The sequence below is a fragment of the Ostrinia furnacalis genome, unplaced genomic scaffold, assembly GCF_004193835.3.
Source record: "Ostrinia furnacalis isolate ACB-3 unplaced genomic scaffold, ASM419383v2 OfSCF4492, whole genome shotgun sequence".
Classification (NCBI taxonomy): domain Eukaryota; kingdom Metazoa; phylum Arthropoda; class Insecta; order Lepidoptera; family Crambidae; genus Ostrinia; species Ostrinia furnacalis.
This window is the reverse complement of record NW_021134731.1, coordinates 1-55,625: the sequence shown is the minus strand read 5'-3', so window position 1 is coordinate 55,625 and position 55,625 is coordinate 1. Positions and strand designations below refer to the sequence as shown.

The 55,625-nt window shown below is 40.6% G+C and overlaps 1 protein-coding gene across 1 annotated transcript; it reads right to left on the bottom strand.

Moving 5' to 3' along the window:
• Nucleotides 1-17,430: 17,430 nt before the first annotated feature.
• Nucleotides 17,431-54,693, bottom strand: LOC114359576 (serine/threonine-protein kinase 10-like; the record flags this gene model as incomplete). The annotated part of the gene is made up of 22 exons (XM_028314019.1): nt 17,431-18,984; nt 21,429-21,572; nt 23,827-23,922; nt 25,071-25,242; nt 26,876-27,030; nt 28,559-28,642; nt 30,696-30,815; nt 32,043-32,250; nt 32,994-33,151; nt 34,052-34,154; nt 35,030-35,116; nt 35,975-36,088; nt 36,802-36,890; nt 37,650-37,759; nt 39,942-40,083; nt 40,749-40,919; nt 43,030-43,668; nt 44,989-45,213; nt 47,703-47,794; nt 48,743-48,824; nt 53,226-53,369; nt 54,514-54,693. Coding segments are annotated over 22 exons (4,197 nt in total), but the record flags the coding sequence as incomplete, so codon positions are not given.
• Between the last annotated feature and the right edge of the window lie 932 nt (nt 54,694-55,625).

Sequence of the window (55,625 nt, the reverse complement as noted above, 5' to 3'; positions counted from 1 at the left end):
TCAGTTAAAATATTAAGGCTGAGTTGCACCGCCTAACTTTGACCGTAACTATAACGATAACCGGTGCTTTTTGTATGGAGTTTGACAGATTTTTGACATTTGTCAAAGTTAAAGTAAGATGGTGCAACCCAGCCTAAGTTTTCAAGTCTTTCTGCATTTTTGCAAGCACATTGGCACATGCCTAAGATCGGTATTAACGCAGCCGGAATAAAATAAGTTAAATAATAATTTGAATACAAAAATAAAGGCACAAATAAAACACTGAGTACAAAGTAAGTTCTTTATATTTTGAAAGGTTTTAACAATAATTTATTTTTTAATCCATATAGACAAAATTAACATTAAAATGTGTATGGCTATCAATTTATTACCTAATGTTAAAAAATACTGCGGTAATCTCCATTAAAAAAATAATGTAAAACCAAATGCACTAAGTAGAAAATTATAGTATTTTAAGTTATTTATTTACATGTCTTAAAAAAAGTATTAAAAATTAAATTAATTAATCATTGACTATATAATCAACAGATGTTAAACTTTTACTTAATGAGAAACGTCTTAATCATCAGTAAGTAGAAAATTAATCTCTCTAAAGGGATTTTGGAATTTGATTATTATAATTAGTGCGGCTTTTGTGAAACACCCATGGAGATTCCTATGAGATTTACAATAAAATACAACTAAGCATATTGACACCATTAATATTTTGACATACTTTTTATATGTCAAAATTTTCACAGAATTGGGGCCATTGGCGAGTGACAGGACCTGACTCTACAGTGGCGCAAACTGATTTTATAGCAATAAAAAATACAAGATTTAAAAATTTTATTGTAATAACTCAAATCACTTTAAAAAGAAACTTACTTTGAAAAGTTGCAAGTGGTGTCAACATCCTTCAGTTGTAAGGGATGTAGTTTCCTATCGCCTCCGACAGAGGCGCTGTACAGATCCCTATACTAATATTTTTATGTAGAAATCTAGCGATATGTATTTAACTAGAACACCAATAATATTTATGTTACAGTTGCCGCTTCTTAACTACGTCTTAAATAATAATAACGTTTGTTTATTCAGTGTCTTAATGATATAAAAAGAAAAAAATTAAAAACTATTTTTACGTTTTAAAAATCAGCCCAATGTTCAGACTAGTGATTTTTTGATTGAAAATAATATTATAATGTGAAAATAATATTATAATGTTGGGAATCATATCGCTCTTTGGTTTCCACGCAGACGAATCTGGACACGAGGGGATTTGTGAATTACTAAATACTTAAAATTCCAATAAAAATATAAGCTTATGATCATTATTTTAGTCTCCACTGAAGGAGTACGACCCTCTAATTTCCAGAGGCATATGGAATTTGGCTTACACTCCCCACGCTGGCCAGACGGGTTGGGGAGGCATTGAGGGATCAAAATATTCTGTTTAAGTTTTCGTGTCTTAGCGGCTGAACCGTTTGCGATTAGTTTTGGTATGGAGAATAGAGATTTTTACGAACCAAAATTACTTCAGCCACTAAGTTGGAAGATAGATTGGATCTGGGAGAATGATTGACTGTTATTTCGCAAAAATATTTAAGGGTAAAATATAGGAAAAGAGTTTTTGGAAGCCATCATTAATTAATTTTTTTAAACTAGTTCTTTGCCTGATAATGTAAAATAAAGATTCTAGGACTGATTACGGAAAAATCTGTAAGCTACAGGTATAGTGCATAATCGAGTCGATACCTGCGGAAGATGGTGCTGTAGGAGTGACATGAATGTGACGTAACAAAGCTTTGTTATGCTTCAAAGCTGTCAAGCTGACATTTGAAGTCTCGTAACGTAATAAAAACGTTCTCCTGCCCCACTTACCCCAAAACTACCTCGTTATGCACTATAAATAAAGAAACGCAACTCACAGCACCCCTCGTGCCAGACCCAAGGTTATGGCAGACAGTAAAGACGTGCGCTTAAGAATAAGAACCGATACTTAAAGGCACAGTGAAATAAAAAATCTGTACATGAAAATGAAAAAATAATCTCGCCTATACTTATCTACAATCATCAGTCACCTATTTATTTAGTTGACTATTTTTAATTAATTACAGTCCTCAACTACCACAGTTAGATTTCGTACCTGTGTTGAAGGTTAAAATGTTTGTGGTGAGCTGATGTGACCGTTCCTATGTACAAAATATACATCAAATTTGCTTTTGACTAAGTAAGATAGTTAATGTGCATCTTTACTTTAAATGACAGCTAAATTTTACTAGTTTGCCCGCTATCTAGGCATTAACAACGTGCAAAACAGTGAAAATTCAATTTAAGTCAAATTAATAGTCATAGATTTTATAGTCCCTCCCTAGTGAGCCTAAAGCTGCTGAGCAATTTTATATTGATATGCTTTAGTCATAGTTTTATTAAGGACACAAAACCGATTAAAGCGCCCTCTAACTGTCATTTTCAGATCCTTTTTGGAGGGAACTTTGACAGTTACTTTTTGGAGTCGGTGCCAAAAAATTTCTTAGCTTAGAATTGAATTTATCCCTAAGCAAATACTACGGGGATAATGTTCTCAAAAACATTGACTATGACCTCCGAAAATTTATTAAGAAGTTGTTTCTTGAGCGTTATATTTGTCTTTTATTTAGACTTAACGTAGGTATTGAATTTGACTTCGCAAACAAGCGATTTCCTTTTTGGATATTATTTTCTTTTCATTCTTATTATATTATGGTAGAAAAATGTGTGACATTATATTATTATTTTTATTACAGAAGCAAAACAGATTTTTGTTTTGCTTGAAATCAACAAAAAATACGTTGACAAAAATACTGTGAAGTGACGGCACTTGACATTCTTCAAATTCATTGCAGCAAACATGGTTGCTCTATGTTTTTTCTTAATTTTTTAGAGAAATACAATCTCTAAACTCCTGCTTACATTATAATCATCACATCTTATCAATCTTGCAAACAACACACCGCATTCCTATCCACGCAAAAAGCATTACAAACAAGTTCCAATCCACGCAACTAAGCTAGGCCTAACTACAAGCACCACGATGGTGTTAAATTGACCAGTCTCACACACAGAGCGAAAACGCCTAAATTGCTTTCATTTCACACGATAAGCACCTTGGTTATCAATTCCTTTTAATTTTAAGTCATTTTTAATACACTATGCGTTACAGATAAAAAAGCGTGTAACGTCAAATTTTGGCGGGAACTTTGACAGTAACTTTTTTAAATACAGCGTCAGAAATCAAAATGTGTGGGTCGATTCTGAAAATTTGATAGCTTTTTGACATAAAACAATACACTTTTCAATGCGAGATTCGCGAGAAATCACATTCTCAGATATTTTACTTGATTACAACAATCACATAATATGCACAAATTCTCAGCAAAACGTTTACTTTATGATACAAGTCTATAATTCACGTCACCAAAGTTTTAGGCCATAAATAGATATGCTTGATGCATTTCACATTACATTTAATTTTAAACAATAACTACAACCCGATTGAGCACTGCGCACTTTGCTGGAATGCGACTCATCCGCGTTCGCCCCGTCCGTACCGAGCTTAATGTGACGTCACGGCTGCCAAATGCGCAGTTAACTCAACCGGGTTGTATTCAATTTATGAAGCGATCCTCAATTTAAGTTATCCGTGAAAAAATTCACAACCAACACTCAATTTGAAGCTTTAAGCAATTTTTATTACTAAATATTATTCCGCTCTGGTCTACCCACAGCCTTACCGCTCTCTGGAATCACACCCCGATTTTTAATATACAAAGACTTGGTACAGTCAGCGTCAAATAGTCCCTGACACCCAAAGTGGCCAAAAAGTTGACAACACAACCTTATTCCAATGAGGGCTATCGTTTTTATACTTAACAGTTGGCACCCCTGGCGATTGACAGGACCTTACTCTACAGTGGCGCCATCTTGATGAGTGCAAATGCGATAGTCCTCCTACCACTTTAGCGCTCACCAGTTGGTGCCACTGTCTTCGCTACTAGCAAGTGACAGGACCTTACTCTACAGTGGCGCTAACTGGTGAGCGCTAAAATGATAGCCCTAATTGTAATAAAGACTTGTTGCGAACTTTTTGGCTACTTTGGATGTACGAACTATTTGATGCTGACTTTACCACTAGATAAGCTGTCCTAAGGGCTTTAGTGCGAGTTTACATCTAACGTCCTCACTAGTGAGCGCGTTAAAAAAATATATGAACATTTTTGTTCTTGAAAGTTACCGCTACAATCCGTCACACATTTAGGGCTATATTTCACCGGGACACCATGGCGGCGCAACCAGTCGCCGGCTACCAACAAAATGTATACAGCTTTGCGCAACCAAACGGACACCAGGTGAGTAACTCTCTATAGAGCTGTATACATTTTGTTGGTAGCCGGCGAATGGTTGCGCCGCCATGGTGTCCCGGTGAAATATAGCCCTTAATGTCATTTTTTATGCGCTCACTAGTGACGACATTTGATGTAAACTCACACTAAGCCCTCTGAACTGTGATTTACTCCATACCTTTAACTAACAGCTTATCTAGTAGTATACTAATGCCCATTTTCACCATCAATCCCTAATTTTTAAGTGACCCCTATGGTAACATATAACAGGAATTTTGTTTTCATAGTTTTCACTTACTTAGGGATTGATGGTGAAAACGGGCATAAGTCTTTGATAATAATCCATTTAAGTAGCTTATTAACACCGAATTTGGCACTACATTCCTTAATTTCATTTGAGTTTATTTTAAGTCTTTTACTTTATTAAATACTTCAGTTTCACACTAAGCGCAATATTAACTTAGCCTCAGCCGACCCGCCCTGTAGACAAAAATTTATTTGCTTCGTCTTATGTAATGCGTCACTCGATTTTATTTATAAATTCAATTTCTGTAGCGCGTGTGAATTAGCTCTTTACAAAGGCCAAATATGTACGTTTATTCATATTTTGCCAAAACCAGTCAGAAGACCGACAAATTTACTACGTTTTTTACTTTATTCCCGACCCCGAGTATACTTTTAATATGAGCTTGATTTCTTATTTCTTAGTTTCGTGGATATCGCCTTATTCGACTCTTCTTTCGCTTTAACAATTTAAAACACTCCCCAGTTACTTCCAGCCAAAAACAATAAGGCTCTGCCGTAGCAAGGCACTTAATCATCATCCCAATTCCAACCGATACATTCTACTCTCTATTCGAAGTCAGTTTTCGCTACTGCTATTTTTTACTTAGTCTTTTACAAATCCGCCGACATACAGACCTAGGCTGTACAATTTACGATCATTGCCTAACTTTAACGTCAAATTTTGGCGGCAATATTGACAGTTGACGTCAAATTTTGGCGGCAACTTTGACAGCTACTTTTTTATGACTTTAGACATACTTTGATATTACGGCTATGGAATCAACCTTTTTAGGCATAAAGCTTTATTCTATTACTAATCGTAATGGCTCGAAGCGAGGCTCGTTCTAGAGGAATGCAATGTGGAGCTGTGTTGCGGCATATTCGTAGGGGGTGGTGGGGGCAGGCGAGCGTTTGCCGCCAGCCTCTCTTGCTCTTCCAATTGGGCCATGAACTCGTCTTCCAAAGCCTGGGGAATTTAGAAATAGTTGTAACAACACTACAAAAAGGAAACAAATTGAAATGTATCTTAGTGAAAATTGTGTCAAAAACTCTGTGTAGTTTAACAGTGATCAAAATTCGGATGCAATCGTGTATTTGACACCATTAATCAATAATTTCAGGATGCAACTATAAGAATACAAGAACACCATATTTCTGATTAATTTAGAATCTGTAAATTAGTTTTTAAATACAATAAATTAATAGTCAAATAAGTTGGGAAATGTATACCAAAGATCTCACTTGATTGAGGAATCACGTTTTGACAGCTCCTTTTTTGACTTGTCAATTGACTAGTGATGTCAAATACTCGATTAAATCAAAAATGCATCGCTAAACATCCATGCAATCGTGCGTATGTACAGTATCGTAGGTGCTATAAAATGGGACCACATACCATGCGCCTCCGGCGGAGTCCATCATGTTATTGCGGCGTCAGACCATTGTTATAAGCTCATGCAATTAAAAAAACAGTTTTCGAAGCGTTCTTTTATTTTAGAACCATTAACAGATTGGTTTAGATTTATTTATCCGATTGAGTCCCAGACGGCATTAATTAATGTCATAACAAATTGATTATCTATTGTGTCTAGATTCGCGGACCTTGAAGGATTAATCAAGTGTGCTTAGTGCGAGTTTGCATTGAACGTCGTCGTTAGAGTGCGTCAAAAAATCTATAAAGATTAGTTCTTTAAAGTATCCGCTAGGGACGCTGTACAATCTGTCATACATTTCATGTTACTGTTTAATGCAGTCGCTAGCGATGACTTGATGTTAAAGCTACAGATACACATGCTCGAAAGTAGCACACTACTAAGCATGCTTGACAGCATGCTAATATTGAGTATGCTATCGTACTGGGTACACATGCTAGGTATTGGCATGCTAGTTTTGAGTATGCCGTTGTATTAGCATGCTCAAAGCAAACATCCCAGTCACACTTGCTACAGAACTCTTGTTGGTAGTACAAGCGCTGCCTTGAAATGAATAACCAATTAGCTATTCGTACTGAACTCAATAAAATTGTGTTTTTGCTCGCGGTGAAATGTACTAAAAAATTGTTGTCATTTTACGCACAACCTACACTGAACTGACTAAACTCACTGCTTGCTACTAACAAGCATGCTACAAAGCAAACACGTTCAGACATGCTTTAAACGCAGCCCCCACTACCCCGCTCCTCAGGTAGCGTGCTCAAAAATCAACAGTTGGTCGATTTACTAGCAAACTACTAACTAGCATGCTATTTTCCAGCAAGGCCCAATACACACGTGCTACTTGATAGCATTTGCTCAAAAATAGCATGCTTTCGTGCTACTTTCGAGCATGTGTATCTGTAGCTTAACTCGCACTAAGCACACAGTTGTAATGTTCGAAGCATTCATTTCTTTAGAACTATGTATTTCAAATTCGATTAACAATCAGGGTTTTTCATTTTCCATCACCAGTTGGCGCCACTGTTTTAGCCACAAGCAAGTGACAGGACCTTACTCGCCAGTGGCGCCGACTGATTACAGATTTGTTATGGAATATTTAGGCCCACTTGTTCGAAGCCTTCGTTTGTTTTAGAACTACATATTTCAAATTGATTAATCCATTAGAATTTTACTTTCCCGTACGTATACATTTGTATACGAATGTGTAGAGTTTCAAATCTTCAAAAAATACACCTCATAGTAACCACTATACATATTATTTTCTCTTCAGTCACTTACTGTTATGTTTACAAATCCTATGTTAGACCAAGTTCTATCAATTCCTTTATTTTCCAGTAAAAACTATTGATATTTGATTCTGGGAGTACGTAAAATCAGCGTCAAATAGTCCGTGACACCCAAAGTGGTCAAAAAGTAGACAACACAACCTTCTTCTTCATCTTTTTTGATGATGTTGGCAATACACGTCGAGGTCGACTTGATTTGTGCCATTTTCAAGTATTATGTGATACGAGTTACAAAATGAGATCAAGTAATGATATAATGAAGGATGATAGATGATACCCCTTCCCACCCTTTAGAGTCTCAGTAAAGTTGTGGTGCTTTACTGAGACCTCCTATGGACAACTTGAGAGAACCAGAAAAATCACGATGCACTGCTTTGCTTCACTTGCCACACTCATGCACGTTCACGAACACTCAATGGTTAATAATCCACCATTATTACACAATGTGTGTGTGTAATACACATTAATAGTCGCCCACACACGAATTTGAGGAAATAAAACAAAACCGCTAACATGACGCTTCAGATTCCCGCCAAGAAGTCCGACAACACAACCTTATTCCAATTGTAACAAAGACGTGTTGCGAACTTTTTGGCTACTTTGGGTGTCATGAACTATTTGATGCTGACTGTACCTATTTGTCGATAATCTATACTTATAATAAATCTGTAGAGAGGTCAATTCTGTACATGAAATATATTTTCAAAATAACTATCAGGGGGTGATTAGTGATCGATACTGATGCCAAAAATGCAATCAGTAAAATTTTTGTCTGTCTGTCTGTCTGTATGTTCCTTATAGAAACAAAAACTACTCGACGGATTTTAACGAAACTTGGTACAATTATTCTTCATACTCCTGGGCAGGTTATAGGATACTTAAGAATTCCCACGGGAACGGGAATTAGTGGGAAAATCTTTTTGTACGAAAAATCTAAACCGCTTAAGTTAGACGCTTGAAATTTGGCATGCAGGTACCTTAGTAAACTAAAAGCTTAGTTACAACAGGATATTGCAAAATTCCCACGGGAACGGGAACGGGAAAAAACATTTGTATGAAAAAATCTAAACCGCGTAAGATAGACGCTTGAAATTTGGCATGCAGGTATCTTAGTAAACTTAAAGTTTAGTTACAACAGGATATTGCAAAATTCCCACGGGAACGGGAGTTAGCGGTTAAAAACATTTGTATGAAAAAATCTAAACCGCGTAATATAGACGCTTGAAATTTGGCATGCAGGTACCTTAGTAAACTTAAAGCTTAGTAACAACAGGATATTGCAAAATTCCCACGGGAACGGGAGTTACTTGGAAAAAAAATTGTATGAAAAAATCTAAACCGCGTAAGATAGATGAAGGGGGTAAAACGGGATCCACGCGTACGAAGTCGCGGGCGGCCGCTAGTTAATAATAATGTTAATTTGTTTTCTGTACAAAGCCTAATAAAACTGCGAGAAAGAGAAGCACTGTTTAGATTTTTCTTGCTAAGAAAAATTATATAGGGTAAACTACCCAGTTATTGGCCAACGTCAGTTATTGGCCATACTGCACTTTATCGGCACAAAATAAGAAACGGGGCAGGTCGGGCCATCTGTATTTTTTATAAAGAACTGCTTTATTCATCAGGTTTCATTTTAGTTCATTTTTTCCCGTTATTGACCATAGTGCCAATTCTAACAGCATTTTTTTGACAGTTGGTACCCGGACGCCCTCGGAGAAGTATTTATGTAATGTATTTGTTAACGGGCGGATTTATTTAAAAAATAGTAATATGGAGTAGTTTTCAGTGTTTTGCAGTGGTTTGCAGTGCTATTGTGTTTTTTAAACGGTAAGTTTCAATATTACAGTATCATATTTAGAGTTAATCTAATAAAACCTCAGTTTTGAGGGGTGGCCAGTAACTGAATGACAATTTGTATTTATTTTTGTTTATTGGCCAGACCGGCCAATAACTAAATTATTCTATGCTCATCGAATTTCTGCGGAAATACACCGTATTTGTAATGTTTTTAAAGTTTAGTATCTACTGGCTAGAAATCATTTATTTCTATCCATAAATTTCAGTTACTGGCATAGGTGGCCAGTAACTAAAAGCAAAGTGTCAATAACTAAATTAACCATTTTTTGTTTCACAGACATCCATTAAATAAACAAGATTGCATCAAAGCGACAAGCAGCAAATATTTTCAATGTGCCAAGAAGTACCAAAAAACACTAAATGCAGTTCGTCCAAAATGCAGGACAAACGCCAAATAGAAAGACTACCGTTTGCGCTTACTTCCGTATCATCATTTCAGCCATAGGACGTCCACTGCTGAACATAGGCCTTCCCCAATGATTTCCACAATGGCCGGTTAGAGGCGGCCTGCATCCAGTGCCTTCCCGCTACCTTCATGAGGTCATCGTTCCACCTTGTGGGTGGACGGCTTACGCTGCGCTTTCCAGTACGTGGCCTCCACTCCAGAACCTTGCTGCCCCATCGGCCGTCAGTTCTGCGTACTATATGCCCTGCCTATTGTCTGCTATGTCAGCGACTTTAGTTCGTTTACGGATCTCCTCATTTGTGATTCGTTTTCGTAGAGATTTTTGCTTGTGCCCTATCAAAAAGAGAATTATAGAATGTAATCAATGCCAAGAAAAGTAGGTAGGTATCATTTGAATTGTATTCCAATTGCTCATAGAGTGTATGTACCAGAACAGGATGACGATTCCTTTTTGTGTCATTTATGATGATAAAGTTAGAGTAACACTGATTCATCTGATGATGAAGTGGATTATTTATTTGCTGCTGTCTATAAAGAAGCCAAAAAACAAGGGCTTGATTAGATAGTTTTGTTTTTATTTGTTTATTTGAGACTTATATTGAAACTATAGCTCCTAGGTTTGAAATATTCACTTTGTCTATGAGTAAATTATATTGTTTCACGACTGATCTCATACAGTTTTAGATAACGTTGTGTTTTTCATGTTATATTGATTTCTTTAGCTGTAATACATTATTTTTTTCTGTGGCCAGTAACTAGCATGCATATGGCCAGTTACAGAATTTTATGGCCAATAACTAGGATTATTCGTATGTTTTTGAATTAAATAAAAATATACATTCAAAAAGTGTTTAATTGTACTTCTTAAAGCCATAAGGTTAAAAAGTAAGATTTCCTGGTCAATTTGATGTCTGTTTTTTGTTAATAAGTTATCGCACTAAGAAACCGTAAAGCTTTGAAGTGGCCAAGAGGCTTAAGTGGCCAGTAACTAGTCGATTTACCCTACATTGGATATTTTTTTAAAAGCGTCCACCACCATAAAATAAACACCAATATACAAATGTAACTTTTTATTTACATTCAATATCTATACATAGACCTGAGCAAAGCTCCATTTTTAGGGAATATAAACATAATTATTATACAATTTCTGAACTTAAATATAAGTTAAAGATACATGCTGGTTAAAAATGTGTATTGTCTTTTTGCCACCAGTTGGCGCCACTGGTGAGTGAAAGAATTTATAGCAATTCGATACATATTGTAATGCAGTAAGGTCTTGTTTCAAGTGACAACATAATTGAAAAAATGTGTATTGTCTTTTTTCTCACCAGTTGGCGCCACTACCGAGTGGCATAATTTAAAGCAGTTTAGATCCTATCACACTGCAGTAAGGTCTTTTTTCTAGTGACAAAGTTATTTTATTTAGTAGAGGGAATGTAATGACGATAATTTTATTAAGACAAAAAAACTTAAAATAATGTGATCATTATTCTGGGTCCATAATGTTATTATTAGTCATCACATTTATTTAAGTAGTTTAAAAATTAATGGTGACCACAAAATTATTATTTTGGTTCTGCTGTCTTAATTTATTTTCAAAAATAGGCAGTAATTGTTACAGTGAACTAATATATCTGAATATTTTCAACCGACTTCAAAAAAAGGAGGAGGTTCTCAATTCGACCCGTATGTTTTTAAAAAATATATACATACAACCAGATCGAGCTAACTGCGCATCTCGCTGGAATGCGACTCTCCCTCGCACTCACCCGCACCCCTCCCCGCGTTCGCCCCGTCCGTACCAGAGCGGCGATGTGACGTCACGGCTGCCAGGTGCTAGGCTAGCTAACTCGACCGGGTTGTATACGTATAAAGCCCGGTCTGCGAGCACGTAGAATTTTGTCCAATGACCCCAAGCTACCCATCCTTATCGCTTGCGCGTAATTATATTGCTGTCGCGACTGTGCGACGGGCGCCCGCAGTGAGTGTGCGAGCGCGACAGCAACATATACGCGCGAGCTATAAGAATGGGTAGCTTGGGGACATTGGACGAAATTCTACGTGCTCGCAGACCAGACTATAGTAATAATGTTTCAAAGTCTTGTCGGCGTGGAATGTATATTTTATATAACGTTTAAAACAGTTACATTCTAATTGTTAATTTTTGTGAACTTGCCAATCGAAAACTTAAGAACTAAATTAAAAAATATAAATAATTAATTGTAAGTAGGTTTCTAGTTTTATAATCAACATAGCAATTTATTATGACTAACTAATATTGACTATTTTGTGATAGATCGAACTTAAATTAAATTGAAAATGGCTAAAGATCTGTCAAAAAGCTTTTTGACATAATATTACCGCCATGTTTATCTTTTCTAGCGCATAACTAAGTCAGTGCTTGAGGTATGGTAGCGGCACGGGAGGGGTGACACAACATTATGACGTGACAGAGCATATAGATGACCCACGCTGAACTGTCCCACCAAACTCAATGACAGAGGGGCGCTACCATCGTTCAACTATATGGTTTCCAACATGGCAAAAATCGGAACCAGCGATCCGGTATTGACGGTGGCGCCCCACTGTCAATGTCATGGATAGGACAGTTCCGTATTTTGGAACTATACAAGTCTGAAGCATATCTGAAGTCTAGCTAACGTTTGACGTCACAAAAACATCCTCCCGTGTCGCTCCCATACCTCTGGCACTGACTCAGTTAAACCAGAGTAAATACAAATGAGTAGGTCATCTTCATAGAAACTCCCCGCTAATCCACGCTAAATGTTGTCAGTGTGTGCGCGCCGCATACGTAATGGCGCGCATACGCAACGCAACGCAACGCATACAAACCGCGCTCGGTGCGTTTCTATGAAGATAACCTACTCATTTGTATTTACTCTGGTTAAACGCTATAATTCTGGGTTTTTAGAGCTAGAAAAGTTCTTTAAATAGTTTCTTGGAAATGTGTCAACTAAGAGTAGGCGTACCGTTGATTTTTAGTTGGCCGATAGTTGTGCCCGATTTTAAATTGTATGAAGAATCGGCCAAATCGAATCGGCGTAGTGTGCGCACTCCCATACATGCCCATACTGATCAACTGCCCGACTAAACTATCGGCCGACGAAAAATCAACGGTGTGCGCCTACTCTAACTAATTTACTTTGCATGTATGAAAACTTTTCATTTTCAGTCAAGTGCGATCTATCACTAAACAGTCTTCACTAACTTTAAAATATCAACGTTCAACAGTTATTAAACTCTAAGCTAACGTATAAGGCTTGGGTATAGGCACATCGAATTACGTTGGTTAAGGTAAATGTAAACATAGATTAGAAATTAGAGATGAGGAGATCCGTAAACGAACTAAAGTCGGTGACATAGCCCGACGGATTAGCAAGCTGAAGTGGCAATGGGCAGGGCACATAGTACGCAGAACTGACGGCCGATTGGGCAGAAAGGTTCTGGAGTGGAGGCCGCGTACCGGAAAACGCAGCGTGGGACGTCTCATAAGGTAGACCGACATCATAAAGGTAGCAGGAAGGCGCTGGACGCAGGCCGCTACCAACCGGGCAACATGGAAAGCATTGGGGGAGGCCTATGTTTAGCAGTGGACAGGGCCGGATCTACCTATGGGCTGATTGGGCTGCAGCCCAGGGCCCCGGGGTTACAAGGGGCCCCCAGATCCCGCTAAAAAGTAGGCCATAACTTGAAAAAAAAAAGTTGTCTGTAAAGTCGGTTTACAACGTTGACAACGTCATAAGAAAATATTGATTAAAAAGTTGCATATATTTTTGGTCCAAAATCAAAAGTGCCGGCCAACAAAAAAAAGTGCTGTATACTGACAGAATACGTCTACCTTAGCATTTGTTACTATGGCACCAAAGCTGTAGCACCACTGTGCGTCGAGTTTTTGAGATCTAAAATTCATCTACGATTCAAACATTTTTTGTTCATAATCAAAAGTGTCGGTCAATAAAAAAAGTGCTGTATTCTGACAGAATACGTCCGCCCTATCATTTGTTTAACTATGACACCAAAGCTGTAGCACCACTGTGCGTCGTAGTTTGAGATCAAAGTCATCCACGTTTCATATATTTTTGGTGCATAATCAAAAAGTGCTGGCCAAAAAATAATGTGCTGTATTCTGAGAGAACACACACGGCAACTTCGCTCTCGGTACTAAAGAAATAAACCGACAGGGAATGACACACGCGAGACCAGCGGTGAAGGGTTGAGGGAGGGGTGTGTGGTCGGTCTCCGGTTCAAGCCAAGTCAGTCGGCCACTAAACTCCTAGTCCTGTCATGTAACTCTGTTGAAGGGTATGTCGCCTGTTAGGGCACTGGCCACACGACCTTCAAGTGCGCCGCTGGAATTGACCGCAGTGGACTGTTTCCGCTGCGGTGAAGGGGGCCATAAGGCCAAAGTGTGCTCGGTCCAAGTTCTCCGCTGCTTATTGTGCTCCGNTACCTACATACCAAATTTCAAGCGTCTAACTTAAGCAGTTTAGATTTTTCATACAAAAGGATTTTCCCGCTAATTCCCGTTCCCGTGGGAATTTCGGGAATTCCTTGTTGTAACTAAGCTTTAAGTTTACTAAGGTACCTACATGCCAAATTTCAAGCGTCTAACTTAAGCAGTTTAGATTTTTCATACAAAAGGATTTTCCCGCTAATTCCTGTTCCCGTGGGAATCCCTAAGTATACTATAACCTGCCCAGGAGTATGAAAAATAATTGTACCAAGTTTCGTTAAAATCCGTCGAGTAGTTTTTGTTTTTTTTTGATGAATTTTGATGGCCAGAACTGGCACATGACTGTGGCCAGAAATGGGGTAAAGCTGGCCAAAAATGGCACAAATTCCCATTTCTTTTTCTTTTCTACAGGATTATTTTTCCATTGAATCATTATGAAAAAAAATGTATCCTTAGGCTAGATCTAAATATATTTAATCACAAAAACTGTAAAATGATAAAGCCTCAAAGTCTAAAAAATTCTTAAAATGGCCAAAACCGGGTCACCTGCCCTACATCGTGTTAACCAAAACATATTAAAAACGCCATGTTTCGGCAAGATACTTCATTTGTTTTAGTAAATAGTTTAATCGTAAATGTTAAAAAGACAGACTTTTAGAACTCAAATACTACGATGCACAGTGGTGCTACAGCTTTGGTGCCATAGTAACAAATGCTAAGGTGGACGTGTTCTGTCAGAATACAGTACTTTTATTTTTTGGCCGGCACTTTTGATTTTGGACCAAAATGGATGATGTCCTTTTTGAGATATTTTTTTAATTTTTTTTTCTTCCAATTACTTCTTGTAAGAAAACGTAATAACTTTTAAACTAAGAGGTACCTATATCCTGATAAAATAAATACAGTAATAATGCTAAATAACAGGCGATACTAAAAAAATACATAAAATACTCAGAAAATGGCAACAAATAATAAAAAAATGATCATAGCAAATGTTGTAATAGGGATAGAGACTTCCGATTTTTGGTTTTACAAAATTAATACGATAGAGAATAATACAAAGTAATAAAAACCACCTGTTATGGGGGCATTTTTTGAAGAAATTTATCAAATAACCAAAAAAACACGAATTTAAAAGCAGATTTTTTTCAAAAAGTATATTTTTTTATTATTTGTTGGCATTTTCTGGGTATTTTATGTATTTTTAGTATCACCTGTTATTTAGAATTATTACTGTTTTTATTTTATCAGGATATACCTCTTAGTTTAAAAGTTATTACGTTTTCATTACAAGAAGTAATTGGTAGAAAAAAAATAAAAAAAAAAACTCAAAAATTTTTTGACAGGCCCTATTAAGATAGGCCCCCAAGTAGTTTCAGCCCAGGGCCCCACAAATTCACGATCCGGCCCTGGCAGTGGAAGTCTTATGGCTGAAATGATGTTTAATTAGAGACCGATTAAAGACTGAGTTTGTTCCGCCACTTCTCAGCACCAGCCCATATGTCCCGAAGTGGTGGTAGGGCAAGCTTATCACAGCATCCTTTCTTGCAATTTGGTAATTCGTAGCAAAATTTAAATGATGTCGGGGGAATTTGATAAATTAGTTAGAAAACCGAGTTCTATTAAGGGAAGGTTAACAAAATTGAATCAATATAAAAATATTTTAGAGAATGTACAATTTCAAACCTTCACTACCGTCCAAATAAGGGAAAAATTGCCTTTAACAGCGCATAGCTAAATGTGAAGAATTAACGGCTGAATTTTATGAATTGCAAGGAAACAGAGGACTGCTGTGACAGTGAGGTAGAATTAGCGAAACAAATAGACGAAAGAGAGAGCAAACAAATAGACGAAGTAGAAACAGGAATAATACATGTTACGGCCTTTTTAAAGGACTTTTTTTATCCACAACGAGGAAGCTCTTGGCCTGTATCTCACCTGATGGTAAGTGATGATCAGGCCGAAGGTGGAAGCGAACTTCACCCGGAATCCTCAACCACAGAGGAACTGGCAATCTTACCTCTAACTGCCGGAACACAACAATGCTGTTAACATTGTTGTTATGGCGACAGACTTAGGTAAGATGGTAGTAGCTAGCCAGGCGGACTTGGAACAAGCCCTACCACCAACCAAACCGAACAGAAAATTCTGCCCCCACTGGGAATCGAACCCGGGCCCTCTGCATCTGAAGCAGGTGGTCTAACCACTAGACCACAGAGGCGGTTAGACTTATTTGAAAAATTAGTATTTGGGACGTGTGTAAGTGGCTTGAAAGGGCCTACAAAAAAGTATTATTTTTCAATAACTGACTTTCAGCTAAAGAACTGCATATGAAAACATTTGTGATGTATCTAACATAATATTTATTTATGTTATTCACCAAGTGTGTGGATAGTTTTTACAACGAAAAACTGCACACAACTTTTGAATACATATCTATATTTATAAAAGCGAAAGGTTTGATTGACTCAGATTGACTGACTCACTCACTCATCACGAAATCTCAGAAACTACAAGTGCCAGAAGTCCAATTTTGCATAGGGGTTCCTTTAGAACGTAGATGCTGACTAAGACGGGATTTTGCAAAATTCAGCCCCTAAGGGGGTAAAACAGGATCCACGCGTACGAAGTCGCAGGCGGCCGCCAGTATTGATTATAACTATAAGATTTTATTGTAAAATCGCTGAGGTGATGTTGATTCGAACGTTATATTTCTTTTCATGTTTACAAGTACCAAAACCAACACTACTAACTATAATAATTAAAATACTAAACTACACATAGCCCGTATCGGCTTTCGAATTTTTTAAGCACTTAGCCTAAGCGCAGACCACCGATTTTTAGTTGGCCGATAGTTGGGCCCGAAGAATCGGCCAAATCAAATCGGTGTAATGTGCGCACTTCCATACATGTTCATACTGATCAACTGCCCGATTAAACTATCGGCCGACGAAAAATCTATGGTCTGCTCCTAGCCTTAATTTAATTGACAACTGACAAGACCAGTCAGGCCCTATGCACCCCGCGAAACACAATTTATACCAAATGGAATGTTTAAAATCTTAAATTACCTAATTTTAAAATTGGAATTGCCAGTTCAATAATCAACGAACATGGCAACACTAGATAGCATCATAAAGACTAATCTTACAGAACGGTCACTTATTCGTTTTATGCCTAATTTTTCAGCCCTTCTGTGTCAATATTATTGTAATCTTATAAATATTTTTAATGGCAATTATTAATAATACGCCTGTATTCACAAACATTACTATGAGGTCTCACAGTGCGCGTGAACGCACAGGGTGACACACGAACCAATCACAGAGCTCTATTCAACGCTGTGCGTTCGATAGCAAGCATGGTTTGTGAATACGGGGTAAGTGTAACTTTAAAGTTTTGGCATTTTAGAACATTTATATTTAAAAATAATGCAATCCCTTTGCACTCTAATAATACTGCAGGAAGCCATTGCTTTGGCATAATTGAGGAATATAAAAATGTGACCAATTGAATACTGATTGGCAAATATTATTCTGACAAGTTCTGAGTTCGTTTAACCTTATTTTTCTAACACGGAAGCATATCAATGAGCAACAAGCATTTCACACGTACAGTCAGCGTTAAATAGTTCGTGTCACAAAAAGTAGCCAAAAAGTTCTAAACACGTCTTTGTTACAATTTGGAATAAAGTTGACAACTTTTTAGCCTATTTGGGTGTTACGAATTTTTGACGCTGAGTGTACATATTAGTAACTATTCTTTTTAAGTCACGAAATACAAAATACATCAAAAATTTTAATAGTGACACACCCTAGCCCTCGGTCATCATAATATATGTTTTATAAACTGTATTGTACCTACACTACAATATAGACATAGGAATCGCCCTCTGTTCCTAGAAATAGTAATGAACATCTAGTTCTCGCTGATTTTAGCTGGCTTTACAAACTGTATTGTGCCTACTTATCAATCGATTGGCCTCTGCAACTATTTAGACATTGGAATCGCCCGGTTCCTCTGTTTTGTCTGTGGCTATAGTTTTTAAGTTCAGCGTTGACAGCTGACTGACAGGCACGCTAGGGTGGTCCGAGTAGCTGTTGGAACCTCGCACCGGCCCCCACCGGCTGAAGTGTTTTGTTTCACCATCGTCTGTCTCGCTTCCATCACGTGATATCGTCCCAAAAGTGCTGTTACTTTTCATAGTGTTGTATCTGCTGCTTTCCACTGACGGCAAGTCGATCATGACCGCTTCCAAGGCTATGTCCTGCTTCAAACTGAGCTGTGAGATGCTCCTCTTCATCCCAGGATCGCTCTCCACGTTCAGTTGTTTGAACAGATTCTCAGATAAACTCTGTCTGTTGATTTTCTTCGCACCGATCACTCTGTCAACAGGCTTGGATCTTTCGATGCTGCGTCTCGGTTCTTCTTCGATTTCTTTCGGGACGTCTCCGTAAGCCATGATCGGGTTTCTCTTAATGTCGTCTGCGCCACTAAAGACGGAGAATCCTGATATCTTCTCTGACACCAATTTCAAGTTTGAAGTCGACCCGTATTTCTGCATCTTGGTCAGTTTGCCCCTTTTGTGTGTGTTATAAGCGCTGGTCGCGGCGGATTTGGTAGCTCGTTCAGAGTTTGGACTTATGCTCCTTCTGCGTTCCATGTTAGGGGTGTTCGCAGCCGACAAGAAGTTGAGGCTCGTTCTGGAGCGGGTTAGGGACCCTATAAGTGATGTTCTCTGGTGGTAAGCGCTTAATACATGTTGCAGTACGTTCTTCGGCCATGGCGCGTCGAGGTACAGTCCTCGGTCCTGGATAGGCTTTCCGAACTTCTTCTCGTGGTCGTCGAGGTGTTTCGCGAAGAGATTTATGAGGGTCTGCATAGAAACGGCCGCGTTAGACGAGCGTGGCTCGGGACGGCACAGACATGAACGCTTTGGGGATTTTGGTTGAAACGAGGAGAGACGGGTGGGGGATTCGTTAGTTCTGATAGGGAATATGCATGACTGTTTTTAATGAGTCTACATGGTCTATAAATTGATATCTGTACGCTTTAATTCTGTGATCTGGTCAAGATGACGCGTTTTTACTCGCGCGATTGTTAGAAACTAGAGATATTGTGAAATACTTCATACATTCTATCCACATGCGGTGGGACATATTCAAAACGCGCGACTGCATGTGAAATATATGAAACTCTGAAAAAAAAAGCGCGACATTTGGATGCTTTTGTGTGTATAGGAAAACTCACCGACAACCGTTTTGTGAAAAATCTGTTAGTCAAAAAATAGTTCTCATGCATATTCCCTATTGGTAAAAAAGTACAAACGATATTACACAACTTCAACAATTTTTTTGGTTTCCAATGGGGAAACTAACCGCGGAATAAAAAAAATAAACAAAAGTACACGACAAAAACATCGTGTTTTCACGCTGAAAACAATTTTGATCGAAATGTACACCAAAAAAGGATGCAATAAGAGAATCACACATTCTTTGTGACGCTAATAAGTAAAAAGCAGTTTTAGAGAAGCAGTGTACCGAAATCTCTGCTTGTTTCAACCACAGCTCTCTGCCATGGTTTCATTGTCATTTCTATTCATAAAAACTAGTTTTTAGAATCATTATCAGTTATTGGACAAGTGTTTTTATTTAGATTGCTTTAAAGACGAGTATTGTACAGACAGCGTCAAATAGTTTGTGTCACCCAAAGTAGCCAAAATTGAACACAACCTTATTTCAATTTGAGACGTGTTGCGAACTTTTTGGTCACTTTGGGTGTCACGAAATATTGACGCTGACCTTGCAACTGACCGTTTCACTCCATCTATCGGCAATATTTAGAAGTATAAACTACTTCGTTTCAAGTCGATAAAAAAAATCTATTATTCGACTGCCCGTAAATATCAAATCATTTAATACACAATAAATCAAAAGCCTAAAATATATTAACAAATAAAATGAAACGTGTATAAGCGCCCTGGAAGGGGCCTAAGTACTGAATTTATTTATTTGATTTGTTTTGAAACTAAAAATGCGAGCCCAACGCGTAAAGCGTTGACGCACTCTTTCTAAACTTTAAGGGCAAATTGAAGAAACAATTCCGAAACAAGCAAGAAATATACAGATTTGTCTTTTTTATTTACATTTCACTAAAATAGACAACATTCAGTGGTTAAAACGACAAAATTAATCGAGAATTTGATGCTACAGTAACACGTCCATAAGGCAAGCGAAATAAAAGAAATTAATATGCTACATTGAAACTTCAGTAAAACCATGGCAAAGGCAAGACCGCCACCGGTAAGTAGACACCAAGCGAAGCATGCTATACCATTAGTTGCTCATGCGCTCAGCATGCTGGAATGTTGGTGAACAATTTTGTATTTCATAGGATCACAAATTTTATTTATAGCGACAGGCCGCTTTTACACGCTAAGAAAAGTCGCCGGGCTTCCGCAAGAATTCGTGTCGTTTCTACACACGAACCGTGCAGAGTGTACAATGTACATTGCTCCGGCGCTGACCAAGAAATAATTCTTCTCTACGCTAGATACGACACGTGTGAGACAAACACTATGATCCCGGCCTTTTCAAGGCGAGAGTGAATAAACACTTAACACCAGGTGCGATTGTGGTCAAATATCTGCCGTGTTGTGATAAAAAAAATTTCGTAGCTAAGTCCGACGAAATTCTTGTCTTGTCTGCGGTGGACACGGTGAAATTTCTTAGCGTGTATAAGAAGCCAAAGGCTATGGTTATATCGTAGTCAGGGCTATCGTATACTTAACAGTTGGCACCACTGGTGATTGACCTTACTCTACAGTAGAGCCAACTGGTGAGCGCTAACAAGATAGACTTCATTGATATCTCTCAAATGCAAAAATCCTAGAAGTCAAAGATATGACAAAACTGTTCACCAACATTTGATAGGGGCTTAAAATAATTTAATACACAATCATGCTTTACGCACATCAAAAATTATAATACAATATGACAGTACGTAAATAGGATTTTTTTCTTTTCGCTATCACTCAGATTTTTGATTAAGTGGTAGCTAGGGAACTGTGCTGAGTCCATTGGTGTTGTGCAAGGCACCATTTTGGGTGCAACAAAAGGAGTCCTGCAAGGTACCATATTAGGTGCTGTACTTAAGGTGTCACCCAAGGTACTATTTTGGGTACACCAAGAGGTGTCCCGCAAGGTACCTTACTAGGTCACATACTTTAGGGTGTCACCCAAGGTACTATTTTGGGTCCTCCAAAAGGTGTCCCGCAAGGTTCATTTTTAGGTCCTGTGCTGTAAAACCATAAAAACTCACCAGCTTCCTGTCTCCAAGGGTGGCGCGCCACTCCTTCAGCTCGGCGGAGTAGCGCTCCTCCACCGCCTTCATCTTGTTGGTCTCGTGGTTCATCAGAGCCTTGCGCTTCTCGTTCTGGTACTGCTCCAGTTCGCGCAGTAACGCCTGGAGAAATTATTAAATAGATAAAATAGTGTAGAATTGAAACCTAACTCTCAGCACTGAGACTACAGCTGAGTGTCACGAACTATTTGACGCTGACTGTAAAATCAAAAAATCAAAATCAAAAATATTTATTCAGTTTAGACCACAAGTGGCACTTATGAACGTCAATAGAAAATAATAAAAAAAGAAAAGGTAGACCTTATGGGGCACTTTACATGTCTCCTTATCTTTTGGGCCCTACCAGCGCTTCGAGACAAACATATGGCAAGTGCTGAGAAGAAACGCCGGAACAAACACATGTACATAATCTTGCTAAATTCTCTTTAGAATTTAGAAGCCTCTTTAGGCTGACAATAACCCAACCAGTGAAGATTAAGTTTGTCCCTGGGGAAATGGACCTGCAATGAAGTTAACAGGAACATATAGGAAGAGTTAGAAGTTACGGATTGATTTCCCTCCTTTGCAAAGTGGGAGATAGTGGAGATAGATGACTGAAAACAATTTTTTGCAGGAACTTGTATTTTGTAGGATTTTTTTGTAGGATCCCGTTTAGCAGTATACGTGTTTTAATACTAACATCCAACGAACTCGTTTACAGTGTCTCGCAATAGATTTGTTCGAATTTTGGAATTATTTTTTATTTGTTTGAAATTATTTTTGCGGGATCCCGCTAAACTGGATCGCCGTGGGAAAGAGGTCTAACGCGCGTATTCACAAACATTACTATGAGGTCTCACAGTGCGCGTGGACGCACAGGGTGGCACACGAACCATCAGCAAATCACAGAACTCTATTCAACGCTGTGCGTTCAATTAGCTGCTTCACTTAAGCAAGCATCGTTTGTGAATAAGGGCTCTAAGAATGAGATCAACCCACCACCACCCATGGTTGTTCCTGCCTCACGGCGTACGAACCGAATCTCGGGAGAGCGCGCGGGTACTTGCTCTGGGCTCTTTTCCCGGGCGCTTTGCTTGACTCCCTACAAATGGCAATGCCAGATTTTGTATGGAAGGTGGCGTCTTTTTTTTTTCGCGCGGCCATCGACCAAACTTTGTTTTTTGATTACAAAATAGTGTAATAAACCAAACTTACTATGACATGTATACCTCTAAACTCAGTCTGAACTGAGTTACGGGCATTAGAAGTTGGATGATTTTCATACTAGATTTAGCTTTTTGAGCGCAAGTTTTGTAAGAAATTGCAACAAAATATTGCGCTATTTTTTTATTGCGCTGATTCTGCTCCATACTGATGTCTGGAGCCTATAATGGATGGTATTGTTTGTTTACACATACAATGTCACTATTTTGTTGCAATTTCTTACAAAACTTGCGCGCAAAAAGCAAATTTAGTATGAAAATCATCAAACTTCTAATGCTCGTAACTCAGTTCAGACTGAGTTTAGAGGTATACATGTCATAGTAAGTTTGGTTTATTACACTATTTTGTAATCAAAAAACAAGGTTAGGTCGATGGCCGCGCGAAAAAAAAAAGACGCCAATTTCCGGCATTGTCTTTTCTCTGATCCATGTCCCTTCTCATAGTCAATCGGCTAGTTTAAATTCCTAAAAAATTTTTTTTAGTCCGTCATGTTAATATCAAAAAATATTGGACACATTTTTATTTGTCAATCTAACAAATAATTATATAGTACTGGTGCGTTGAAGTTCCGCACGACGTCACAACGTGCGGCACTTTTATGCACGCATTGACGTCACGGGCCTCTTCTTATGAACTTTGGCGCGCTTTATCTCTTTAAATTTTCATTAGTTTGAAAAAGTGAAAAATACGTGTAGAGTATTTTTTGATAAGTTAACTGACGGACTAATTAAAACTCTTGGTTTTTGACCCAGGAAACATATCTATTCTCCCCCTTCTGGGGCTTGACACCACAAATACGGTACTTCGCGTCGGGCTGCTATCGTTGATAAATGTCATTTTTTCTTCTAATTTCTTTCTTTTTTTGTATAGCGCTGCAAAAGGCACCCACTGAAAATCAGTGTCTTGGCAGTCACACTGTCTAGATATTACTGAGTGGGTGACCTTTTTTGGCAACTTAGTTATTATTTTTTTGTGTGTATGTCTATGTTGCCCGAATTTGTTGTTGCCAAAATAAAGTTATTTTCTTTCTTTCTTTCACTTCTTCTCATAATTTCGCTTGATTGTGTGCCAGGAGTGCGCGAACTCGCTAAGAATTTTATTTTATTTTATTTTTCTTTATTCAGAAAACAGAAAACAAAATGAGATATCATACCTCTCCAGCTGCCTTCAGTTCCTCCCTCGCCTTCGTGTGCTTGGTGTTCAACCGTTGCTGTTCCGAACGGTAGCGGCGCTGTTCGCTCTCCTTAAACTGTAACAATTTTGGAATATTATCTACTGTCACAGTTGAAAAGGATAGTGGAGATGGGCCAAAAATAACAAATTAAAAACGTAGCACATTTATCGACCAAGAAAGGGATCGTAACCGTATCAACTCGAGGCGGTCAGTATTCTATAAAGTACGCTTATCCGCACCGTAAAGTAAACGCCTCGGCTCGCGGTTGACAGCGCGTAAAAGTCATTGACAGCTCGCGATAGGCGATACGGTGTTTCCTCCGTGGGTTAAATAAAACTCGACTCGCGGAACATCGTGAGTTTGTTCCGGCGTTTCTTCTCAGCACTTGCCATATGTTTGTCTCGAAGCGCTGGTAGGGCCCAAATGATAAGGAGACATGTAAAGTGCCCCATAAGGGCTAACTTTTCTTTTTTATTATTTTCTATAATAATTTTGACGTTCATAAGTGCCACTTGTGGTCTAAACTGAATAAATACTTTTGATTTAGATTTTTTGATCATCTCTCTCGCTTTGTGTTCCGCCTGGACACTGAGTGAACTGACGACGGGAGCCAAGGGTCCTAACTTCTTGAGTCTCTCGCGGAACATCATCTCTATCGCCTTGTTCCGCCCGGACACTGAGTGACTTAATGCTAGGAGCCAATAAACCTACCTTCTTGAGCCTCTCGCGGTCGTCCTCCTGCGACGGCGGCGCGGCTGATATGCGCAGCGACTCGCGGAACATTATCTCTCTCACTTGTTCCGCCCGGACACTGACTGGCCTAATGCTGGGAGCCAAGAGTCCTACCTTCTTGAGCCTCTCGCGGTCGTCCTCCTGCGACGGCGGCGCGGCCGATATGCGTAGAGACTCGCGGAACATCATCTCTCTCGCTTTCTGTTCCGCCCGGACACTAGTGACCTAATGCTGGGAGCCAAGAGTCCTACCTTCTTGAGCCTCTCGCGGTCGTCCTCTTGCGACGGCGGCGCGGCCGATATGCGCAGCGACTCGCGGAACATCATCTCTCTCGCTTTCTGTTCCGCCCGGTCACTAGTGACCTAATGCTGGGAGCCAAGAGTCCTTCTTGAGTCTCTCGCGGAACACCATCTCTATCGCGGAACATAATCTCTATCGCCTTGTTCCGCCCGGACACTGAGTGACTTAATACTAGGAGCCAATAAACCTACCTTCTTGAGCCTCTCGCGGTCGTCTTCCTGCGACGGCGGCGCGGCCGAAATACGAAGCGACTCGCGGAACATCATCTCTCTCGCTTTCTGTTCCGCCCGGATCCGTTTCGGCAGCGATCGCTTTTCGAGCGCTTGGCACTTGGCTAACTCCTCTTCTTTGCGGGCGTTCTTCCTGCAATGATAAGAAAGGCTTTTGTTATGACTTGATGATGGTCTTATGAAATGGACGTGTCTTCTCGATCGAATCTTATTTCGATTAATTTCAGTCAACTTCGTAGTTTAACTAAGGCCCGGTTTTCATCAAGGCGAAGTGCAGAAAGATTTTGAACAATCAATCAAATGTCATTCAGATTTAATGAAATTGACAGAATGAAATCTGATTGGTTATTCAAAACATTTCTCCTCTCCGCCTGGCTGTTCACCAATGCGGAGAGGCATTGGTGAACAGCCAGGCGGAGAGAAGAGACGAGAGAGAAGTTACGAGCTATGTCTGCCCACGGACATAGAAATAGCCGAGCTGTGCGAGAAAGTATGCGTGTTTTTTGATACGCGAGGCTAACCTCGCGTATCACACTTCGCAATCAAAATTTGACTAATCAAAGTATGAACATTTTTCCATACGCGAGTCATTTGGTTCCCCGCTCAGCTTGCCAGTTTTGTGTGATTTCGTAAACTACACTGGTCATCATAAAAATCGACCCACCCGCGACAAGCACTTTCAAACGTATGCATCCCCACTTCCCACCAATATTACTATACTATATTACCATTTAAAAGCCTAGTTCTAAACTTCATTTCATTAAAGGAAAGGTTTTTACCCCAAAAATGTGTCTGTAGAAGAATCCAGAGTCACTTCTTCAAAAAATAGGTAGTTACGCTTGAGCCAACTTTTATTGCTATAAAACTGTTAAGTTGGGATTTATCGCTATCCATCTGTTAAAGAGGACTCGTGAGATCATTATTTGGGTTTATAACCATAAAAATTGGTCTATTGATCCCAGAGGTGAGCCCAAAGTGAGGTCTTTTTTCAAGTTTTTCAAGTCACATTTATTGTATATGTTAATCTTTTATTAGGAAATTAAACGTGTTTTTCTTTAAGGATATTTATTGGGCTTTCAAATAACACCAATATTGTTGGGGCACCATTGTGTCAGTAAAACGAGTTTTCCTGTAAAACGTAGGTGGGCCGATTTTTGTGATGACCAGTGTAGTTCGGAACTCTCTTTCTACTGAAGAATGTCAATTCTATTCGTACATTTTTAGCTCGCTTACGGCTACGAAACCTCACTCCACTCTCTTACACAGAGGCAAGACTTACGTCCGTCACCCAAATTCCTTAAGCTTTGAAGTCTTTCGAGTCTACAAAAACCAGTATAAACTGACCTCTTGATCTGATCCAGTTCTTTATCGTGCCGGACCAGCATCTGATGGCGTCGCAGCAGGAATTCTTCTTTAGCTGCCGCTTGGCCAACTGATGTCGCTATCAAACCAGTATAAACCAATCTAAACCAGTATAAACCAACCTCTTGATCTGATCCAGCTCCTTATCGTGCCGGACTAGCATCTGATGGCGTCTCAGCAGGAATTCGTCCTTTAGCTGCCGCTTGGCCAACTGGTGTCGCTATCAAACCAGTATAAACCAATCAAAACCAGTATAAACCAACCTCTTGATCTGATCCAGCTCCTTATCGTGCCGGACCAGCATCTGATGGCGTCGCAGCAGGAATTCGTCCTTTAGCTGCCGCTTGGCCAACTGGTGTCGCTATCAAACCAGTATAAACCAATCAAAACCAGTATAAACCAACCTCTTGATCTGATCCAGCTCCTTATCGTGCCGGACCAGCATCTGATGGCGTCGCAGCAGGAATTCGTCCTTTAGCTGCCGCTTGGCCAACTGATGTCGCTCGTGGATTTGCTTCTCTTCTAACTCCCATAGCGCTGCCTCGCGGGTACGCATTATCTGGGGAAATAGATATTTTATAACAATTTAAATATAAAATTAAAATTACACATGATACCACAGAATAATAATAAGTACTACGTACAGAAGTTTTACTTCGCGAAGTTATTTTAAAAAATGTATGCTCAATGTCATTAACAATATGGTGTAATTTAGCCTGTCTCAAGAGTCAAGCACCATTGTTGACAAACGTCAGTGATCGGCACTGCGCCGAAGCTATAGGGCTGACTTCGGTAAAATGATGTGACGTGAGGTGCCAAACTGCGGAAAATGACGGAGGAAATACATGATTTAGCATAAATTATCATGAACTACTTATTTACCTCTCAGTGTCTTGAGGCAACTTAAAAGTACATTCTGTGTTTTATTATTATTTAGGCAGTTAAATACTGCACAGTATTTAGTACACCATTTTCTTTATTTTCTTCCATCATACACAAGAATACGCGTGCGTGAGTCAATGTTCGCTCGTATGTGAGGCCTTGTCGAATAGTATCCTGTAGGTGGGCCATCGTGCGTGTTTTGTTTTCGATGTAAACTCGCGGAGATGAACAGGCCTGATGATACTGAAAAGGTGGACCACTCAGCATGGTATCGTAGCACGTAATGCCAAAACCCTTGTCTTCCATGAATGTACATGAATTTTTAAAAACGAGTATGTTAAGTAACGGGTCTCAAACGCGAAATTATGTCATCAAGTCTCCACTGCAGGAACACAATCATTTCTAATGTATTAGAGGCAAATGAAGGATTTGGCCTACACTCCCCACACTGACCAGACGGGTTGGGGAGGCCTGATGTTCTCTTCTCCTTTAGTCGCTTTGAGGTTAACTTTCTTAGTATCTTTAAAATAAATGAATCCGTTACCTAATACTTGTAAATGTAACCTGTTTTGAGTCAAATAAATACTTTCTATTCTGTTCTAATGGCGTGATATTTAGTCCTTTGTTGTAAAAATCTATCGCGTTGTTTGACAAATCGTAAAAAGTCTGTCTTTAATAAGATGTCCACTACACAAAAGAGAGGTGATCCTATTCGTGAAATGAAGGCTAATTTAAAATTAGGTTTTAGTTGGAATAGTATTTACTTTATTCAATTAGTAGAGTGTGTTATAATGTGTAACGAATTAAACTAGCGCCACCTAGTGTCATAGCCTCTGTAACCTATGTTTGAATATCTTCATCATCATCATCATTTCAGCCATAGGACGTCCACTGCTGAACATAGGCCTCCCCCAATGCTTTCCACGTTGATCGATTGGTAGCGGCCTGCGTCCAGCGCTTCCCTGCTACCTTTACGATGTCGTCGGTCCACCTTGTAGGTGGACGTCCCACGCTGCGTTTTCCGGTACGCGGCCTCCATTCCAGAACCTTGCTGCCCCATCGGCCGTCAGTTCTGCGTACTATGTGCCCTGCCCATTGCCACTTCAGCTTGCTAATCGGATGTTTGAATATGGAGAGAGATAAAATAAAACACAGTCTGTTATCCGCCATTGTGTAGTTTCAATATCTATTACAAATTGTATTACCTGATGTCTCTGCTGTAGGTACTGCCGGTCGGCCAGTGCTTGCCTCTCTCGGTGGTGCTCGTGTATGCGCCTGAGGACCGTGTCCTGTGAACAAAAGTATTGATAAATATACGTTTCTAAATATACACATTTATGTGCTGAAAGGTAACATTTATTATATTGACAATATAAAAAAGCTGACGTGTGACGACTAATAAAAATCACATCTTTCTTTTTTCAACATCTCAGGAACTATAGTCTTTTTCACGTAAGATGATCCGTATGACACTTCAAGATTATCCATATTACGCATACTACATATTATGCAGAATATTTTTGAAAAAATATTTGTATTTTATTAGCAATATAATAAAAAAAATAACTACTTGTCTTGAAATATATAGTAAAATCTGAGTCTATTGATTATATTTTAATTAAATACGATGTAAAAATATTTTTTATTTAATGTACGCAATGTGTGAAACGGAATAGATTTAGTGCTGGGGTATTACTTGTGTAATAAAATCGATTATTTCCGCGGTTCATTAATCGATTGCAGTGAATACTTAGTTATTAAAAACATCACAAAAATCAACTATATTTTTCGATTATTGAGTTTAATAAACGCATTGAAAATAAATTAATAGTTTTTAATTTAAAGAAACAGAACCAGTACTTTTTAGGAATCGTTTTTTTGAACACGAACCATGAAATTTGAATATTATCAATAAAAAATTGTTACAATAATATTTGTAATTAAAAAAAAAACATGTTTTTTTGTTAAATGACACCTATACAAAATATTTCTTTAAAAGTAGGTTTTACTAACTCTTCGAAAAAAATCGATAGATAAATCGCTATGGTTTAGTTATGTGACATCTCTAAATCTTTCAAACTCGAAACGTCATACGGATCATCTTAGGTGAAAAAGACTATACTGGTTCGAATAAAATATCATTATCGAGTAAAAAAATCAGTCCGAATAATAAAAAATATTTTTGTGTTGCATAACGATACTATTACCACCTCTAATTCCCTCCTGTGTAGCCAGGATCTACAGTTTGACCGCCAATAAAAACCCAACCAGTGAAGGTCAACTTTGTGTTGCATAGTCTATGTATGAACAAAGGTTTTAAACTATAGGTAGTATGGTTATATAATTCAGAAACAGTAGTTCTTGAGATTAGCGGGCGGTAACCAAGAAAACTTTTCACATTAGGCCCTCCAAGTAAGGGGTCTTTCGCACGTCAATATAGTTTTGCAGGATCCAGCTGACAAAAGTGACCGAGTTTCTTCCGCCACTTCCTCTCAGCACCAGCCCGTATGTTGTCCCGAAGTGGTGGTAGGGAAAGCTACATAATATGTATATTTGGGACGTGTATAAGCGCCTTGGAAAAGGCCTAAGTACTGAATAAGCTTTGACTTTGAGTTCTTGCAAAAAACGGGGTATATACAGGGTGGAAACGTTAAGTGATCTCACGCGATTATTTCTAAACTATACAAGATATCGAAAAACTGATTACTGATTCTGAAAGTGCTTCACAAGCTCTTTCAAACGGTACCAATAATAGGTTAAATATTAAACTGGATCTATCCGAAAATTCAATGTTTCCAGCTTCCATACATTTAGTACAGCCACAGTCATGGCACCCAAGTCTTGATAAATTATAGCAAGTAAAGCCTAAAACCAATGTTTTCCATGAATAATTTTAAATAGGAAAGCAATTTACGAGTTCATTTTAAGTGTTTATTATTTAATAAAAAAATAATACTTCTAATATTGTTTGGCTGGCATACATTTAGTATGGAGGCTGAAAACATTAAATTTTCGGATAGATCCAGTTAATTCTGTAACCTATTATTGGTACCGTTGAATAGAGCTCGTGAAGCACTTTCAAGATCAGTAACCAGTTTTCCGATATCTTGTATAGTTTAGAAATAATCGAATGAGATACAAATACAATACAAATACAAATAATTTATTGAATTTAAAACATACATTAACATTTACACTTGTATACCTTAACTAATACAGAAACAAAAAAACAAACTGTGAACATTTTTGTCAACACCGACAATATCACTCGTACGTGATCACTTAACGTTTCCACCCTGTATGTGGGGACAAGGTCTAATATCGTTTAAATCTATTTCTCACCTGTGCCTCAGCCAAGCTTGCGACGAACGCTCTCTCCCTCTCGGCATGCTCTTCGTCCAGGCGCGTGCGTCGCTGCTTGTACGTGTCCTTGCGACGGTCTTTTGACACCAGCTCCACTTCCTGGAAACATTTATTTATGTGAAATCTTTATTGCATACAAAAATTAAGGTACAAAAGCGAACTAATGCCGTGTCATTAAGTTAAACATGTTGCAAGTTAATCTACAGGGTGTTAGGTAAATGGGTATATGAGCCGACACTAGCCCATGTTAACATTGTCATATAAATGGTATGGTGAAGTCAGAAAATTGATATCTTCATTTTAATTATTTTATTTTTCATACAAATCGATTTTATCAAATTTATTTTGTATGAAATTTATTTTGCCCAGCGACTTTTTGCAAGCGGCAATCAAATAAATCAAAATAAAGTTACTGTATCACAATTCATTTGTAGATTTGTCACTGGAATGCAACCGGTCACTGGGATATACTTGGTCGCTGGGATGCAACTAGTCACTGGGATGTAACTGGTCACAGGGATGGTTTTTTTTTAGTTTTAAGCTGGTACCTTTGACGTGGTGATCAGAGCCTTTTTTATGACATTATACCTGCTTGAGCAGCTTCAGCTCCTGCTTGAGCGTGTCGCGGAAGTGCCTCAGATCGCGCTCGTGCTCCGCTCGCAGCCGCTTGCCGGCGTGCCGGAGCTACTACTAGCTAGTGTAACAAACAAGTCACTAGGATGCAACTTGTCACTGGGATGCACCTGGTCGCTGGGATGTACTTGGTTGCTGGGATGTAACTAGTCACCAGGATGCAACTAGTCACTGGCATACAACTGGTCACTAGGATGCAACTTGTCACTAGGATGCAACTAGTCGCTGGGATGCAAATGTACCTGCTTGAGCAGCTTCAGCTCCTGCTTGAGCGTGTCGCGGAAGTGCCTCAGATCGCGCTCGTGCTCCGCCCTCAGCCGCTTGCCGGCGTGCCGCAGCTCCATCTCCAGCTGTTGTTCAGCGCGTTCAGCGGCTTAACGTGTCTAGGTCTGCTTCTTCGTGCGCGCGCGCTAAGGAGGCTAAAGCCTAGTCCGTGAGCACGTAGAATTTTGTCCAATGACCCCAAGCTACCCATCCTTATCGCTCGCGCGTAATTGTATTGCTGTCGCGACTGTGCGACGGGCGCCCGCAGTGAGTGTGCGAGCGCGACAGCAACATAATTACGCGCGAGCAATAAGGATGGGTAGCTTGGGGTCATTGGACAAAATTCTACGTACTCACAGACCAGGCTTTAGCTCGGCTTCGAACCTGGAGAAATCAAAGATGCACCTGGTCGCTGGGATGTGACTATACCTGCTTGAGCAGCTTCAGTTCCTGCTTGAGCGTGTCGCGGAAGTGCCTCAGATCGCGCTCGTGCTCCGCTCTCAGCCGCTTGCCGGCGTGCCGCAGCTCCATCTCAAGCTGTTGTTCAGCGCGTTCAGCGGCTGCGCGTTGCGCGCGCGCTAACGTGTCTAAGTCCGCTTCGTGTGCGCGCGCGAGTGAGGCTAGCTCGGCTTCGAACCTGGGAAAAGAAAGAATAGTTTTAAATAACTTGAAAAAATCGAACCTGCGACGTTTCGGTCGACTGTTCTTCCATCTGAGCTACTTAGACACTGGTTGAACCCATCGACATTTTAATACGCTGTTAGCCTAGGCGCAGACCATCGATTTCTCGCCGGCCGATAGTTTAGTCGGGTAGTTGATCAGTATGGGCATGTATGGAAGTGCGATTGTTGTCTGGTCACTGGGATGCCACTATTTGATGCGTTTAGTCACAAGAATGCAACCATTCTCTGTATAGTGACTGGGATGCGACCTGACAAGTCTAGTCGCTAGGATGCAAGCCGTCGATATGTCGAGTCACTAGGATGCAATAAGTCTACATGTCTATTCGCTGGGGTGGCCAATCGGTGTCATGTCACTAGGATGCAACTAGTCGGTAAGTATTGTCACTGGGATGCAATTAGTCTTTATTCCTAGTCACCAAGATGTTACTAGCGGGTGTGTCATGTAACTAGGATGTAACTAGTCGGCAAGTCTTGTCACTGAGATGCAACAAGTCTATATTCGTAGTCACTGGTATGGAATAAGTCTTCATACCTAGTCACTGGGATGAAAAGTCTTGTAACTAGGATGCAAATAGCCTACAGTCTAGTCACCAGGATGGGATCAGTCAGTATGTCTAGTCACTAAAATCCAACTGCGACAGTAGTAAAGTACCTTCATCTGTTCCTATATAAGTGTAGCATATCTTTAGTCACCCACCTCTTGTCCTGCTGTTCCCTCAGCTGCAACTCCTTAGCATTGAGGTCCTGGAACTGCTTCTGTTCTTGCTTCTGCAGCATCTTGATCTCTCGTAGCTCCTGCTTCCGCAGCGCGTGGTCGTCCCATGTGCGACCGCTCTCTTCGTCGCCCCAGATCACCTGGAAGTTTGGAAGTTAATACAATGAACGAATGTAGACGTGTTTTATATGAATAAAAGAGTATTCACTGTAATTTATGTTTATTTCTAAGCACACGTATTACATGCCGACATTGGTCAAGAGGAAGAGGAAGTCCTGAATCCACAGACAATATAAACTTATGTCAAATGCCAAAGATATTATAAAGCATGTATCGAGTATACAACATCCCGCGCTTTAACATAATAATTAAAGTTAGAGCTATGTTCGGTTCGCGAGCGAATGTATATGATCATTAGTTAGTGAGCTGACACACAGGCGGATTGCAAGCGTTTTGAAAGCGACGTCCTCGCCGCAGACACGCGGCCTGTTCGCTGCGTCGCCGCTCCGCTTTAAAAACGCTTGTAATCCGCCAGTGTGACAAGGCCCTTAGGGTCGTTGACACCATCAACCAAATGACACAAATGACATACTTTTTAGACGCTGTCAAAACGCAACTCACCACCAAACCAACCAAATGACATACTTTTTTGGCGCTGTCAGAACGACATTCGCTTGCATACAAAATCTATGGGTTACTTTTTGACAGTTCAGTTAATAATGATTGGTAATATCGAAAACTTTATTTTAATTCTATGTCTCGCCAAGCGTAGCGGTAGAGCACCCCCTATGTATTGACGATTACTAAAATATATCTTGCAGTGGCTGAATCATCAACGTCATCATCTCAGTCACAGGACGTCCACTGCTGAACATAGGCCTCCCCCAATGATTTCCATAATGACCAGCTGTTAGCGGCATTCAGCGACCTCCTACAACTTTCATGAGGTCATCTGTCCACCTTGTGGATGGACGTCTCAGGCTGTGCCGGTATGTCACGGATAGTATTTCATTATACATATTTTTCAGCAGTAACCGTACCTTGGAAGTGGTGGTGGTGACGATGACGCCATCAATCTCGAACTTTCTCGTCCGTTTGCGCGTTTTCTTCTTGAGGTTGGCCATGTGGATGTCTTCCTTTGACCTGTAGACAGACAAATATAATCTTTCGTAATTTATGGAATTTAAAATCGTTTGTCTTGAAGACAAACCCACAATTTTAAACTACGTTTTTAAGCTACTGTAGCCAAGAAATGACTTGTCGAAAAGTATCACTACGCCATATAATTATGTAAAGCCCAATCTGTGAGCACGTAGAATTTTGTCCAATGACCCCTAGCTAGCCATCCTTATCGCTCGCGCGTAATTATATTGCTGTCGCGACTGTGCGACGGGCGCCCGCAGTGAGTGTGCGAGCGCGACAGCAACATAATTACGGGCGAGCGATAAGGATGGGTAGCTTGGGGTCATTGGACAAAATTCTACGTGCTCACGGACCAGACTATAGGTGGTTTACCGGTTGTTGTCTCTGCCTTAACCTTTTAACTGGTATTGAGATTTTTTCCAACCCGTTAATACCGCGTGGTAAGCTAAATATGCACAATGGTCAAGCGGCGGCAGGGATCGAACCCGCGTTCCTCGGATCACGAGTCGGCCAGTCCGACACCTTCACCGTTCGGCTATGACATGTCAGAGGGGCGCTACTATCAATACTGAAATATTAGTTCCGATTTTGCCACGTTGGACTACCATATAATTATGACATTTAGCCTAGGCGCAGACCACCGATTTTAGTTGGCCGATAAGTTGGGCCTGATTTTAATTTGTATGAAGAATCAACCAAATCGGTGTAATTTTGTCTTTCATACATGCCCCTACTGATTAACAGCCCGACTAAACTATCGGCCGACAAAAAATCGGTGGTCTGCGCCTAGGTTTACAGGAGGGCGCGATTTTGGGTTGACTGGGTTATTAGTTCCGATTTTAGCCACTCGACGTTTCAGAATCGTTTGACTATACCTCTGTATCCTGTTGACCGGCTGTCCTTCCTGCGTCTTCCGCCTCAGCACCACAGCTTCGCCGTTCTCGTGGATGTCCGTGCTGACTCTGCGAATAAGCACTCTATAAGCTGCTAGCTAAGACTACTTTTGCAGTGGCGCTTGATGATTGTGAGTGTTATTTAATTTTTAGCGTTAAGAGTCGCATCTCAAGTTTTTTTCAAGTTATTTATAATTTTCAAGATTGTGAGTGTGGTATGAATTAGTGTGTGTTAGAATGTTGATGCAATTTTCTGCCAAAAGAGTGCAGTAAAAGTGTAAACTTTTCTTTCAAAAGACTTTCAAAGCGTGATTACATTATTTGCAAAAATATATCGGTAATTTGAGTTTAGCATGAGTTAAGACCAATTTTAATAGTAAAAAAAAACAATATTTTTTACCACGACGAGAAAACTCTTGGCCTTTATCTCACTTGATGGCAAGTTATTTATAGGTTGGGTAAAGATGTTTTTTTATGCATTTTGCAGTCTAATGGGAACAAGGCTTAAGAGTAGTTAAGCAGTAGCTTAAGAGTAGTTAAGCAGTAGTCACTCTTTAAAGATACCTACACAGTAAGTGTAACCTGTATCCATTTGAGTGCTGATTTTGTCGAATAAATATTATTATTATTGTTCGGGATTTGTTTTAGCTCAATGTCGATGGCGTATCAGCACCTAAAGTCCTGTCACCGAGCAGATAGAAGTTCGTCCAATGACCCCAAGCTACCCATCCTTATCACTCGCGCGTAATTATATTGCTGTCGCGCTCGCACACTCACTACGGCCGCCCATCGCACAGTTGCGACTGCAATATAACGCGTGAGTGATAGCGGGGTAGCTTGGGGTCATTGGACGAAATTTTAACTGCTCGGCGACCGGACTTTAGATGCAATCCCTCTTAAGTGTTTCTTGAGGTATGTCTCACTAACCTGGTGCCTCCATTGAGCTCCCTGTCGCGGTCGTCGTGATCGTTGGCGGCCAGCGAGTCGGCGTCGTGGCGGCGCGACGACGACGACGCGACCGAACCGCTGTCGGACTGCGATCTTTTGAAGAAAGCCACGTCATATAACGGGTGCAAACATACATGAAATACCCTTCCAGCGCAGTCGGGTAAAAATTCTATCACGAAACTTATACAGAACTGCAGACTATAACTATACAAAAAAAAAAGAAAATTGTAATGTATAACTTTTTTCTGTAGGATTTTTTGCATCTTTTTGTCCGCGTGACATGAGTACAGTAACATCTTTCTCTTTGATACGTTTATAAAGAGAAAAAGAGTGATGAAATAATAAATCTTTACATTGAAATAAACTTAGTTTTATTTTATGAAATCAAATCAAATTTCTTTATTTGCGTAATTCCAGGTACATAAGTACAAACAAATAAACAATAGAAACGCGCACACCGTGACCATAGACCGGAGAGAGTAGAGATGTGCATAGACAACACAAAACGAGTTGCGTTCACACTTCATCAGAGACATTACTGTCACAGGGAAAAAAGTCACCAGTGAGCGCGGTTTTCAAGGAAAGGTCCCGAAGAAAAATATGTTTATTAACACGTAGGAAAAACGCAATATTTGATTTACGCCGCATCCCTGGTAGACCTTTAGCTTAATTTTTTTTGTTGTGTTTATTACTGTATCTCATGTTGATAGCCCAAAAAATAAATAAAAGCAGTCTTATTACGGAGTATGTGCGATTTTACAGTGTGTCATATGTCACCATTATGTGACTTATCATTTAGAACCCACCTCTCAAAGCTGTCTGGACTGAGCCGCGTGGCGATCGGCGGCGGCGCGGCCGGCTCGCCTACAGTCACAACGGAAACGTGCGATGTGTCCTGCAGACAGACAAAAAAATCGAACTCTATTAATGTGTGGTGTCTTACCTCAAAGACTAGTTAGTAGCGGCCGAAAGTTTAGTCAGGCTGTTAATCAGTATGAACACGTATAAAAATGCGCACATTACACCGATTTAGTATCGGCAGATTCCTCATACAAATGAACAGCCGACTAAAGACTAAACTATCGGGCGACAGATTCTATGTAGTTAGCGAGGTGTCTAATTGTTAAAAATCTCAACGTTAAAATATCGGTAATCTATCTTTAGCCAATGAGAATCTATCAAAAGTAATGTCAATATCATTCTACAAACGTCAGATTAGGGTGACGCGCGCTTTTAGGATGAGATAGCGCAGCGCAGACAGCGTATACAGATACAAATCTTTGCGGACTATTCTCACCTCTCGTTCCCACCAATGTAACTCCTGTGTAGCCAGGATCTAGCTTGACAGCCAATAAAAAAAAACCAACCAGTGAAGGTAAAGTTTGTCCCGGGGGAAAGTTACGCCCGTTTTCACCATCAATCTCTAATTTTTAAGTGACCCCTATGACAACAAAATTCCTGTTATTTGTTACTATAGGGGTCACTTAAAAATTAGGGATTGATGGTGAAAACGGGCATTAAACTGTCATTGGATCCGCAGCGAAATTAAACAGAAGAACATAGGAGTTTGCTTGTGTTAATGGCCTCAACTCTCGTTGAGCGACCTATAACATAGATAGAATGATCTATGTTCTAAAGATGCAAGTATACTCACCAAGTTGAGCTGATTGTGCTGACTGTCGTCGAAGACCCCGGAGTCTCCAGCCGCTCCTGGGCTCAGGATTAGGACTTCGCTGCTGTCCAGGCGGCGGCCGCGGGTCTTCTCTGTTGAGGAGAAACAAGTTTGTTATTTAGTACTCAATATTTTATTGCATCTATTATGTACTTAAAATTAGAACATTATGGGCCCTGTAGGGCACGGCATAGGAGAAAGGAGGACCACCCTAGATCAACCGAAAAATGTATTAGAAGTTAGAGCCTAAAAATTTATCATTTAGATACTCACTTAAAGCATAATAGTGTTTGGAAATTAAAATTTCTTTAAGTTTTTTTACGAATGTTGGTTCTTTGGGTGTATTTTTTATCGAAACTGGAAGCTTATTGAAATTGATACTATATTTATTTGAGAAGTATCGCGAGGAGACATTGTTTAACTGCTGCAATAATCCTAACAAAGCGTTAGAACGTTGCAAAAAGGAACAAGATTCTAGCACACTAACGCGCTGTCAAACAACGGGACTTGTTGGGACGGGAACGTGTAGCCAGGATCTACAGCTTGAATGCCAATAACCCAACCAGTGAAGGTCAAGTTTGTCCCGGGGGAAAGTTAAACTGTAATTGGACCCGCAACGAAATTAATCAGAAGAACGTAGGAGTTCGAAGTTAAAGTTCAACTTCCCTCCGTTGCGGAGCTCCGCTGTCAAACAGGACATTTTATTGATTTTACGCGATAAGCCCATACGTTTCTCGTCGGTGCGTATTCTAGCCTGGCAGAACCGGTGATGATGATAATGACTCGGCCACGAATGATATCCAGTAAGTCCAGGAACGAAGGTGCGAAGCGAATCATTGGTGCTGGTGATGATGAGACAGCAGCAGACAGTGTATTGTTTTAAACTTTCATGGTCACTATCATAATTATTATTACTGACGGGATTTTGAGTTTCCGATATTTCGGCACTGTTGCAAGCGCCATGGTCACCGAGTAACAGAGGAAACTTGCAGGTGAGATTAAGGTACATGGACCATGGTAGCAATTCCGTCAGTAATAATAATTATGAGCAGCAGACAGTGAATTCCAGTCTCTAGCTGATGATGATGACTCACCGGAGTAATCATGACTGGTGTCCAGCGAGTCCAGTGAGGAAGGCGCGAAGCAGTCGTCGTCTGAGCTTGAAGCGGCTACTATGACATTCGTCTGCGATGGGCGGCGTAGTTGATATCGTGACGTATCAGATGACTTGCGAGTCCACAAGCGCCATTTGCCACGCACGAACACTTGCGCATAAAGACACTAGCGCAAACAGTATAGTGCGTAAGTGTCTTTTCGCGCAAACATTCATTGGCGCTAATGTCTAATGCAAGTGTCCGTGCGCGAAAATGGTTTTTCGCGTTGAAGATTCGCTCAAGAATCTTTCGCACTTGTAGATTCGCACAATTATTGTCTTTCGCGCAAGTGTACCAGGACCGGTGATGATGATGATAACTCAGACATGACTTGTGCGGTTTGCCTTTAGCACAAGTGTCTTTACGCATGTCTTTTACGCAAGTTTCTTTTGCGCAAGGGTGTTTCGCGCAAGTGTCCGTGCAAATGGCCTTACGCGCTTGTAAATTCGCTCAAATATACCAGTTATGATGATGATGATGACTCACCGGAGTAGTCGTGACTGGTGTCCAACGAGTCCAGTGAGGAAGGCGCGAAGCAATCATCGTCTGAACTTGAAGCGGCTACTATGACCACTTCGTCAGCGATAGGCGGCGTCGTTGATATCGTGACGTATCAGGTCACTTGCGCGAGTCCACAAGATCGAAAAGCCATTTGCGCGAAAAGACAGCGCTAAAAATACACTGAGCGGATTCGTCAAATCTAAATGTAGTTCGTGCTTATGTTTTTCGCACAAGTGTCTTTGGCGCAAGTGTCTTTGGCGCAAGTGCTTTTAGCGCAAGTGTCTTTGGCGCAGTTTCTCTGGCGCAAGTGTCTTTAGCGCAAGTGCCTTTGGCGCAAGTTCCTCTGGCGCAAGTGTCTTTAGCGCAAGTGCCTTTGGCGCAAGTGTCTTTAGCGCAAGTGCCCTTGGAAGTGTCTTTTGCGCAAGGGTTATTGCGCGCAAATGGTTTTCCGCGCTTATAGATTCGCTCAAGTATACCAGAACAGTTGATGACTTACCGGAGTAGTCGTGACTGGTAATCCAACTAGGAACGACGGTGCGAAGTAGTTTCATCGGAGCTGGTGATGATGAGACAGCAACAGACAGTGAATTCCAGTCTCTAGCTGATAATGATGACTTACCGGAGTAATCATGACTGGTGTCCAACGAATCCAGTGAGGAAGGCGCGAAGCAATCATCGTCTGAACTTGAGGCAGCACCCACTATGACCACTTCGTCAGCGATGGGCGGCGTCGTTGATATCGTGACGGCGTTGGGCGGCAACTGTAAAATAATGTACAGTCAGAAAATAATGATTTGGTAACAAAGAATCATTGGACCTGCAACGAAACGAAGGCTATCGTATTTGCCCTCACCAGTTGGCGCCACTATAGAGCAAGGTGCTGTCGTCAGTGTGTCCAACTAAATACTTTTAACAGACAGCCTGGTGGATTATCTTCTGCTAATGAAGGCACGCTGTCTTCATCAGAAAGACAATCCCAAGATATGCTGACTAGTGACACTAGTGTCTAAAACAGTGGCGCCAATTGGTGAGCGCTGAAGCGTTAAGACTTCCATTGCACTCACCATGATGGCACCACTGTAGCGTAAGGTTCTGTCACTCGCTAAGACAACCAACTGGCGAGCGATGAAACGGCAGGAGGACTATCGCATTTGCTCTCACTAGGATGGTGCCAAGTAAATACATAACAGAGGTCTGGGTGGATTGTCTTTAAAGTCCGGTCGCCGAGCACGTACAATTTCGTCCAATGACCGTAATTATACTGCTGTCGCGACTGTTCGACGGACGGCTGCAGTGAGTATGCGAGCGTGACAGCAATATAATTACGCGCGAGCGATAAGGATGGGTAGCTTGGGGTCATTGGACGAAATTCTAACGTGCTCGGCGACCGGACTTTACTACTGACCATGCCTGTAAAGTAACTAACCTGTGCAGCGGTGGTGAGCACCGGCGGATGCGTGGTGGTGACGGTGACGAGCCCGGCGGGCGCGGCGGCGAGCGAGTTGGGCTCCACCACCACCAGCGCCGGCACCACCACCACGTTGGTGGCTGCCACCGCTACGGCTACGGTCGGCTCGGGCGGCTTGGGCTGCGGCGGCTGGAGATATGAGAGAATATTTATTTATTTAAGTACTAGCTGACCCGGCGAACTTTGTTCCGCCTTAATGGCAATAAATAAGCAGACTTTTTTTTATTTCGAACGGGATAAAAAGTATCCTATGTCCTTCTCCTGGCTCTAAACTACCTCCCTGACAATTTTCAGCTAAATCGGTTCAGCAGTTTAAACTGCCTGTACTGAAAAAAAAATGTACTACGCGAGTGTGGCAAGTGACGTCATAATTTAGTAAGGATTCAAAAATGGTATAACACTTGGTAAATTTTTGCTGTAATTGTCTACAATTTTTGGTTTTTTGGAAATAATTACCCGTGCGCGCGCGCCTTTACTACCTGCTCTGCCTGCACTTGTACTTGGTAACAGGGATAATAAGGATATGAAGTTTCGGTTATGGATACGGTTACGGATATTAGAATAATATTATACCGGTTTCGGTTACGGTCACGGATATGAAATCATTTCAGATTATCCGAAAGTCTCGGATAATTTCGGTTACGGAATTATTAGAATTTCAAAAATGTAGGTATAATACAAATAGCAAGATGTTGCGTGAGCGTGACCCACATAGCTACTTTATGTACCAACTAAGACGACACCTATGTATGATAAAGGTAAAACAGGCTGGCATATTAGATGGTGCCAGCGAATGCCAGACAAGTTGGTAACAAATATTAAGATTTAAGGTACAATTCCAAGACGGGCCGCAGACCGCAAACTGCAACCGCAAACTGCAAAACTATGAAATCGGCAGCGCGGCATTGCAGCTGCGGCGTGTATACTGCAGATTTCATAGAGTTTTGCAGTTTGGCGTTTATCCGAAACTATCCGTAACTTTTGAATCAGTTTCGGTTACGGTTATGGTCATTTTTTTATTTCGGATATCCGATAGTTTCGGTTACGGTTACGGATATCCATAACATCCCTGCTTGGTAAGATGGCCCTCTCCGTCCCCCTCATACCTTTTAAAATGGCTTCTCCACCTCACTTAAGCCAGAAACTTGAATTTTGGGCACATTAGAATAATATTTTTAACCAAGGTAGATAAAGTTAAAAACGGGATTATTTCCAATAAACAAAAATCGTCGACAATTACAGCAAGATTTTACAAAGTGTTATACCATTTTGGAATCCTTACTAAATGCGCCAAATTATGACCTCACTTGCCACACTCGCGTAATACATTTTTTTTTCAGTACACGCAGTTTAAACTAGGCAAAATTTTTATTTTGAAATTTTTTTTGGAAATAATGTATTTTTTTCATCCAAGCTGGAGCAGCTGGTTTTGTAATTTTGATAACAATTTAGATAAGCATTATTCAGGGTTACATAACAAAAAAAAAATTTGGAAAAAGTGAAGATTTGTGGCAACACGAGCGAAAGGACCGTCACCTGGAGTAGAATTTTTTGATTTTTTTTAAATGCCTATTATTTTTAAAATATGACACATAGATTTTTTTTTATATTTTTCTGATAACCAGCACACCTTGCCTCAACACCCAGTTCCGGCTTGACGTTACATTACGGGACACCCTGTATATAGATGTTTATATCCGTTGTCTAGTACTCATAGTACAAGCTTTGCTTAGTTTGGGACTAGAAGCGCAGTGTAAAAAATGTCCAAGGATATTTATTTATTTAGATCACCAAGGTTACACTACCGTCTGTTGATTTTTCAATCGTCGGATAACTTTTATCTGAAGAACAAGTTTGGCATTGGCACATTGACAGTTTCGGTATGGGAAATATGTCAAAATGACAAGTTTATTCTTCAGTTAAAAGATGTCTTGACGATCGAAAAATCAGCCCTAATAAAAAATCATCTATAATTCAAGCAAATACTACGGACCGGATAAAAGTTGTCAATATTATTATTTGTACAATAATAAATAAATAAAATAACTCAAACTATTTCTGACAACAATTTCACGCGGGTAAAACTGCGGGGAAAGTTAATGGAAAGATAAATTCTTATTGCCACATGAGGGAAACAAAATCGTATGTAGACGAATGTTCAGGGAAGTAATCGCTCATACACTAAGCCAGATAATATGGAAACGGCATAAAAATACTTATAAATAACTATACAACTCACCGTTACAGGCCTAATCTCAACCGAACTCATCGGCGATCTTCTCTTCTCCCATTTGTGTATCCTATCCTCCACTTCACTTCTATCCACTTCTATACTGATCCTCTCTTTCGCTTCCACAGAGCTGGACCTCGAATTCTTTTCTATTCTATTGACTGCAGCATTAACTTTCACAGTTTCCACTTGATCAGTCGAAATGGAACGGTTTTCTAATCGGCCTATTATTTCTACATTCGTCCTATCTAATTCCAGGGAGCTTCTGGAGTTTCTTTCTATCCTATTCACTTCTGACAACACCCTGTCTTCAGTAGAACTCGATCTGGAGAACTTTCCTTTGTCGTTTGTGTCTGTAATGGTTACTTCTGTCTTCTTTTCGATCCTAATTTCTTCTTTGCTCTCTTCTTTTCTGTTTTCTTGCCTGCTCTCTTCTCTTCTATTCTCTTTCCTGCTCTCTTCTGTTCTTCTGTCGTCTTTCTCAGTCCTGTGGGGTTCCGTTTTGTCTACTTCTGTTTGTTTCTCGGGCGCGACTGGTTCAGGCGTTATTCTAATTTCTTGCTTTGGTCTCTCTTTCTCTTTTTCTACTTCTGTTTCTTTTTTGTCTGTCTTTTTGTCTTCCACGGCTTTCTCTGCTTCTCGACACACCTGGAAATATACAGATTATTGACATCAACCTTTTTATCATAAATGTGACGCGCTGTGACAAGGGGAGGGAGTCAAAAAGTCATGGAATTCGTGTCACATTGAGGCCTTATTTTATATGTGACTTACCTGGATGACAATCTGTTTGTCCTGCATAAGCGGTTAGCTACCACCATCTTACCCAAGTCCGTCACCATAACAAAAATGTTAGTAGCATTGTGTTCCGGCAGTTGGAGGTAAGATAGCCAGTTCTGTGGTTGAAGATTCCGGCTGAAGCTCTTCCACTTTCGGTCTAACCATCAAGGTGAGATGCAGGTCAAGAACTTCCTTCATCATCATCATTTCAGCCATAGGACACAGGCCTCCCCCAATGATTTCCATGTTAAGATAAGATAAGAAGATAAGAAGCGTTTATTTGCCAGAATACAGGTTATAAGGTTCTTACAAAAATTTTTTAGTACAAGTATTCAACCTGCATTCAGGTGTGCAAATACATTTTGTCAAGTACTCATAGTACAAGGTAGGTAATAAAGTCAGTAGGATCACTCTTTATCAACATTACATTCAATTATATCATTACATTGTGGACGTCATTTGGCTGAAACGAACGATATCATTACATTACTTTAGTCAATTTATTATTTACCTACATTTACATTGTCATATTTTTATAATCCATAAATTCATTCACGCTGTAAAAACAGGCTGTTGACAGGTTGGTAGCGGCCTGCATCCAGCACCTTCCTGCTACCTTTATGAGGTCGTTCCACCTGATCACCTAGTGAGTGGACGTCCTTCGTTGCGCTTTCCAGTACATGGCCTCCACTCCAGAACCTTGCTGCCCCATCGGCCGTCAGTTCTGCGTACTATGTGCCCTGCCCATTGCCACTTCAGCTTGTCAGCGACTTTAGTTCGTTTACGGATCTCCTCATTACTTCGTGTTTCACTGACCTTGCTCTGCACAAGCGCTGGCTTCAAGAGCACCGCTCTTGGATGGTGGTGGATGGTGGGTCTAAGATACCACGTCACTTAGCTTGATGTGCCTTCATCTTTGATACTCCACGGTTGGGGATCGCTGTAGAAATAACTGGGGGAGGCCTATGTTCAGCAGTGGACGTCCTGTGGCTGAAATGATGATGAAGGAAGCTCTTGGCCTGCATCTCACTTTAATGGAAAGTGGAAGAGCTTCAGCCGGAATCCTCAACCACAGAGGAACTGGCTATCTTACCGCCAACTGCCGGAACGCAATGCTGCTAACATCATTGTTGTTATGGCGACCGTCTTGGCCGGCTTTGGATGTCCTATGGCTGAAATGTCACTAACCTGGTCGACAATCTGTTTGCCCTGCACAAGCGCTGGTTGCGCGGGCTGTGGAGGCGGGGGCGCCGGCTGCTTCTTGGGGGCGGCTGCGACAGGGGGGGCGGCTGCGACGGGGGCAGGTGGGGCAGCGGGGGCAGGAGGGACGGGGGCAGGCGGGCGGGCGGCGGGCGAGGCGGGCGGCGTCGCCGACGGCGGCGGCGGGGCGGGGCCCTTCTCTTTTTTTGGTGCCTGGAAACAAAATGTAACGTTATTAAGGCACGTTGGTATTTTTAATCGACCTGCAATACCTCTTCCTTTTTTCGGATGGCCGGTTACAGACGTGTGCGTACTGTGTAGCGCGTAATTACAGAACGTCAATACTCTCCTCTCTCGGTGATGGTACGATAATAATATAATTATTTTTGACATGTCAAAACATGGTAATGTGCGACATAGGTAACGTTATTTGAAGCCGAAAGTAGCCGATTGTCTTTTTCCAAAGGAGATGTACTAACAATAGATATGTTACAGTCAAAAAATTATTTTTATTTTTTATGTGAATTTTAATTAATTTGAATTTATTATTATAATTTTTTTTTGCCCCTGCAAAATGTCAACTGTCAAGATGATATTAAGTGGGTGCCCTCTTTGGCAACATTTTTTTTTCCTCTTTTCTCTCCATTGTTTATGTACTTTTATTAGTTGTCAAATAAATATTTTTTCTTTCTTTCAAAACTCATAATCGGTCAGAACTCATATTGACCGAGGGTATCAGTTAAGGCTAGGATTTACCGCCTCGATGCCGTGCATTTGTTTACCTCAGCCCCCGCACACCTCGCACTGACACTCGCGCTGACACTCGCGCGACGCGTTGACGCCACAGTGTAAAAACAAGCCGTAAGTTGGATGACGGTTTACGTAATCTTNGCGAAGGTATTTAAAAAAATGTATGCTCAATGTCATTAACAATATGGTGTAATTTAGCCTGTCTCAAGAGTCAAGCACCATTTTGTTGACAAACGTCAGTGATCGGCACTGCGCCGAAGCTATAGGGCTGACTTCGGTAAAATGATGTGACGTGAGGTGCCAAACTGCGGAAAATGGCGGAGGAAATACATGATTTATGAATAATATTAACTACTTATTTACCTCTCAGTGTCTTGAGGCAACTTAAAAAAGTACATTCTGTGTTTTTATTATTATTTAGGCAGTTAAATACTGCACAATATTTAGTACACCATTTTCTTTATTTTCTTCCATCATACACAAGAATACGCGTGCGTGAATGAATGTTCGCTCGTATGTGAGGCCTTGTCGAATAGTATCCTGTAGGTGGGCCATCGTGCGTGTTTTGTTTTCGATGTAAACTCGCGGAGATGAACAGGCCTGGTTATACCTACAGTATAGACAATGTCAGCGAGACATTAGATTTGTATGCTCTGTCAATGTCAACCCTCCCCTGCCACTCTCATACCTCAGGTACTGATTCAGTTAAGTGCTATACCTATATATCATTAGGGTTCATGGTAGTGCTTCTAAATTGATCCAAGAACACCCATCGCAGGCAAATAACCCAGGCAAATGGCTAATGTTAAAAATTAAGTTAAAAGCTACAATTCCCAATATTGAAAGTCCTAAACAAACTCATTTTATGTAGGAACGAAATTTCCCGATCCTACGTCTCACTTACTCAGCCAATATGACGAAAAAAACTAGAGACATAATTATTTTTATGTATGAACAACTTTAGCCTAACGTACCTTGCTGATTTTGAAGTGTACCTATTTTCACAATCATTTGTACTATTTACATTTTTAATCTCCCCTGTTTCAAGACTGTGTAAGTCATATAATAATCTCAGCGCTGATGTTAATTTGTTTGGCACAAATATTTCTAAATTCCGTCGTCAGATTAACCAAATAACCTAACTTAATTAATTAGCTAACTATTGTCAATCTTGGCACTCACTAGCCGCCTTGTGGTTGCTCGTTGCTTTGCAATTCAGTTTTTAGACTAAGTACTTACTTTCTTTGAAAGGTTTGGTNTGGTTTTATTTTGGAAAATGTACTATGTATCATGATTGAAAATTCTTAGCTTTCTCCAGTAATACTGATATTATTATACTGTGACTCGCCACCCGCCAGACAGAGGCGATTTTGTCAAAAATATTGACAAGTCGCGAACTGTCACAGGAATAAAACTGACACGCGTCCGTCCTCCGTAAGCGCCACCGCGCGACTGATTAAGATTGTCCAAGCCGTCATGGCCGATTTTTTCACATTTTTTCATCATAGTAACTAAATAAGACGCAATAACAAAAGTTTGAAAAGTTGTCGACCTAGAAAATACAAAGTCCTATCTATTAGTATATATTTTAAGTGTAAAATGTTAAAAATGAATATATGAGAGTAAAACAAAAAAGCCGTCGACGTACTTCTTTGGGATTTTTTTTTATCGGACAAACTATGCAATATCGTGTTTTGGAAAAGTTGTCGCCCTAGTTAAAGACATTAACTTACTCGTACAATTTTTTGTTTGTTAAAACATCTTTTCATTTAGAAGCTATCTGCAAACAAAATCGGTCAAATATCGACAATTTGGGAAATCATGGCCTTAAAACCACTTTTGACTGTTATTTGCAGTCAAAAGTGGTTTTGACCGATTATGAGTTTTGACTGTAGTCTGTAACAGATACATAGATGTTTTGGGAGTTGTAGGCAAGTGGACGATGTACTCACGGGCGCTTTCCTGTCAGCGGGCTGCGACTCGTCGTCGCGCGGACGCTTGGCGGGCGCGGCCGGCGCGGGCGGCGACGGCGGCGCTTCCGGCACTGAATACACACAAAACACCGGTAAAGTACACTTATAAACAGGGATGTTTCCTGGGTAAAAAAGCAAGAGTTTTAATTAGTCCGTCAGTTAGCTTATCAAAAAATACTCGACACGTATTTTTCACTTTTTAAAACTAATGAAAATGTTAAGAGATAAAGCGTGCCAAAGTTCTAAAGAAAAGGCCCGTGACGTCAGTGAGTGCGTAAAAGTGCTGCACTTTGTGACGTCGCGCGGAACTTCAACGCACTATAACTTTGTAATTATTTGTTTGATTGACAATTAAAAATATACGTATCCAATATTTTTTTATATTAAAATTGACAGACTAAAAATTGTTTTTTAGGAAACTAGCCTTTTAGCGGTCCGCCACAGCTTTGCATGGGTAGATATAGGTATTTAACAAAAAAAAAATGTGACGTCAAAATTTTTTGTTATAAGCCATTGAAATTTAGGCGAGCTGTGCTGAGGTCCCTTACAGCGGCAGAAAATACCTAATTAGTCACTGTGTTTCTATTTGTAAGTTTTTAAATTTGCAACTGTCCACATTGCATGCCGTGGCAGCCTTTAATTAAGACAACACTCAGTTCTAAGCACTTTTAGTTATAGTAATTGTATGCGTGTTTGTCTTGTTGGTTGTCCTAATAAATATAATAAAATAAAAAATACCATATGTTAATAAGAAAAAATATTGGATTCTAATGGTAAAATAGTTTTTCAAATCGTTAGTATCAGAGCCTATTCAATACAAACATACAAATCTTTCTTTTTTGTATTCAGTACTAGCTTTCCGCCCGCGGCTTCGCTGCGTGAAATTTTGTCTGTCACAGAAAAACTTTATCGCGCTAGTCCCTGTTTCAAAAACCGGGATAAAAACTATCATATGTCCTTTCCCGGGACTCAAACTATCTCTGCCAAATTTAAATAAGGATTTAATAAAGAACACTCACTCTTGACGTCCGGCGTGTCCGCGGACCGGACAGACGTCGAGTCATCTTCCATCTCCATATGCATCTGAGAGCTGCGATGTTCCTGTATACAAACACACAGTTAAATCATCATCATCAAGCTGTAGATCCTGGCTACACAGGAGTTGCAGAGGGTCTAAAATTTCTTTTAGATTTAGGCGACTTAGCAGCGCGACAAACGCACGACAGACTTTCTGGCGATAATTTCATACTATATGACAGCGGAAGGCTAAGAACTCACGGCGCGATTTTCACCCGCGCCCGCGGCGGTTGTGGAATTGCGGTTTTATTTCAAAACTCACGGGAGCGGTCATTTGCGCGGTTATTCTAAGAACTCACGGCGCGATTTTAATACGTGCCGCGTTGCTGGTACAAAATGGTCGCCCGGCGATCGGGCGGTTTTCGCGCGGACGAAAACCGACGAGCCGGACCCGATTACAACTGCGCCCGCAGCGGGCGAAAACCGGGTCATGAGTTTTGCATTAGGATACAATTATCTATAGGCCAAATAAAATGAAAACTAAAAGTAATGTGCACTAACTCAACTAACATAATATAAGGAAAAATTGTTACTAATCCCTACTAACTATGGATGAAAGTCTGAAATAAATTATTTATTACTAGGTTTCAGCCCGCGGCTTCGCCCGCGTGGAATTTTGTCTGTCACAGAAAAACAATATCGCACGCGTATTTGCTCACCGTTTAGACCTACCCTGGACTACGACAAACATTTTAAAACCAAAATCAGCTCAATCGGCCCAGCCGTTCTCGAGTGTTAATCAGACTAACGAACATCAATTCATTTTTATTTATACAGTGTGTCCGGGCTTGTAGTGATCAAACTTTAAGGGCGTAATCTATGGACAATTTTATCGATGAAAATACTTCAAATTTGGGGCTTGACCCATTTCTCGCAAAATTACGAGGATTTAAGTTTTTAATTTTTAGTTTTCACCTCTTCCTTCAAAAACAAGTGAAAGCGTGGGTAGCTTAACACTAATAAGCAAAAATTTTATATCATGCGATAGCCAATAAAATTATCTATTAGCAGAAGTAGAAAACAGATACAAGTTTCATACATTTTAAGGGAGTAAGAATGGATTTAATTAGAAAAAAACATGACTTTTTTCACTTCTTTTTCAGTTATTTTCCAACACAAGAAAAACCAGGTCGTTAAGGTATGTTTTATTTGCATTGTATTATTAGTATTTGAGCTATTCTACAAAACGAATGTAAATTTATTAGTCTACGTCTATTAGTTTCGACGTAATTGTTGAACAAAGATACCCCTTCCCAGCGGTTTCCATAGTAATCGGAATAGGTTGTGTGATTCTTTCAGGCAGTGCATTTTCGCATGTCGCGTGCGCTATGGAAACCGCTGGGAAGGGGTATCTTTGTTCAACAATTACGTCGAAACTAATAGACGTAGACTAATAAATTTACATTCGTTTTGTAGAATAGCTCAAATACTAATAATACAATGCAAATAAAACATACCTTAACGACCTGGTTTTTCTTGTGTTGGAAAATAACTGAAAAAGAAGTGAAAAAAGTCATGTTTTTTTCTAATTAAATCCATTCTTACTCCCTTAAAATGTATGAAACTTGTATCTGTTTTCTACTTCTGCTAATAGATAATTTTATTGGCTATCGCATGATATAAAATTTTTGCTTATTAGTGTTAAGCTACCCACGCTTTCACTTGTTTTTGAAGGAAGAGGTGAAAACTAAAAATTAAAAACTTAAATCCTCGTAATTTTGCGAGAAATGGGTCAAGCCCCAAATTTGAAGTATTTTCATCGATAAAATTGTCCATAGATTACGCCCTTAAAGTTTGATCACTACAAGCCCGGACACACTGTATAGATTAGTTTTTACATAAGTATCTGCATTGTACAGAAGCTGCGGGCCCGGAACCGCCGCGGGCGCGGGTGAAAATCGCGCCATGAGTTCTTAGCCGAATGCGGATGCATGGCTTCACATTATAAAAACGCCGCTGCCGCGCTGCTGTCGCGCTTCTGACGCCATAATGTGAAAGCGCTCTAACGTAGAATGGTCACTTCGCAAAATGGGCATTTCCATTCTAATATTATACCAACTAACTCTTCAGCCTTTATTTTAATACAGAAAAGTGCGCATTTAACGAAGTGCTCATTCTCCGTCAGACCCGTTGCAGCGGTGGGAACGAGAGGTGGGAATAGTCTTTTTTATCGTCATCATCAGCTTATAGAAAACACCTGCTGGACATGGTAGGATATTACAACTTTTTACAGTAAAAGAACTGTGCATTTTTGTACAATTTATGGTTTTAGTGGAATACAATTTACAAAATATAAAACAATACATTTACAATATATGCTGATAGCTTCTGCGAGTGGATTCACCACAATAATCGAGCGGCGGCGAGTTCGAACCAGCGTTCCTCGGATCTTGAGTCGGCCAGTCCAATACCTTCACCGTTCGACTATTGTTGCTTTTTGATACTGTTAATTATTAGTTAGTATGTTGGCGCAAGTACACAATGCGGAAAATGGACCGAGATGGAACTCGAGCCCGCACTGTAGTATGGACGACCCTTTTTTTTTAAGGGACGCGCGCTGGTAGCTTCAGGAGCTTTTCCAGCTTCACCGGGCAGAGTAGCGAGTACAGAAGGTACTCTAGCCGTTTGGCGATCGCCGGTGCGCGTGCGGTCCTTCGCAGACCGACGTTCGCGATCGGGCTGTATCGAGCGCATAAGGCGCCCGATCAGTGGCGAACCCAACTAGAGGGTTGCCCACCGCGGTGTTGGACCAAAGTCCAGCCTACGGCGGGCTCACTCCAGTGGGCCCGATCGAGGGGAATGGACGACGCACGGCGAAACTAGCCAAAGTGCGTGTTTACACGTCTCTATCAATTTCCCGCATGGTGTACTTGTGCCATATTGTGTGTGTGTGTGTGTGTGATACCTTCGACGCAGGCGGAGGCTCTCGCGGCTGCCGGTCCGGTTCGCAAGCAATGTAAATCAACACGTAACATTAACGAAAATCACTGCAGTCAACGTTCATGGTCATCATCATCATCATTCATCATCATTTCAGCCACAGGACATCCACTGCTGAACATAGGCCTCTCCCAATGACTTCCACATCGCACGGTTGATAGCTTCATCATCATCTAAGATGCTTGATGATGAATCTAGCTAAGCTAAGTGCTTGTGTTAAGACGAGTTCGAGAGCGAACCAGCGTTTCTCGAATCTCGAGTTAGCCAGTCCGAGACCATAAGGACTACATGAAATAATACAGGAGAATTCCCAGCAAGTTTTGGCTTCTGTTAATACAGGGTGGGTCAATTTTTTTTATAAAATCTTGATTTCTCGACAATGGTTCGAGCGAGGGACGCGCGAGTGATGGGAAACTGTGCAATCTTTAGTAAAAAAATACACATATAGTACGATGTCGTTTCATGTCTATAGTAGCTACAAAATAATGAAATTATACACAATTTCCCATCAATCACGCGTCCCTACCTTGAAGCATTTTCGAGAAATCAAGCGTTGCTATTGGCAAAAATTTTTGGCCCACTCTGTATAAATTTTTTTCTTGTCTGTTTAGTTAGAATCCCAGTTTTTTTAAAGCCTGTGGTTACCTTACGCCTCGGGTGGATTGGACCAAACAAAAGTAAATATTAATCTCAGAATAAATGGTCAGTTTTGACATATTTCCCATACTGAATCTGTCAATGTGTCAGTTATACCAGGAGTTATTCTCGGATAAAAGTGTGGTCGAATCGGGCCTAAGTGTTACCTTAAATACTAACCAATTCTCTGGTACTGTTCCTTGTTGGGGCGCCCCTTTCCCTTCCTCGATTTGGTCTATCCATGGTTAGTAAGCGTGCGGAAGCGGACACGTGGTATATGTTAGTTAGATAAATATGTACATATTATTAATATTTTAGTTAGATAATATAAATAAAAGCAGATTTTGTATGTTACAATAAAATTGATGAGACACAATTTTAAAATTTTATGAGAGAAAATATAAAACTTTTTGCTGACATTAATAAAAATAGAAATAAAATAACACGACATCAAAGGATAACTTAGTCCAACAGCGTTAGGTGACTGCGTTAAAACAATCCTAACACCAGCACCGACTTCCAAAGTTGAGCAACTCCGCGCGGTACTCCAGTAATATGTCTCGCAGCTCCTTCTGTGACGTCATATACGATCCCAAACCTAGCACCGACCTTCAAGTCGAATATTAATAAGACATCGATGAACTGTAAAACGAACTGCATCTCTACGTCAGTGTGACGTCACACAGTGTTAGTGCAAGAGAGAACAATATGATGAGCGGCTGCCTCATTTTCACATTTTATTGCACCGTCTGCATTGAGTATAAGTAGCTCCACCGTTCTCAGCTGTTCCTACGAGTAAAACATTAAAATCGCGTTAGGTGAAAGCGTTAAAACAATCACAACACCGACCTCTGAATCGTCGTCGAGCAGCTCTTCCTCGACAACCTCCGCGCGGTACTCGAGCAATAAGTCTCGCAGCGGCTTCGCGTCGAGAGCTCCTGAGACGAACGGATGCGCTAGTAGTTCTACCGCTGTCGGCCGCTTTTCTGGGTCCTGGGGAAGAGAGGAACAGTTGATTTATTTATGTTGGTTCATCATCATCAGGTAATGTAATCTTCAATGAAGAAAGTTGCAATGTTGGGCGATTAGGGTGATGTGAATAATCAAGACTTACTGGGCCTTATTACAAAAAAATTAAACCCGGGACGAACTCTTGTTTAAAATGACATTTCCATACTAAATGTCAATTTAAACCAGGGTTCAAACTGAGACTAACTTTTTGTAATAAGGGGGACTGTGATTTAGGCCCAGTCTCCGCCAAAGCGAAGAAGAAAGAAGATGTGTTTGAACAACCAATCGGATTTCGTTATTTCTAATCACCTCTTCGCTCATTTGTGGTTCTAAATCTGATTGGTTATCCAAACCCCGTTTATTGAAATCCTTGTACACTATGGGAAAAGCGAGTGTTATTCGTAGTGCTTAATACACTACAAGGTCGACACTCTACTTTACTAGTCATACACTGAAGAAGGCAGAGGGTAGTCTACCAGAGTAAATAGGACCATACTCACTTCTCACTCATTCCCAAGTGCCACCACATTGGCAATGAGGGCTATCGTTTTTATACTTAACAGTTGGCACCCCTGGCGATTGACAGGACCTTACTCTACAGTGGCGCCATCTTGATGAGTGCAAATGCGATAGTCCTCCTACCACTTTAGCGCTCACCAGTTGGTGCCACTGTCTTCGCTACTAGCAAGTGACAGGACCTTACTCTACAGTGGCGCTAATTGGTGAGCGCTAAAACGATAGCCCTCATTGGATGATTTGGCCTACCACGCTAGCCAGACGGTTGGAGAGGCCTGATATTCGCGTACTTGACGCCTCTTACGACTTCCATAGAAAGAGTGGGAGTCAGTGGGAGTCATTCTATATTCCTACGACGTAGGGCGGCTCGCTCTAGCTCGACGTAGGGCGGTGTAGGGCGGTTATCTTGACGAGCGCCTTGGCTATGAAGTCGTTGAAGTGCCGCGACCAGCGCGAGGGCGCGTCGAGGGCGGGCGGCTCNGCGGTGTAGGGCGGTTACCTTGACGAGCGCCTTGGCTATGAAGTCGCTGAAGTGGCGCGACCAGCGCGAGGGCCCGTCTTGGGCGGGCGGCTCGCTCTAGCTCGACGTAGGGCGGTGTAGGGCGGTTACCTTGACGAGCGCCTTGGCTATGAAGTCGTTGAAGTGGCGCGACCAGCGCGAGGGCGCGTCGAGGGCGGGCGGCTCGCTCTTCTGGATCTTGAGCAGCACTCGCATCGGCGTCATCTCGTGGTTGGGCGGCTCCATTTGCGCGAACTCGATTAATGTGATGCCTAGTGACCAGATGTCCACCTGCGAAATAAAATAATATTGATTACATATTTGGTGACTTATCAGCCGTTTGGTGTAATGGTCGCAGGTTTTAGGTTTTTTTCAAAACAATTGAGTTTGTGTTACGAGTGACTTCACCACAATAGCCAAGCGGCGGCAGGAATCGAACCCCCATTCTTCGGATCGGTGATCATAAGTCGGCCTGTCCGACACCTTCGCCTTTCAGCTATCGTCACGTTTTAACACGCTTTTATTAGGTCCACTTGTTTAGTCTTGGTGAACAATGCACTAGGATTCTTTGAAAATATTTACTCGGAGGATCCATTCACGGAGCTCGCTCTGCCACTTATTATACAGGGTGTTAGGTAAATGGGTATATGAGCCGACACTAGCCCATATTAACATAGTCATATAAATGGTATGGTGAAGTCAGAAAATTGATATCTTCATTTTAATTATTTTATTTTTCATACAAATCGATTTTATGAAATTTATTTTGTATGAAAATAAAAAAATTAAATGATGATATTAAATTTCTGACTTCACCATACCATTTATATGCCCATGTTAACATGGGCTAGTGTCGGCTCATATACCCATTTACCTAACACCCTGTATATTCACCATTAACCTCGTAAGACCGAAGAGTAAATTTTGTCGACTTCTAAGTATCGCCGGATGTGCTTTCAGAAGAACGAATAATTTGAAGTAGTAAACGCCGAGCACTTCGAGTAAAAAAATTTCTATGTTAGAGATTTTCTTTTGCATTCATATTTTCAGGGGCCGTATACAGGGTGTTGATTTCAATACTCGCCATATTTATTTAGGTGATATATTATGACTTACATAAACGCATTATCCACCAAAAAATAAATTACAAACGAAAGTGGAATTTTTAGCGAATATTTTCCGTGCAACATCAACTGTACTATGGCTCGCAATAATGCAATATA